Genomic DNA, 65,666 nt, shown 5'->3' with positions numbered 1-65,666 from the left:
TTATTCCCCATATAGGAGGCGCAACCCATGCAAAGGTATGGACCAGGGAACACAGCCGTCGTATTTTACGTCATTTACGTAGTACGTGAATATGACTAGGCGTAGGTTACGTAGGCAGTGATTCGATGTATCTTAGGCAGTTGTTCCAAAGTGATTCTGAGCATGCGCACTGGGATGCGGCCACAGGACGGCGCATGCGCCGTTCATTTTAAGTACTTCTATGGCGATTGGCCTATCATTTGCATAGGGTCACGCCTCATTAGCATGGCTCACGCCCACTTCCACCTACGCTGGTTTACGCTGAGGAAACCCAGCATAGATTTGACAGCGAGTGGGAGCAAGTGCTTTGTGAATACTGTGCTTGCCTCTCTGCGCTGCGTTGGCGTAGCGTATATTTCATACACTACGCCGGCATAAATATGCGCCAATGTATGTGAATCCGGGCCATTGTCTATAATTGTAATGGCAGTTGACACCCATGGGATATTGTTCTAGACCAGTGGTCCCCAACCTTTTTGGCACCGAGGACCGGGGTTGCGGAATAAAATCGTGCCAAGGCTCAGGGGGGTATGTGGCTTTTTTCTGGCTTTTTGTTAGGAAAATGGATGGTGTTAGCTCTTTAATCATCACAACACTAGGGATGATATGGTGTCAGGATGATTGAAGCGCATTATTTCTGTCATTACATTGTAATATAAAATGAAATAGTTCAACTTACCATAATGAAGCATCTGCCACCAGAGTGCCACTTGCCATGTCGCTTGCCACCAGATGTGGATTGTCACTTGCCACGTTGCCTGCCACCAGATGTGGATTGTCACTTGCCATGTCGCCTGCCACCAGATGTGGATTGTTGCTTGCCACCAGATGTGGATTGTGGCTTGCCAGGTTGCCTGCCACCAGATGTGGTTTGTCACTTGCCATGTCGCCTGCCACCAGATGTGGATTGTTGCTTGCCACCAGATGTGGTTTGTCACTTGCCACATCAACTGTCACCAGATCTGGATTGTTGCTTGCCACATTGCCTGCCACCAGATGTGGATTGACACCTGCCACCAGATGTGGTTTGTCACTTGCCACCAGATGTGGATTGTCGCTTGCCACGTCGCCTGCCACCAGATGTGGTTTGTCACCTGCCACCAGATGTGGTTTGTCACCTGCCATCAGATTTGGTTTGTCACCTGGCACCAAAAATGGTTTGTCACCTGGCACCAGAATTGGTTTGTCACCTGGCACCAGAATAAGAAGCAAATTAATTATTTAAAAATCATACAATGGGATTTTCTGGATTTTTGTTTTAGATTCTGTCTCTCACAGTTGAAGAGTACCTACAATAAATACAGACCTCTACATGCTTTGTAAGTTAGAAAACCTGCACTGTAAGTTGGCAGATGATGGACTTCATAGGCATAACACAGATATGTATTTAAAACATATATTTATTACAAAAATCAAACAAAACAAGTAGAATTAAAAATTCATTGGTTATTCATAAAAAGACAAAGATAACACACCACCTAGATATCATATATAAAGTATACTTAGGATGAAGGACCAAAAGGTCACTTTAGAATAGTCGATACAATGACATAGAAAATGATAAAAGAGGTGGTGTGTCATATACAGCTCAGCTCGACAGATTCGGTTTGTCACCTGGCACCAGATATGGATTGTCACCTGCCACCAGGTGTGGTTTGTCACCTTCCATGGTAGCAGCACAGGCCAGTGAGGGAGAACAGCAATGATGCAAGGTGGGCATTGAGAGGTGATTTTATCTCTCTGCTCTCCTGCCTCACCTCGAGTAGTGTAGTGGCCCTGCTTTGGCGGAAGAGCCGTGATCCAAACAGTCGGTGCGAGATGAGCTCATCTCTCTGCTCCCCCACCTCAATGAGTGTAGTGGCCCTGCTGTGTAAAGTAAAATAAATAATAAAAACAAAAAGATTCTTAAAGTGCCCTGTCCCGACGTTCTCACGCACAGAAGCGAACGCATACGTGAGCAGCGCCTGCATATTAAAACGGTGTTCAAACCACACATGCGAGGTATCTACTCTGTAACTCAAAACATGCAACCTGTAGAATTTTTTAAACGTCACATATGGAAATTTTTAAGGGTAACATTTGTTGTTAAAAAACACACATGTCAGGTATCACCACGTTCGTTAGAGCGAGAGCGATAATTCTAGCCCTGTATAATGTTTGGGGGTTCTAAGTAATTTTCCAGCAAAAAAAAAATGTTTTTAACTTGTAAACAACAGATCTCATCATGGGATCATTGCTGGATAATCTTTCAGCTTGTATCTTGGTTACCCTTGATCCTGAATCTGCTTAACTCAGACTTAACTTAACTTAGCTCTATTACTTCATCTTTCATCTTACCTGACTCTGGACAATCCCTGCCTGTTTTTGTCTCTAACGCCTGATTCCTACCTGTGTTACTATCTTCAGCTTTGACTCTTGATCAATATTTGGCCTATTTACACTGTACCCCATTGCCTATACTTTGCTAACCTCTGCTCATCTCTGACCTCTGATCCTGCTTATGATTTGGTGCCTTCCTAATCAACTGTTACTAAACTCTGAATTTGGGGTGCCACCATCACTGTGCATCTGCTTACCTGACACTAGCACTCCCAATTTCAAGTCTCTAGTTACAGTTTCCTGTCACTTGCATGTAGGCAGGTGCAGTCTACGGCCCTGTAGTTGGAGAGGAAGTCGATAGGAACGCAGTCAGGCCCGGATTTACTCCCTTTGCCACCCTAAGGTCGGGTCCTTTAATGCCGCCCCCCCATCATCACATGGGGGGGGCGGGGGGTTTTGCAAGGGGGTTAAGCGATTTTTCGCAGACAATGACTGGTGTTAGTGCTTCAATCATTCTGGCACCATGGTTGTAATGGTGTCAGGATGATTGAAATGCATTATTTTTATCATTACATTGTAATATAAAATGAAATAGTTCAACTCACTATAAAGCAGAATGGGTGGGAGCCCTGAGCGTGTCACTTGCCACCGTCGCTTGTCACCAGATGGGAATGTCACTTGCCACTCTGCCTGCCACCAGATGGGGATGTCACTTGCCACGCTGCCTGGCACCAGATGGGGATGTCACTTGCCACGCTGCCTGGCACCAGATGGGGATGTCACTTGCCACGCTGCCTGCCACCAGATGGGGATGTCACTTGCCACGCTACCTGCCACCAGATGGGGATGTCTCTTGCCACACTGCCTGACACCAGATGGGGATGTCACTCTTACCTGGCTGCCACCCAAAAAGTTCCAGGTTGTCACTAATTGCATGTAAAATCAACCCCCCCACCCCAGCATTGCAGAGTACTTGCAGCCAGGTACAACGCTGTCAGCCTCTCCTTTCCCGCGCGGAAAACAGAGGCACATGAGATGAGAGTGAGGGCGGGCGGTGAGAGATGACGTAATTCTCTCTCTTCTGTGTCTGGCAGTCTGTAAGTAAGGGTGGAAGTTGTAACAGCAGTGCGGGCAATGAGAGAATCTCTCTCTGCCGCCGCATGGCCCGCACCGCTGAAAAATGACTTGTCTCCTGCACCACGCTGCGCCGCCCCTGCACACAGTGCCGCCCCGAGGCCTGGCCTTGTTGGCCTTGTGGAAAATCCGGCCCTGAACGCAGTTCTTCTATGGTTTTCTGGGTCATTGGGGGAGCAATCCGGTTGCATGCTGTCGTGGAAATTTTATGAAGATGTATTTAATATGTATGGTCATAGTGTCTCCCAGTGTTAGTTCTCCCGCAACCCGCACTAAAGAGCTGACTGGGGCAGTCTGATGCTGGTTGAGTCCCGTCTGGTAGTGGAAAACGTCTTAAGGTTGGAGAGTTATGTTTGCAGAGTGGGGATGTGTCCACTGATGAAGGCCCCCCTGTGCATTAGCGCAGACGATCGTTGAGGGGGGGGTTATGTTAGCTCTGCAAGGACATTATTGGTTATAGGTGGATGTGCGCTCTTGTCTCTGCTATGTCTGATCAGCATTGTCAGGGATTCGTAGCGCATGCCTGCAGAAAGCCTCCCTTCCACAAGCAATAATAGTATAATCCGGATATGCGTTGTTCTCCGGAATAGCGCAGAATAAGGATTTCTATCAGCGGTAAAACAGGAGTCTTGGGTTGTTATAAATAAACAATGCATTTAAAATGCATTTTTTGCTGTGAAAATGACAATGGTCCCAAAAATGTGTCAAAATTGTCCGAAGTGTCCGCCATAATGTCGCAGTCACAAAGAAAATTGTTGATCGCCGCCATTAGTAGTAAAAAAAATAAAATAAAAATGCAATAAAACTATCCCCTATTTTGTAAATGCTATAAATTTTGTGCAAACCAACCGATAAACGCTTATTGCGATTTTTTTTACCAAAAATAGGTAGAAGAATACGTATCGGCCTAAACTGAGGAAAACATTTTTTATATATATTTTTGGGGGATATTTATTATAGAAAAAAGTAAAAAATATTGTTTTTTTTTTAAAATTGTCGCTGTATTTTTGTTTATAGCGCAAAAAATATATATACCGCAGAGGTGATCAAATACCACCAAAATAAAGCTCTATTTGTGGGAAAAAAAGGACGCCAATTTTGTTTGGGAGCCACTTCGCACGACCGCGCAATTGTCAGTTAAAGCGACGCAGTGCCGAATCGCAAAAAGGGGCCTGGTCTTTTACCTGCATTTTGGTCCGGGTCTTAAGTGGTTAAAGGAGCATCACATGCTTTAAACAATCTTAGTTATCCACAATTTTGAAAGGATGCCAAGAATTTTGACCAGCCCATTTTTGGAGTTTTGTGTGACATTATGTCCAATTTGCTTTTATTCCCTCCCTTTTTTGTTTTGTTCCAATACATACAAAGGGATTGCAAAACATGTGTTACTGCAATACCTTTCTGTGAGAAATACTTGATTTTCTGGAAACATTTCTGGGGGGCCAACAATTTCGGCCATGACTGTAGCTACTAAACAGCAACATGAAATTGCATATTGCTGATTTGGGGTAACATTATCTGAGTTTACTACCGCTTTAATTCCTCTCACTTTCTATCAGCTCCGCACACATAATTAAAAAGGGAGTGGTTAAGGTATTTTCCTGCTAATAAACAAAGCACCTAGATCATTTGCAAGCTTACTCATCTCAATGGATTTCTGATATACGAGACTTCTGATATTAATGAAGTTATAATAAAACAGCAATTGAAATATCGGGTTTCTGCACACTTTGGTGAGTAACTTAAAGCTGTCTGGAAAAAAAAAAGCTATTTAAAGTTCTAATTAGAATAATAATGCACAATTAAAGATTTTGCCTATAGCACAGTGCTTATGTAAGCAACAGTCCAAGGGTGGCAGGTTTAAGCAAGTTGCTTTTAAGGATTGATCGCTTTATATGAAAAATAGCAAAATGCAACACCAATGAACAATCTTTACGGTATTTAAATTAAATCTTTATTTAAATATTATATTTACTGAACTAAACCTTTAAAGTGGAGGTTCACCCGAAAAGTAAATTTTTAACCTTAGATTGATGCTAATTTTGTCAAGGGAAATCTGGTATTTTTATTAAAATCGAAGTAGTAACTACCGTTTTAGAGAGCGATCTTCTCCGCCGCTTCCGGGTATGGTCTTCGGGACTGGGCGTTCCTATTTGATTGACAGTCTTCCGACGGTCGCATACATCGTGTCACGATTTTCTGAAAGTAGCCGAACGTCGGTGCGCAGGCGCCGTATAGAGCCGCACTGACGTTCGGCTTCTTTTGGCTACTCGTGACGCGATGTTTGCGACCGTCGGAAGCCTGTCGGAAGACTGTCAATCAAATAGGAATGCCCAGTCCCAAAGACCATACCCAGAAGCGGCGGAGAAGATCGCTCTCTAAAACGGTAAGTACTGCTTAGATTTTAAAAAAAACTACCCGATTCCCCTTGACAAAATGAGCATTAATCTAAGGTTAAAACAAAACATTTTGGGTGAACTCCCGCTTTAAACTAAAATTTGCCAGTAACACATTGGGTCTTTTGGTAGTAGAAAAAGTATCTCCTGCCAGAAAACAAATTTACTTATTGGCTGGCAATTTGTTTTTTAAATCTGTACATTGACTGCAGCGTTCATTTGTGTAAGTTACATCGTCTGTATTCACTCAATGGGTGAATCAAGAATACATTAGAACCAGCAGAAAGGTAGATGGAGATGGCAGCAGCAATGGCAGAGTTGAGGCAAGAAGCTCAGATAATGTGCAACTATGCTGTTCACACTGAGTGCCCATAAACTTCAATTGGCAATGATATGGCTACATTCACGCCTAAGGGGACATGTGTGTGTTAACTTGGTCAGCACTGAAGAAATAAGTTACTTAAGTGACAGCAAGTGGGGTTTAGTGCAGTTTAACTTAGGCAGAATGCATGGGTGGGCTACTGCAAGTTTGGTAATAGGTATAGCTGTCCTTTAAAGGGGTTGTAAAGGTTTTTTTTTTATTTTCAAAATAGGTTCCTTTAACTGCTTGCCGCCCGCCGCACGCAGATATACGCCTGCAGCATGGCAGGCAAAAGGACGTACATGGACGTCCCTTTTAAGAAGCGGTTGTTGCGGGCGCGCACGCCCGCCATGATCTCCGTGAGCGCATCCGCGGGTCCCACGCACTCGATCGCTGCGGGCATACCCGCGACCGTCTCGTGGTGAGATAGAACGGGGAGATGTTAGTGTAAACACAACAACATCTCCCCGTTCTGCCTAGTGACACTGTCACTGATCGTGTTCCCTGTCATCGGGAACACGATCAGTGACGTGTCACAGCAAGCCATGCCCCACTACAGTAAGAACCACTCCTTAGGAAACACTTAACCCCTACAGCGCCACCTAGTGGTTAACCCCTTCACTGCCAGTGTCATTTTCACAGTAACCAGTGCATTTTTATAGCACTGGCGCTGTAAAAAGGACAATGGACCCAAAAATGTGTTAAAAGTGTCCGATGTGTCCGCCATAATGTCACAGTCATGATAAAAATCGCAGATAATCGCCATTACTAGTAAAAATATATATATTAATAAAAATGCTATAAAACTATGCTCTATTTTGTAAACGCTATAACTTTTGCGCAAACCAATCAATAAACGCTTATTTCAATTTTTTTTACCAAAAATATGTAGAAGAATACGTATCGACCTAAACTGAGGAAAAAATATGTTTTTTTAATATCTTTTATTTATAATATCTTTTATTGGGATATTTATTATCGCAAAAAGTAAAAAATATTGCATTTTTTTTTAAATAAAAAAAAAAACAGCAGAGGTGATCAAATACCACCAAAAGAAAGCTCTATTTGTGGGGAAAAAAGGACGTCAATTTTGTTTGGGAGCCACTTCGTACGACCAGGCAATTGTCAGTTAAAGTGAAGCAGTGTCGAATCGCAAAAAGTGGCCTGGTCCTCTAGCTACAAAATGGTCTGGGGCTTAAGTGGTTAACCACTTCAATACTGGGCATTTTACCTCCTTCCTGCCCAGACCTATTTTTTCGTTTTCAGCGCTGTCGCATTTTGAATGACAATTGCGCGGTCATACAACACTGTACCCAAATAAAATCTTTATTTTTTTTTCCCCACAAATAGAGCTTTCGTTTGGTGGTATTTGATCACCTCTGCGGTTTTTATTTTTTGCGCTATAAACAAAAGAAGAGCGACAATTAAAAAAAAAACACAATATTTTTTACTTTTTGATTTATTAAATATCAAATAAAAAAACTATTTTTTTCCTCAGTTTAGGCCGATATGTATTCTTCTACATATTTTTATTAAAAAAAAAAAAACGCAATAAGTGTATTTTGATTGGTTTGCACAAAAGTTATAGCATCTACAAAATAGAGGATAGTTTTAGTGCATTTTTTTTTCTTTACTAGTAATGGCGGCTATCTGCGACATATCGGACACTTTTGACACATTTTTGGGACCATTCACATTTATACAGCGATTAGTGCTAAAAAACTGCACTGATTAGTGTGTAAATGTGACTGGCAGGGAAGGGGTTAACACTAGGAGGCGCTGAAGGGGTTAAATATGTTCCCTGGGAGTGATTCTTACTGTAGGGGGAGGGGACTTACAAGGGGAGGAGACCGATGTGTGTTCCTCTGTACTGGGAACACACATCGGTCTCCTCACCTCTGACAGGAGGTGGATCTGTGTCACACTCCTGCCGTGATCATGGGCAATCGCGGGTGCCCGGCGGACATCTCGTCACCAGGCACACGCACCGTGTCCCAAGCGAAGCAAAGGATGTCAAATGACGTCCATCCGGAGCGAGAGACAGTTCCTGCCGATGTCATATTACTATGGCTCGGTAGGGAACTGGTTAAGCTAGTGCATTGTTCACTTACCTTTGTCTTCGATTTTCCTTCTAAATGTTTTTTTTCTTTGTCTGAATTTCTCACTTCCTGTTTCTCCTCAGTAAGCTTGCCCCCATCATCCGAGCCGTTCTGGCTGGGGGTTAGTCAGCCAGAACAGCTTACTGAGGAGGAACAGGAAGTGAGAAATTCAGACAAAGAAAACAAAGAAAAAAAAAACATCAATTTTTTTGTTTACAAACGATTTTTATCATGAAAAAGTCAAGGTATATAAAAACAATTGCAATAGTGGTATGCAAACAGATATCATTAACAGCGAACGTTGTACAGAAATGAAAGAAAGGGTTATTTCCAACCCCTTTAACACTCAGTTCTTTGTTCTCTAAAAATGACTTGATTCTGAATTTACCATTTCGTAATGCTGTTTGTTATTAACGTGCACAGAACTGATTGTACACTGGAATAAAGGTGAAAGTGGACTGTTATGAAAGACGGCAAATTAATAGCCATCCACTAGTTACCAAGTCCTGATTCTTCCCATAGCTAATCACAACAATGGATTTCGGATTCTCTGTAGCTACATACATTGTGCTGGTTCTATCCATATTATATATCCTTATAATTCTGAAAAAGTGGAACAAGGACAATGTCAAAACATTTCCTCCAGGACCATGGGCTTTGCCATTCATTGGAAATTTACATATTATGGATTTAAAGAAACCGCATTGTACTTACATAGAGGTAAGGCAACTTCTGTACCCAAAATCATATGAAGGTTGACCTAGTTGTATTGTATTTTGCAAAAGTATTTGATATGTATTACAGCTTCACAGACTTTGAGTATGTTAAGGCAACTCAAATATTAACAATTTGAACAAATCCTTTTATATTTTTGGGCAACTATCAGCAGTTCTTTTTAATTATTTTATAAATAGGTAAGGCAAATTGTATGTCCAAAATATATGACAGTTGACATTGTTTTATTTTTGCAAAAGTATTTGTATTACAGCCTAAGGGGCAGATCCACAGAGATCTGCACCCGCGCAGCGTATCAGAGATACGCTACGCCGCCGTAACTTACTTGTCCTTGGTTCGAATCCATAAAGATTTTGCACCATAAGTTACGGCGGCGTAGTCTATCTCTGGCGGCGTAACGGCGCGTAATTCAAATCGGCGATTAGGGGGTGTGTTTCATTTAAATGAAGCGTGTCCCCGCGTCGAATGAACTGCGCATGCGCCGTCCCTAAATTTCCCGCCGTGCATTGCGCAAAATGACGTCGCAAGGACGTCGTTTTTTTTTAACATAGACGTGAATTACGTCCATCCCGATTCACGGACGACTTAAGCAAAAAAAAAAAATTCAAAATAAACGCGGGAACGACGGCCATACTTAACATGGCAGGTCTAACTATACGCCACGAAACAGCAGCTTTAACTATACGCCGGAAAAAGCCGACTAGAGATGACATTAAGGAATGCGCCGGCTGCTCGTACGTTCGTGGATCGTCGGAAATAGCTAATTTGCATACTCGACGCGGAAAACGGAGGGAACGCCACCCAGCGGACGCCCGAAGAATTGCATCTTAGATCCGAAGGCGTACGAAGACGTAAGCCGGTCGGATCTAACCCAGATGCCGTCGTATCTTGTTTTGAGGATTCAAAACAACGATACGACGCAGGAAATTTTAAAGTACGCCGGCGTATCAGTAGATACGCCGGCGTACTCTCTCTGTGGATCTGCCTCTAACAAAATAAAAAGGAATGTTAAGGCAACTAAAATATTACCAATTTTTAACAAATCTTTTTCATTTTTGGGTAACTATTAGCATCCCTTTTTTCATAAAAAAAAGTGAAAGAACCCTTTAACTGCTTCCGGACCGCCCACTGCACAGTACACCGTACACTGATCTTCCCAGTAAAAGGCTGTGTGGGGCTGTGTGTCAGGAGAAGTCTGATTATTGGAGGGGAGCAGGCTGAGTTCCCAATATTGAATCGACCACAGTGTATTCTTCTGCTTAGTGTGGTCAGTTTTTAATAGGAAAGCAGAAGGACTGGCGGGAACACCAGGGATTTCACACAAACAAAGCAATACAAAGATAACATGATACTTTTTAATATAAGTACATGGTGTAGAAGGCACATATCAGGAATATGAAATGTTTGGTTTACATACTCATTAATCTAAGATTAATTGAAGGGTTCAGGGAATCCCCAAAGACCCTGAAACACTCACAGAAAATAAATGGGCGGGGAGGACTATGCCGGTACTGGGTAAAGTGATTATACTCAACCAGAGTGATACAAAAGGGTAGTTTTTAGAAAATGTATTCACATAATATACATAAAAAAGGAGAATTTAAAAAAAGCAGACAATACATTTAAAATACAGTACATATACAGCGATTAGGTCACCAGATGTGCAATTCCTTCAGAAATAAGGAGGGGGTACGGGCGGACCAGAAGCGCCATGAGACAAACAGTCTCGGGTCTCGACTAGTTTTGCGATTTATTAATCGCTTTGTCAGGAGACGATCTACAAAATGAAATACAGAAGAAAAAATACATTAACAAAAAACACATGTAAATATAGCTATGGCCAGTGGATATATGTCAGATAGACCATAATTAAACATAGTAGATAGGGGAATTGGGGATCATGTCGCCTACCTACTGGCACAGTGTCCGGGTTTCCCAGCAAGATCCAAAGCGACCAATAATTTAGGGGTTCGCAAAAGGAACAGTCCTAGGATAGACCTAATGATAGAGGCATATATCAGGGGAAATAATTAACTGTGCTATAAAAAGCTGGGTGTGGGTTGAGAACAGACACAGAGTGCCTTAGGTATGAAAGGGATTGTGCGTATAGAGAGGAAGAAAAAGAGGGGGAAGGGAAAGGGGTAAAGGTAGATGAGGGGAAAGGGGGGGAAAGGGAAAAGGGGGAGGGGCAAGAGAAGCACTGGAGCAGTGATGAAACAGGTCAAAGGAAAAAGGGGGGAAGAGGGGGGGAGGGGAAAGGGGCGGAGGAAAAGGAGGGGGAAGGGGGAAAGGGGAAAGAGAAAAATGATGCAAATGGAGAAGGAGAGGATGGGTACTCAAAACAGAGAATGGGGAAGGGAAAGTGGAAAAGTAAATAAAGAAAGGGGGGGGAGAGGAGGGAACACCGGGAGGGAGAAAAAAACAATGCAGAGAGGAAAGGAAGGGATGAAAAAGAAACGGAGAGGAGGGGGGGAGGGGGGGAAAAAGGAGGGGGGAGGGGGGGGCGGAAAAGAAGAAGCAAGATTGAAAATGAGCATGTGGGTGACAGAGAAGGCCAAGGGGGCAATGTAGCCTGATAAGTGCAACCATGACCAGAGAGGTGACACAGAGTGAAAGGTGCAAAAAGAAGGGGGGGGATGGTGAGGTTAGGTGGTGTGCTATTACCTGGTTACCCAAGAGGGCGTATCACAGTAAAAAAGTGGGGGTCCCAGGACTAATAGTCCCGTGAAATAAGAGCACACAGGGCGTTTGCCAGTGAGTATAAGGTAGTAGACAGCCACGTGAAACTTAAGTGAAACAAGGTTACCGGTTCACTGGTTCAGGGGCAGCATGGCTACCTGTATATAAAAGCATAATCAAAAGGTGAAACACAAGTTCAAAAAAAAGGGGAAGAGAGGAGGCCATATACAGCTTAGCACAGTCCACACAGGTCGACTTACTTGTATGTGCAGATAGTGCCTTGCTGCTAAGTCCCCTGTTACACAGGGCACTATCTGTACATTTATATACCTGTTGTAATGTATTTGTATCATGATTTACTACTTCTGCATGTGCATATTTGACTAATATCGTTTTGTATAGACTATTGTATTCTACCCTGTCGATCATGTCCCCTGCCTAAACCGTCCGGGTCCCCCTGCATTCTCTATGTGTCCCACGATTCTCTGCTAGTTACAGCTGGTAGGGACCTGTCGCTTTCTTTCTTCACTTAATAATCCCCCTTCCTTTGTTTTCTCCTCCATGCCTGTTTATGTGTGCCCACACCAATGGCGGAGCCCAGTCTGGCTTCAGCCCATAGCTTTATACACGCAGGCGCCGGTGTGACGTCGGCGCTTACTGACGTCGATGTCACGTTACGCCCGCCCTCTTTCACATTTACACCAGCCATATCTCCATACTTCCCACCCCACGGTCCCACCTATTGGGTGGACGTTTTGACACGCCCCCCGCTATGTCACGACGATCCTGGACTATGGTCCCATACGATAGGGTGCCACTTTGACACGCCCCCTGTTGCATGATGGCGATCTCGGACAAACATGCACACCTGCATTGGATCATCAATGAGCTATTTATACCTGGATCTCAATCACACACATCGCATTTGAGCCAGGGTCCCAGGACATGTGCATCATCATGCACATACAAGTAAGTCGACCTGTGTGGACTGTGCTAAGCTGTATATGGCCTCCTCTCTTCCCCTTTTTTTTGAACTTGTGTTTCACCTTTTGATTATGCTTTTCTATACAGGTAGCCATGCTGCCCCTGAACGGGTAACCTTGTTTCACTTAAGTTTCACGTGGCTGTCTACTACCTTATACTCACTGGCAAACGCCTTGTGTGCTCTTATTTCACGGGACTATTAGTCCTGGGACCCCCACTTTATTATTGTGATACGCCCTCTTGGGTAACCAGGTAATAGCACACCACCTAACCTCACCATCACCATCCCCCCTCCCCCCCTTCTTTTTGCACCTTTCACTCTGGGTCACCTCTCTGGTCATGGTTGCACTTATCAGGCTACATTGCCTCTGTCACCCACATGCTCATTTTCAATCTTGCTTCTTCTTTTCCGCCCCCCTTTTTTCCCCCTTCCCCCCCCCTCCCCTCCCTTTCTTTTTCATCCCTTCCTTTCCTCTCTGCATTGTTTTTTTCTCCCTCCCAGTGTTCCCTCCTCTCCTTCCCGCCCCTCCCCCTTTCTTTATTTACTTTCCCACTTTCCCTTCCCCATTCTCTGTTTTGAGTACCCATCCTCTCCTTCTCCCTTTGCATAATTTTTCTCTTTCCCCTTTCCCCCTTCCCCCCTCCTTTTTACTCCGCCCTTTTCCCCCTTTTTTTTCCCCTCAGACGATGTATGAGCTCACAGGAATTATATTTGCATGAATGAAGCAAGAGGGCTTATTTATAAATAAGCTATTGTATTATATATTAATAATAATGTTTCTTTCATAATATGTGTATCTGTATTAGTTATTCATATATAAACCCGTTTAATACATACATTATTATAAAGGTTTCTAACATGGTATTCTATTAGTGAGAATGTTCATGAATAACTGTTTTGCTTGTCCTGAGAATTATAACTTCAGTTTCAAACAATTTAGGTTCCTCAACCTTTTTAATATGGAGGAACCCTTGAAATATTATTCTGCTTTCAGTAAACCCCTTATTAAAAATGACTGCATTTACAGCTCACTGTACATTAGAGAAAAGGTTAAGGAGAAGAATGCTACCTACACTTGGGGTCAGTAGGAATAATGCTCCTCTTACGAATAGCTTAAACAATCATTGGTTTCATTGGTAACTTATCTAAGTAGCAGAAATTGCCCCTTGTTCAAGGAGCTCCTTGCATCCTCTGGAGGAACCCTAAAGTTCCACAGAACCCTGGTTGAAAAAGACTGCTCTACAACAATCCGACACCACTTGCTTAGTCACTGCAATGATAATTCTTCAGTCAACAATACCCATACCCAAAATTTAGAAACAGCACAGAGAAGATGTTTCTAGAGAACACAATAGCAGGCACCTAGTGATTCTCCCTTTTAGTGCCGGTTCACACTACAGTGACATGAAAGTCTGCACGACTTTGTGAGCCAACTCGAGGCAACTTCAAGTTGCCTCTAGGACAGGCAACTTTGCCTGTGGCCAATCAAACAATAATCAGATCTGTGGGAGGGGGGGGGGGGTTTGCCTGAGAAAACAATTTTTTCTTCCTGTAAAGTTGCTTTAGTTAAGATAGTGATCCGACTTTGGAGGCAACTTCAATTGAAATCAATGGGTACAAGTCGCCTAGAAGTCGCCTTGAAGTAGTACAGGAACCTTTTCTGAAGTAGGAGCCAGTTCAGTAGTGTGCATTAAGAATGCTCTCATTCACTTTAATGTAATTTCTCTAGTCGCGCGACTTGGGGTCAGATCCCAAGTCGCGGTAGTGTGAACGGGCACTAAGGAATCATTGTTTGTTTTTAGATTTGTAGAGTTCACCCTTTAATATTATTTAAATATTTTGTTTCATTTTCATCCAAGCTTGCAAAGAAATATGGGCCAGTGTTTAGTGTTCAACTCGGTACAAGAAAAATTGTGGTATTGGCTGGATATGAAGCCGTGAAAGATGCTCTTGTCAATAACGCTGAAGAGTTTGGAGGCAGAGGGAAAACTAGAATACTCCAAGATATGGACAATGATTTTGGTGAGTTTTTTGATAAATATAATTTAAAGGTTCCTTTTTATTTTAATTTTTTTAAATAACAAACATGTTATACTTACCTCCATTGTGCAGTAGACATGTGCATTAGTTTTCGTCCGAATTTCGGGTATTTTCGTTATAGTTTTTACAAACGAAAAGGAACGCGCAGAATCCGAAATCCAAAAGATCCGACATAAAAATGCTTTATTTTTGTTTTTGTTGCTACAACAGTTCGATATACATAGGAGATTTGACATGACGCTGACAATAGCAATCTGTGTCTTTCGAACCTGTGGTTGAATGTGCCTAACCTAACTCTATTAGTCCAAGATTATTCTACATAGAGAGGAAGAATTTGACATAGAGAGAAAAGATTCAACATTATAGAGACAGTGTTGGGGTAGACCATTTGACATGAACGCCGAAGATTAGACGAAGCAGCGAAAAACACACAAATGTCAAATCTGTCATTGAAGTCTTATGGTGTCTGTCAAAAGTTCTAAGAAGCTTCGACAAGCAGCTAAACTGTACGACACTGCAATCGTACATTTCCGGTCAAATGCTTGGCTCATAGGCTATAGAAGAATTTGAATGTTGGTTGACTAGTAATAATAATTTATAAATATAATTATTACAAGTAACATACAACATTGGAATTCTTCTATAGCTTGTAGGTGAAACATTTGACCGGAGTTTAGCTGCTCCGTCGAATCTTCTTTGAACATTCGACAGACACCATAAGCCTTTAATGACAGATTCGACCCTAATTAATTTGGATTTTCGGACAAATGCATTTTTTAACTAAACAAAATAAATAAAAATGAATTTCAGGAGTAACTAAATACATTTTTTTTCCGAACGAAATTCCGAAACAAAATACTTCAGTGTGCACATGTCTACTGTGCAGCTCATTTTGCACAGAGTGGCCCAGATCCACGTCTTCTGGGGTCACTCTCTCGGCTCCTCCCCGCACTAGATAACCCCCTTGGAGAAGCGCTCTCCCGAGGGGGTTACCTTGTGTCAGGACACTCAGCGTCCATAAACACTGAGTGGATGACTCGGCCCCACCCCCTGGCACCCACGTCATTGGATTTGATTGACAGCAGCGGGAGCCAATGGCTGCGCTGCTATCAATCTATCCAATCAAAGCCGTGACTCTGTGGAGAGTATGCCAGCGGGGACGCGTTGAGGAGACGAATGGGCTCAGGTAAGTAAAATGGGGGGGGCTGGGGGGTCGATGATTGCCAGGTGTTTTTTCACCCTAATGCATAGGATTCATTAAGGTGAAAAAACGCGAACCTTTACAACCCCTTTAAAGTGGAGGTTCACCCAAAAGGTTAATTTTTAACATTAGATTGAGGCTCGTTTTGTCAAGGGGAATCGGGTGTTTTTCTTAAATCGAAGCAGTACTTACCGTTTTAGAGATAGATCTTCTCCGCCGCTTCCGGGTATGGGCTGCGGGACTGGGCATTCCTATTTGATTGACAGGCTTCCGACGGTCGCATACATCGCATCACGATTTTCCGAAAGTAGCCGAACGTCGATGCGCATGAGCCGTATAGAGCCGCACCGACGTGGACTCACTAGGGGAAATGACTGATCGCTGTTCATACATTGTATGAACAGACGGTCAGGCATTTCTCCCCCTGACAGGACCAGGAGCTGTGTGTTTACACACACAGCTCCCGGTCCTCGCTCTGTAACGAGCGATCGCGGGTGCCCGGCGGTGATTGCACCCGCCGGGCACGCGCGTCGGGATCAGGGACGAGTGGGGGGTGCGCACGCGCACCCCTAGTGGCCGCTTCGCTAGGCGACGTAGAGCTACGGGCTCTCGCGTAGGGGACATCACATCAGGTCACATCAGTCTTATCCTGATAAAAAAAACTATAAATGATGAGGTACCACCATAGCCCATACAACCCCATATAAATAATAAATGCACTTTTTTTTTACCTGCAAAAAGATGCACATTTATTTTAATTTTTTTACAAAAGGTGAACCTATCATTTAAATAAACGTCAGCTTTATATTATACTTTCGCACTGGTTGTTACATTGCTTTCTGCTAGGTATTATGCTGATTACATGCTTCTATGAAGATGAAATATACTATCAGGATCTATTCAGATTTTTTGTTACCATATTTCAATGTGTTGAATTAAAGTGATATATTGTTTTTTGTTATATATATATATATTTAGCAGTTTCTGCTCAGTTTAATCACCAATGGGGGTGCTTGCTTTTTTCTATTTATTATATAAAAAAAAAATACCAAAAGTCCTTCCTGATCCTGCAATGGCACTACTCAACTTAAAACCAGACTCTATTTCACATACTCAATTCAATTTTCTGGTGCAACTCTTCACAGCAGCCAAACAGACACTAGCAAAATCTTGGAAATCACCTAAATTGGTCTTGCATGAAGCTATAGCTAAGATGAATTATACCATGACCCAAGCCAAGATGGCTGCTATTGAATTGGACAGGATCCCCAAGTTTGAGAGGATGTGGCAGCCCTGGATTGCATATATTATGCCAACCTTGGACAATAGAGTACTACTGCCATGGTAGCTGAATCAGTGTGTTTATATATGCCATTGTTTAACATCTCTTGAATTGGAGCGGTGGCCCTTGGCTCGACCACGCGGACCCCCCTTATGGTTCCAGTACTTTTTTTTTCTCCATTTTATGTTCTTATAGTTATTGTTATTAATTTATTTTTTCATCTTTCTCTGTTATTTGCTATTTTATTATTATGATTTTGAAGCTCCCTTTGTATTGTTAATAACTCTTTGCTTCACAGAGGACAATATATATGTCAGTAGTTACTAATAACTACATAAAACCTCTAAACCTAATAATCTTAATGTCATTAGTGACTAAATAGTATACCATACTTTGTCCACAAATATTTACTTTGTATATTTACATATTGAAATAAGAATATTTGAGCTTCTCTATTTTCGATGTATTTAATGTATTCCCTGTAATGTGTATTACACCTTTGTACTCAATAAAATATTTTTGAAGTAAAAATAAATACCTACATGCCTAGAGTGTCTGCTGTTAAGATATAATATATGCTCTTGCTCACAATGTTTATTTTCTCAGGAGTTGTTCACTCACGTGGTGAAAACTGGAAGGTGATGAGAAGATTTACCCTCACAACCTTACGTGATTTCGGGATGGGAAAAAGTTCTATTGAAGAGAAAATTATTGAAGAATGTTCTTATGTAATTAAAAGTTTTGAATCTTTAAAAGGTAACATTTGATTGATTACAACAGAGGCAATTCAATTTCCAAGACCAGCATTACATGTTTTTGACATTTGGTTTACATTTTCATTACAGGAAAGCCATTCGATAACACAATGATGATAAATGCTGCAGTGGCTAATATCATTGTTTCAGTATTACTTGGACATCGAATGGACTACAAAGACTTGCAATTTAAGAGGCTTATAACTTTGATGCATGAAAATGTTAGACTTTTGGGAAGTTCAATGGTTGGGGTAATATATATTTTCTATTTTCTGCACTTTTAATTTAGCATAACTTTTCACATAACAAAAGTGTTTCCACAAGTGTAGGACATGTACCTCTGTAGTGATCAGTCCAAACCTTTGACAATTACTGGTCATTGCTCAGTAGAGAGGGCCAAACACCCCCTGTTCGGTTAGCAGCATAACTATAGAACAGGGGAAAAGTTCTGCCTCAAACTGCGAACCCCATTGAAGTCTATAGGTGCCGAACCTGAGAAATCAAGTCCCCATTTTGAAGGCCTATATGCAAGTAATTGACCATGAAAAGAGTATGGGGGTCCGAGTACTGCCCTGGGGGAGATGTATCAATGCATGCATGTTTTAACCATAATCCTGTGGCCCATTGTAAAATGAGGCAGGCAGGAGCCTCTCCTCCGGCTGTGTCCAATCACAGCTGGTCACAATTGTCAGCAAACGGCATATGGGACGGTGGTCATCCTTTTTTTACGTCAGCGGGTGGCCCTGACCTTGCCTATATAAGAGCTGTCATAGTCCATCAAGCGGCGTGATTGAAGATGGATGGACATCGCAGAACACCTTTTTTTAAATAAAGGAATTGTCAAAAACTGTTGTGTTTTTTACATTTTGACACTTTTTTGGGGGGAATGGACGGGAACTGGGGGCCCCCTTGTTAAAGGGGTCTTACAGATTCCAATAAGTCCCCTGCCCGCAGACCCCAACAACCAATGACCACTGTTGTCGGGAAGAGGCTCTTGTTCCCATCAACACCCCAAAGCACCCTCCCCATTTGAAGGGTATTTGGCATGGTTTGGTTCAGGAGGGGGGCACTCGCTCACCCCCCTATCCTGACCTCAAGGCTACATGCTCAGATAAGGGTCTGGTATGAATTTTGGAGGAACCACCACTCTTAAAATGTTTCAGGTGCTAATTCAGGCAAAAATTCAGATCTAAATTGCACCTGAACCGGTGAACATACACGCACCGGACCCCGGGCACGAGCCCGCAGCCACACATATGTGAACCCAGCCTCAATAGAGTGAGGACTTATCTACCAAAAATACATATGACAGTGAATATTTGTTTAACCATGAGATTGTGTGTCTATTTATTGCACATGTGCCAGTGTTATGGTGAAAATAGTATTGTAGTAAAGTATTTAGCATTTATGGAAGGGTTTCATTTATGAGTACAGCTCATCCAACATTTGAGCTTCCTGGCCAAAGGTAATTAACCTGTTATGCCTCTCTGGATGCCTGCTGAGGAAGCTCATGAAGTGGGCGTAATGCGTTAAGACTGCATGCTTTCCCGAAGTCTTCTCTATCTTCGTGGCTACGGTGGCTGGTGTACCACCCCATGGCCTTTCCTGCCCTGGATCAGTGACCCATCAGTAGGGATGAGCTTCGAGTTCGAGTCGAACTCATGTTCGACTCGAACATTGCCTGTTTGCCTGTTCGGCGAACAACGAACAATTTGGGGTGTTCGCGGCAAATTCGAAAAGCTGCGGAACACCCTGTTAAAGTCTATGGGAGAAATCTACTATGCAAGTTATTGTCCTAAAACGTGTTTGGGGACCTGGGTCCTGTCCCAGGGGACATGTATCAATGCAAAAAAAAGTTTTAAAAACAACTGTTTTTTCGGGAGCAGTGAATTTAATAATGCTAAAAGTTAAACAATAAAAGTGAAATATTACTTCAAATTTCGTACCTGGGGGGTGTAAAGTTAGCATGTGAAAAAGCACATGTGTCCAGTACTTAGAAGTGTCACTGCACAAAGTGTCATTTCTGAAAGGAAAAAAATTCATCTAAAACCTAACTCATCCCCCTCTGACGCACCCTCTGCTACGTCACTGGGGAAGTCCAGGCTTCCCCCATTGCCTCAGAGGGGGCGGGGTCACGAGGCCCCGCCTCACAAATATAAGAAATGTCAAAGCTCCAGCTGCGTTATTCGCTGGGCTGTGTCTGGCGGAGAGAGGAGGCCGGCAATGCTGCTCTGGATCCTGGACGATCTTCTCATCGCTGGACCGGAGAGAAGATCACCCATCGCTCCCCATGTTATTATTATTATTATACAGGATTTATATAGCGCCAACAGTTTGCACAGTGCTTTACATCAGTCACAATACAAATCAATACAGGAGGAATAAGAGGGCCCTGCTAGTTAGAGCTTACAATCTAGAGGGCATGTGGCCTGGTACGATTCAGGAGAGGGGGGGGCGCACTCTGTCCCCCCTCTTTTCTGCGGCCGGCCAGGTTAACGTGCTCGAATAAGGGGTCTGGTGTGGATTTTTTATTTTTATTTGGGGTGGAGTTCCCCTTAAAATCCACACCAGACCTGAAGGGTCTGGAATGGATATTTGGGGGGAACCCCACGTCATTTTTTTTAAATTGATGGCGGGGTTCCTCTTAATATCCATACCAGACCTGAAGGGCCTGGTAATTGAATTTTTTTTTTATGAATGAATTCTCTCTGAATTGCCGGAGCCGACAATTCATTATAGCCGCAAGTCCGGTTTTAAATGACTTTTTTTCCTTTCAGAAATGACACTTTGTGCAGGGACAGTTCTAAGTACTGGAAACATGCACTATTTCACATGCTAACTTTACACACCCCCTAGGTACGAAATTTAAAGTAAAATTTCACTTTTATTGTTTCACTTTTAGCATTATTAAATTCACTGCTCCCGAAAAAAAAGCAGTTTTTAAAACTTTTTTTTGCATTGATACATGTCCCCTGGGACAGGACCCAGGTCCCCAAACACTTTTTAGCACAATAACTTGCATATTAGCCTTTAAAATTAGCACTTTAGATTTCAAATGTTCGAGTCCCATAGACTTAAATGGGGTTCTAAAGTTCACACAAACATTTGGTGCGAACCGAACAGAGGGGCGTTCTGCTCATCCCTACCCATTAGTGCCCAAGCCAACTTCTGCATCAGCGTGATAACTTTATGTCAATGTCTTGTGGAACATGTACTTCTTCTAAATGATGTTGTGAATAACTTGCCAGTGAGTTTATTAAACACTGCCTGTGGATCCTTGCAGTGGCTTTTATAACTACTTAAAGTGGTTGTAAACCCACTTTTTTTACTTTTGCCTACAGGTAAGCCTATAATAAGGCTTACCTGTAGGTATAAAGAATATCTCCTAAACCTGTACGGTTTAGGAGATATTCCCCTCGCAATGCGCTGCTGATTTCAGCGGCGCATGCGCAGGGGGGATCCTTGGCTGAAGCGCCAGCCCCGCCGACCCATGCCGGATTGAAATCTCCCGTGCACATGCGCGGGAGTGACGTCATCGCCGCTCCAGCCTATCACAGCGCTGGAGCGGCGATACACGGAAGACACGCTCGGCTCGGCGTGGACCAGGTAAGTTCCCTACCTCGTTCCGAGGTAAGTATTTCATAATGAGCTAATATGCGGTGCATACTAGCTCATTATGGCTTTTGCCTTGCAGGGTTAAAAAACAAAAAGGATATGCGGGTTTACAACCGCTTTAATTTCAGCCCCTGAGTGTTGTCAGCCCTTGTTGTTTATCTCTCCAAACAATGCCTTAGGAAATGTACCATTCTGCAGAAAAAAAAACCTTCCTTAGTATAATAAGTTCTCATAAAACTATTTATTCTATAAGAGATGAAAAAGTATTCACAAATGCAGTACACTATAAATCCTGTGCACAAGATATAATCGCTGATATGCATACATATACATTGCCCCCTTAAGCATGGACATCTGGAAAGGATATGTCAAAATAACCACTCCAAAACTTCCAGATGTGATGAGGTCTGGTGCCTCCGCTAAAGCCTCATACACACAATCGGACTTCCATCTGACTTTTCCATGTATTTTGTCTGAATGGGCTTTGGCCATGAACTTTTTCTGCATACACACGGCAGAACATTTTCAGCCAACTTTCACCAAATCACGTGGTTTTTAGCTCTTTGCCGCCACCCTTTGGGCAACTTCTGCTATTGTTGGCTGATGTTTAGCATTGGTTTTGGGAATGCGTGTTTGTACTTTGGACTTTAGTCTGATGGACTTGTGTACACACAATCAGATTATCCTCCATCAAACATTTGTTGTCAAAAAGTTTGAGAGCATGCACAGCGAACATTTGTCCATTGAAAAAGCAACAATTAAGAATATCTCCTAAACCTGTACGGCTTAGGAGATATTCCCCTCGCAATGCGCTGCTGATTTCAGCGGCGCATGCGCAGGGGGGATCCTTGGCTGAAGCGCCAGCCCCGCCAACCCATGCCGGATTGAAATCTCCCGTGCACATGCGCGGGAGTGACATCATCGCCGCTCCAGCCTATCACAGCGCTGGAGCGGCGATACACGGAAGACACGCTCGGCTCGGCGTGGACCAGGTAAGTTCCCTACCTCGTTCCGAGGTAAGTATTTCATAATGAGCTAATATGCGGTGCATACTAGCTCATTATGGCTTTTGCCTTGCAGGGTTAAAAAACAAAAAGGATATGCGGGTTTACAACCGCTTTAATTTCAGCCCCTGAGTGTTGTCAGCCCTTGTTGTTTATCTCTCCAAACAATGCCTCAGGAAATGTACCATTCTGCAGAAAAAAAAACCTTCCTTAGTATAATAAGTTCTCATAAAACTATTTATTCTATAAGAGATGAAAAAGTATTCACAAATGCAGTGCACTATAAATCCTGTGCACAAGATATGCTGATATGCATACATATACATTGCCCCCTTAAGCATGGACATCTGGAAAGGATATGTCAAAATAACCACTCCAAAACTTCCAGATGTGATGAGGTCTGGTGCCTCCGCTAAAGCCTCATACACACAATCGGACTTCCATCGGACTTTTCCATGTATTTTGTCTGAATGGGCTTTGGCCATGAACTTTTTCTGCATACACACGGCAGAACATTTTCAGCCAACTTTCACCAAATCACGTGGTTTTTAGCTCTTTGCCGCCACCCTTTGGGCAACTTCTGCTATTGTTGGCTGATGTTTAGCATTGGTTTTGGGAATGCGTGTTTGTACTTTGGACTTTAGTCTGATGGACTTGTGTACACACAATCAGATTATCCTCCATCAAACATTTGTTGTCAAAAAGTTTGAGAGCATGCACAGCGAACATTTGTCCATTGAAAAAGCAACAATTGTCCGAAGGAGCGTACAGATGGCCGGTCGGATTGTCCGATAAAACAGGACTGTTGTCAAAGTCTGATCGTGTGTTTGGGCCATAAGAGGCACCTGAGACTAGAGGTGGACACAAAAGCTGGAGCACTCCTGCATTTATGTTGTTTTTGGCACAAGAGATCTGGAGCACGTTTTTTATTTGGGCATGTTAGAATTTGGAGCACACATGCAGTCTTAACACAGGACATTCATTTAAAATAAGTGTGGATCTTATTTATTTACTTTATACATTTTTGCAGATTTATATATTACACATATATTTTTTATGATGTTATTTATTCATGATGGTTTGTGTGTATATGTTATGAGGGTTATGATCACGTTTTTGACCCCATTACCAATGTACCCCATTACCAATTCACATAGGGGGGGCCGGGATCTGGGGGTCCCCTTTGTTAAAGATTTGTTTCCAGATTCCGATAAGCCCCCCGCCCGCAGACCCCCACAACCACCGGGCAAGGGTTGTGGGGATGAGGCCCTTGTCCCCATCAACATGGGGACATGGTGCTTTAAGGGGTCACAGACCCCCAAAGCATTCTCCCAATGTTGAGGGCATGTGGCCTGGTACGGTTCATGAGGAGGGGCGCTCTCTTGTCCTTTTCCTGTGGCCGGCCAGGTTGCGTGCTCGGATAAAGAGCCTGGTATGGATTTTTGGGGGGAACTCCATGCCATTTTTTTTTTAATTTGGGGTGGAGTTCCCCTTAAAATCCATACCAGACCTGAAGGGCCTGGTAATTGAATTTGGGGGAACCCCCATGCATTTTTTTTATCAATCACTTTTCTCTGTATTGCCGGGAGCTGACAATTCATTATAGCCTTGAGTAGTTTTAATGACTTTTTTTCCTTCATAAATGACACTTAGTGCAGGGACAGTTCTAAGCACGGGAAACAAGCGCTGCTTTACAGGCATACTTTACACACACCCTAGGTACGAAAATTTAAAGGAAAAGTTCACTTTTATTGTTTCACGTTAAGCATTATTAAAATCACTGCTCCCGAAAAAACGTCCATTTTTAAAACTTATTTTTGCATTGATACATGTCCCCTGGAGCAGGACCCGGGTCCCCAAACACTTTTTATGACAATAACTTGCATATAAGCCTTTAAAATTAGCACTTTAGATTTCTCCCATAGACTTTTACAGGGTGTTCTGCGGCTTTTCGAATTTGCCGCAAACACCCCAAATTGTTTGCTGAACATGCGAACAGCCAATGTTCGAGTCGAATATGAGTTCGACTTGAACTCGAAGCTCATCCCTATCACTCACTAATCCCCCTCACTGCATGGACCTCCTTGCTCTCAGGCTGGCTCTTAGCTGTGCTCATGAGTTTGTTGTCTTTGTATCTGTGTTACTCTCCCTCTGTCTCTTCGGACAGAGGAACTTTCCCAGCCTGTATATTTTTTCATTTTTATTTATTAACTCAGTTTTATCTTTTAGATTTAGCAGGAATTCTGTGAGTAATGTTGTATTTGTATCTGCTAATAATTTTATTGTAATTTTAGCGAAATATAGCTTTAGAATTTTCTTGGGGGGGGGGGGGGGCTGTCAGTTAGTCTGTACGGGGCACCACAATTTCTATCAGCAGCCTTGCAGATAATATGATTAGATATAATACAACAGAGCAGAGGTTGTTAATAACAATGTTATCAATGTAAAGACAGCACTTAATAATAGCTCATGGGTTTAAAAGAGTGAGAAACAGCTTGTTGAAGGAAATCTATACTGAAAGAAATATGGAGGTGATGCAATTGCTTATCACCTTTTGAAAATGTTAGCTTCCTGGCAGGCTCTGACCTCAGTGCTTTCCAGGTCATTGACCAGGGACATGTATGCCGCTAGTGAGTCCCAGAGCTAGTGAATCATGACCTGTATACTTGTCCTGCATCTGGGACTCTGAAAGTATTGACCCCATCTAGTATTTTTTTTAAAGAAGAGATCAAGAATATTAAATATTAAATATTAAAAACAAGTTTTAAATATGTCACCACTGCAACCTAACATTTAAACTTTAATTTTTTTTACAGATATACAATATTTTTCCTTTCTTGGGCTTTCTTCCTGGTAACCACAAAACTATCAGGAGAAATGCACAGGAAATCTTTGAATTTGTTACAAAAACATTCATAAAATATCTGAAGAACTTAGATGAGAGCGACCAAAGAAGCTTCATTGATGCATTTCTTGTGAAGCAAAAAGAGGTAAATGAGTGTTTTATAAATGATATCAGCTAAAGATAACTAGGGACTGTCCAGTCAGAAGTGTACTCTGGTTGTTTATACTGTACCTACCGACCCTCACTCTGGTCTCTGGAAGTAAAAGCAGAGGTAGAGGTGAGTGAACTGACAATTGTGCCTGTTTCCTCCAAACATCATATCGGTTGAAGTTGATGATCTGCACTTATCTCAGATGAGTTGGTTGGGTCGGAATTTATAGATTTTAGAAACAGAAAGATAGATAGATAGATAGATAGATAGATAGATAGATAGATAGATAGACAGACAGACAGACAGACAGACAGACAGACAGATAGACAGACAGATAGATACATACATACATACATACATACATAGAACATCACAGAGGAAATGCTTCTGATCCCTATATTTGGCACATCATGTTTTATCCCACACATCCATTTTCATCGTCCAGTAACAATTTAGAGACCCTTTACCATACTGAACATGGCTAAGCATGCCGAAACACAATTTTTCAGGGCAACAATCTCAAGATGTCAATTCTTTCCGTCCCTGAGACATTTTGTGAGACATTTTGATGCAGAGGATCCTTGATAATTCTGCGTGCATTGTTGAATGTTTGTTGGCCCTTCATAAATCCAGATTGGTCCTGGTGTATTATTAGTGAGGGAATGATATTCATTAGACTAGTGGCTAGTAATTTTGCGTACATTTTGGTATCAATATTAAATAGGGATATGGGTCTGAAGTTTTGTGGGGAGGTAGGTTCCTTATCTGGTTTTAACAGTTATGATAAGAGCTGTTAGCATTTCTGGAGGGAGAGAAAAGAAGGATGCAGCGTCATTGCATGTTTGAGTCAAAAAAGGAGCTAGTGAAGTTTTGAACTGCTTATATTCCCCAGTGAGTCCGTTAGGACCTGGTAATTTATTTGAGGGAAGGATTGAAATAACTTCCAGAATTTCTAGAGTTGTAAATGGGGCGTTTAGAACGGTAATTTGGTCTTGGGAAATCTTTTTGAGGTTGATTTCCTGTAGGACGAAGTTAATCTTGATGTTAGATGGTTGTACAATGGAGGCATCATCTTTTAAATTGTAGCGCATATTATAGTAATGGCTAAAACCATTATCTATTGCTTAAGGATCAATGAGTTTGTCTTTAGTGGTAGGGTGGTATAAGTGGAAAATTTCGGGTTTGTTGTGATAGCCTTTGATTATGAGGACTATGGCTTTCCCTGCTTTATTGACTGTAGTGTAGAGCCTAGATTTGATATTTTTTCTGGGATTTTTCAAATGATTCTAAGGCCCCGTACACACCATAGAATCCATCCGCTGAAAAATCCCAGCAAATGGGTTTCAGCGGATAGATCCTATGGTGTGTACACTCCAGCGGATCTGTTTCCGCGGATATTTCTCCCCTGGGATGGATTCCAGCAGATCGAATATTTGCTGACATGCCAAAAAAATCCATCTGCTGGAATCCATCCCAACGGATGGATCCGCTGGTCTGTATAGACTCACCGGATCCATCCGTCCGAAGGGATCCCCCGCATGCGTCGTAATGATTCGACGCATGCGTGGAATTCCTTATATGACAGCGTCGCGCACTTCGCCGTGTCATAATCGCGGCGACTGCGCGACACGTCATCGCCAGAGGATTTCGGCGCGGATTTCAATGCGATGGTGAGTACACTCCATCACATTAAAATCTGCTGAAATCCTCGAGAGGATTTATCCGCGGAAACGGTCCGCTGGACCGTATCCGCGGATAAATCCTCCCGTGTGTATGGGGCCTTAGGCCTTGTACACACGACCGAACATGTCTGCTGAAACTGGTCCGCGGACCAGTTTCAGCAGACATGTTCGGTCGTGTGTACGGCCGACCGGACAGGTTTCCAGCAGACATTTGTCCAGCCGACCGTTTTACAGCGGACAAATGTTTCTTAGCATGCTAAGAAACATGTCCGCTGGAAGCCTGTCCATCGGACATGTTCGGTCGTCTGTACAGACTCACCGGACATGTCCGCTCAGCCCCAAGCCCTCGCATGCGTCAAAGTGATTCAACGCATGTGTGAAAGCATTTACCTTCCAGGGCCGTGCACGTCGCCGCGTCATCGTGTCCGGACGGATTTCTGTATGATGGTGTGTACAACCATCATACAGAAATCTCCGAGCGGACATGTCCGCTGAAAACGGTCCGGTGGACCGTTTTCAGCAGACTGTCCGGTCGTCTGTACGCTGCCTCAGAGGAACATTCTCAGTTCCTTTCTAAGGAATATGAGTTTTAATTTGAGGAATGGATCTGGAGTGTTTTTTTTTCCTCAAGCTCAGTAATGGAGAAAGTAAGTGTATCTAAATGTTGTGATCTCGTCCTCTTTTCTCTAGCACTTAGCTGGATTATAATTCCTCTGATGAATGCTTTGTGGACATTCCAAAGGGTGGTATTATCGGAGGTGGTTCCTTTGTTCAGTTCAAAAAAATTCCTCTAGGTGGTCACCTATGTAGGTGGAATATGAGGGCAACTGTGGGATCGATGCGTTGGCTCCTCAAATCCTCCTATTTGGAGACAGATGGTAGTAAGTCGATTATGATAGTGATAGGTGCGTGTTCAGACCATGAGATTGTGGATATAGTTGAGTTTGTGAAGTTAGTTGAGAGACAATTTGAGTGTATTTGAGTGTAATGCCGCGTATACACACTCGGAATTTCCAACAGCAAATGTTCGATGTTGTTGGAAATTCCGATCGTGTGTAGGCTCCATCGGACATTTGCTGTCGGAATTTCCAACAACAAAAATTTGAGAGCTGGTTCTTAAATTTTCCAACAAAAAAAATCCGTTCTCGTAAATTCCGATCGCATGTAGACAATTTTGACGCACAAAATTCCATGCATGCTCTGAATCAAGTACGAGACGGAAACGCTCAGTCTGGTAAAACTAGTGTTCGGAATGGAGATAGCACATTCATCACGCTGTAACGGACTGAAAAAAAGGCTGAAAATTGCGAATCGTCTCTCACCAAACTTCCACTAACACGGCTACTGAACTTTCCTTTAATAATGCCGTTGTACGTGTTGTACGTGACCGCATTCTTGGCGATAATAATTTTCTACAACATTTGTGCGACCATGTGCATGCAAGACAAGTCTGAGCCAACATCAGTCGGAAAAAAATCCACGGTTTTGTTGTTGGAGTGTCCGATCGTGTGTATGCAGCATAAGAGTTGTGGCGAAGGGAAAAGAAAGTGTAGTTACGTTCCGTGGTGTGGTGAAATCTCCACATGATTTACAGATCATTATTTCTTATAAAGTTCCCCATTGGGGAGGGCAGTCTGTTGGTGCGTGATGATGTACAGTATACATTATGTTGTCTGGCACTGTGTTGAAGTCGCTACACATAAAGAGGTGTTCTTGGCGAAAGTCCTAGATCCGTTTCTTCAGTTTAGTTAGGAATTTAATTTGTCTGGTGTTGGGTGCGTATTTGTATAGTACATCTGGTATTGTCTAAAGTGCAGGGAAGAACTAGGTATCTACCCTCGATATCGACCAGGCTGCCATGGAGTTGGAAGGAAAGTGTATTTTTGATCGTTATCAGCACGCCATTTTTCTTTGTGGGGCTCGAGGCCTTAAGGATATGGGGGAAATTTGTGTTGGTCCATAAAGGTTCCTCATTGAGTTTCAAATGTGTCTCTTGTAAGTATAAGACTTTACATCGAGATGTGTGTGCTGTACTCCAGAGGGATTTTATTTTCACTTCCCTTTGTGTTTAGCAACAAGAATTTTGGCATAGTGACTGATGTAGGTAAGACAGCTGAAATTTGTGAGCTGGTTATTTACTGTTGGAAGGAGATACATGTCTGGATGAGTTGAGGTAGTCAGTAGATGGCGCTGTAGGAGCAGGGTTTACTGCAGCGACGATAGGAATGGGTCTGTCTGGATGCTCTTCGTACGTTCTCAAATTTGTTGAGCATGTATAGAGGACAATAAGAAGGATTTAGTCACAAATTATTAAAAGATAGGCACTATTGTGCTCAGTGGGAAAAACAAAAGTAAAACAGGGTTATAACACACAACAACAAAAAGAAGAGAAGGAGAACAAAAATTCAGCAGGTGTTTATATCATATGCTGCTGATAAGTACAGAGGTGGAAGTTTGTGAAATTAGTTGCAAAGAGCAAGGCACCGTACCGGGATGAAGAACTGCAGTTAATGTGTGTAATGCCGCGTACACACGATCAGGCTTTTGCCCGACCAAAAGCACACCGGAATTCCGACTAAACATGTTCTATATTTAGACTCTGATGGAATTCATCAGAATTTCCGATGGAATTTCTCTGATGGGACATACACAGGGTTGGACTTTTTCCATCGGAAATTATGATTGTGTGTACGGGGGGTTTACACTCATTTAGATACTGTTGTATAGAAATTGGTATAGTGGCTCCCAGATGAGGATAGGTTGTTTCCCCCACAATTAGGTTGTTCTGGTGCAGGCGGATCAGGGATGATACCCCATATGTGGAGCAGATCCCTTGTTCCACTGTGTGATGGTAGTGCATCACTACATTTTTGGTGACTAGTAATTTAGTGGGAAACTCCCACTAAAAAGGGATCTTGTGGTTGAGAGGTTTGGTAATGGTGTTCAGTTGTGAGCTGGCAGGTGTGCTGAGAGAGGTCTGCATAGAGTTGAAGATTTGCGTATGGTGCTAGAAGCTGACCTAGTTGTCTTGCCTTTGTCAGTAGGTCTTTAACACGAAAGAAGTGCACTCTCATCAGCACATTGTGGGGTACCTCCTCAGGGAGGTTAGGGGGCTAGTTTCCATTGGAGAGATCTCTGTTAGTAATGTGGAGATTATTTTCCTGGCTTAGCTATTCTGGTGGGAGAATATTTTCAGGTATGCAGCTTATTTAACCACTTCATTACCCGTCCATATGACATCCACAGATGGGGCTCTCCCATCCTGGGTGGATGTCATATGACGTCCATGAGTTTGTGGGGGGAAATCTGAATGATGCCTGTAGCTAGAGGCATCATTCAGATATCATTATTTCATGCCAGCGATTCTGTGCACAATAAGAATGATCATAGCAGCAGATCCGCCGATTGGTCGTACTTATAGGCGATGGGAAGGGACATCCCCCCCTCCCACCGCCATCTGGTGCTTCTCCGGTCTTATTGACCCCGCATCTCTCCATAAAGAGGACCTGTCACACACCATTCCTATTACAAGGAATGTAAACATTCCTTGTAATAGGAATAAAAGTGATAAAAAAAAATATATATAAAAAAAAGTGTAAAAATAAAAACAATTCTGCTGCACCCATGCAGGGTGCCTCCATCTGACAGTTCATGTCCCCCTGACCCCCACTAGTCGGATGCTCACCCCCCCCTCAGTGCGGTGTCGAGGGCTCCGGACTGCATCCTGAACATTGCTCTCTGTCACCCGGAGCCCCGAGGCACCCAGAACGCCTATGCAGGGAGTGACCCCCCCCTCGGGGGCTACGGTATGCAGGGAACCGAGACTCTTTACCCCTCACATAGACAGATCCTCTGCTGGGGCTGCGGGCTGCTCATCAGTACGTCTGGGGGGGACATATACCTGGGAGGGGGGCTCCCCCTCTGGGGTTTATTTTCTATTCTGATTTTTGGTTGCGTTATTCCTTTTTGGGAGATGTTGTCCCCCTCCCCCCCCCCTTTTTTATTATTTAATTTTTTTCTTTTTCTAGTTTTATTGTTCTAACCCTATTTAACGCTGGACCCTTCTGGTTGGGGGTCTAACCCATATACAACAATGAAAAATCACCCCCCCTTTTTTTTATTATTTACTGACCTAATTGATGCATAGTCGTTTCTAACTTGTACTTTCTCCTCTCCGGCGGAGGGAGGAAAGCTACTTAAGGGCTCGCAACGGACAGCGGGCAGAGTCCTACACTGTGCGTATGCACGCAGCGGAATTCTGCCCTACCGGCAGCAACCCACTCTCGAGTCTGGGAGGCCACTGCCGCATGGTCGCACACTGAGCAACCTAGTTGGACGCTATCCGGAACTGTGCTGGTGATCTCCCTATGTATATCCTTGGTATCTATATTTTTCCACACTATACATAGGGTGCTGCTCTTGCCCCGTTGGCAGTTAATGGTTCAAGCCCGCACCAGTTGGGGACAGTGCAGGGCAGGGTGGGGGGAGGGAGGGATGCACAAGTTGTGGGTTACTGTTCTTTTTCATCTATTTTCTGTTCTATTTGAGCAAATCGTGTCTGAAGGGTATTTCAAGGAGTCACTATTAGGGTATAGGGCTATGTTTTTGTATGGACATGGGAAAATGTGGTATGCAACTGCAAGTAGTCTGAATCCTGGGGTTCTGTACCGTCCCTGGTTTGTCCCATGGCCACGCTAAAGCTTTTGACTTGGAATGTCCGTGGGATGAGGGACCCTATTAAGCGCTCTGCAATATTCGCTATACTTAAAAAATTGAGAGCGGACGTCGTGGTCCTGGTGGAGACGCAAGTGGAGGGCTTGGCCCAGCGGGCGCTCGTACGATCATGGGTGGGCTGGGGCTTTCACTCAGTCCACACCTCTCATTCCATGGGTGTCTCTATATTAATAGCCAAAACGGCGCACTTTGAACTCCAGGATTCAGTGATAGACCCACAGGGCAGGTATGTCTTTTTGAAAGCTAAGCTATACGGGGACCTGATCCTCCTTATGGCATTTTACGTCCCACCACCGTTCCAGTCTACTATACTGATTGCAGGGTTTGATTTTATGGCCCTACACCCAGACACACCGGCGGTTTGGCTGGGTGACTTTAACAATGTAATGGACCCCTCCCTGGATAGGTTGGGCGGGGATCAGCCGCCATCGGTAGAGTCACACCCCACAAGGTTCGCGAGACTACTTGCAGATTTCAATCTTGCGGATACCTGGAGATATAGCCACCCCATAGACAAGGCGTACTCATGTTTCTCGGCCTCGCACCGCGCAATGTCCCGCATAGACCTCATACTGGTGTCCACAGCCCTTCTCCCTAGAGTGAAAGATGCAGGTTTTTCCCCTCGGTCCCTCTCTGACCACTGTCCATGCTGGATGACATTGTCCCTGCCCCGAGCTCGTCCGCCCCCGTCGTGGCGTTTGAATCCGTTCTGGCTGACCCTGCTCCCGGAGGACGCGGATCTGGCAGGAGAATGGGAGCGATATTTCGCAGATAACTCCGGCTCCGCGTCTCCCCGGGCTGTTTGGGAAGCCTTTAAGCTACATGCACGCATGACGCTGTCGTCCCGTATAAACTCTATTAAGGCCACATCTGCGGAGGCACTGGATAGGGCTATGGAACTTGCCGTGGCAAAGGAGAGGGAGTATGCAGCCAACCCGTCGGCTGACCTGGCTGCCGAGCTCAGGCTCTGCACCAGGGCGGCCGATCAGTTACACTATGAGAAATCGAAGCGAAAACTCTTTTTTCTTAGGCAGCGGACGTTTGAACATGGAGAGAGGGCGGGGAAGTTACTAGCATATTTGGTACACTGTGAAGAGAGACCCCCAGTGGTGATATCCCTGCGCTCCCCGACTGGGGATTTGGTGACTGACCCGGAGAAGGTGACCACTATGTTTCATGACTTTTTCTCCTCTCTATACGACACGATGGCCCCTGACTCTGACTCCCTGACAGATGACTTTTTAGCAGACCTACCGATCCCCCGACTGACTGCACAGCAGACCCGAACACTGGAGGAACCACTGAAGGCGGAGGAAATTTCCGCCGCTCTGGCTGGTCTCCCGAAATCCAAGGCACCGGGTTCGGATGGCTTACCAGCCGAATTCTACTCCACCTACGCTGCGACATTTGTTCCCAGGCTCCTCGCCCTCTATAATTCCATTTTCGATGGCTCAGAGCTCCCGCCCTCGATGAGGGAAGCCACCATAGTGCTAATCCCTAAGCCAGGAAAGGACCCGCATCTGCCGGAGTCGTACCGCCCTATTTCCCTTTTACAAGTAGACATCAAGATTCTAGCCAAAGTGCTATCGGCCCGCCTTAACACCGTGGTCCTTTCTCTAGTACATGCTGACCAGGCAGGCTTTATGCCCGGCCGGAACACCTCCTTCAACCTCAGGAGGTTGTTCATTAACCTGCAGGCCAACCATGACAATCCAGGGTCCAGGATAGTAGTAGCCTTGGATACTGCCAAGGCATTTGACTCGGTGGAGTGGCGGTACCTATGGACATGCCTTGCCAAATTCAGGATAGGTCCCAAATTCATACAATGGGTGAAGCTCCTATATCAGGCCCCCGTGGTCAGAGTACTGGCCAACGGGTGGCCCTCGGATCAGTTTCCTCTGCGGCGTGGCACGAGGCAGGGCTGCCCCCTGTCGCCGCTGCTGTATGCTTTGGCGGCAGAACCATTGGCAATTGCCATACGCACGCACCCAGGGATAACAGGACTCCGGAGGGGGGACGTAGAGGAGAGGATAAGCACATATGCGGATGACACACTTCTTTACCTGGACGACTCCAATGACTCTATCTCCCTGGCACTGGCCCTGATAGAGCGTTTCGGCGCTTTCTCGGGACTCAGGATCAACTGGGACAAGTCCCAAATACTCTCTCTAGATAGCTACCCAATGACCAGGGATGGGGCTCTTCTCCCATTACAGAGAGTGGCCGAGATCAAGTACTTGGAGATCCGGACCACTAGGGACCTGGCGGACTACGTGTCATTGAATGTCACACCACTGTACGATATGCTGAAGTCCAGGACCCAGGTATGGGCCAGACTCCCAGTAGGGGTCATGGGCCGCGTAAATTTAATAAAGATGGTCCTGCTCCCTAAGATTCTATACATGGTGTGGCATTCACCGGTGTATTTGGTGCTCAGGTGCTTCAGAATACTGGAAACCCTTCTTAAGCCATTTGTGTGGGGCTCCGCAAGACATAAACTCCCCTGGCATAGACTAAAAAACCCGACCGACCTGGCTGGACTGGCGCTACCCGACTTTAATGCGTATTATCTGGCCGCCCAACTGTCACAGCTCTTCCACGTGGACAAGATAGATAGGACTAGGTTTCTCCGCCTCCTGTGCCCTGCGTGGACTCAGTCAATAGGCGACCCCATGGTAGTAATAGCAGGGGGGGGGAAGTCAGTGGGAGGCCGCCACTCACTGCTGCACCATTACAGGAAGGTGTGGAGCGTGGTCTCAGATAGGCTGGGCATTTCGCCCTTACACGGATACACCTCCCTGTGGCACAATTCTGCCCTGCCGGAGCTGGAGCGTATCGGGGACACTGAGGTGTGGAGTTCCAGGGGAATCTACTACTTATCCCATGTCACCAGTAACGGAAAACTCAGGCCCTTCGACGCGATGCAGACTGAATATAACCTGCCCGACCACATGCTATTCCGCTACGCCCAACTACGACACGCCTTTCAGGCTCAATTCCCCCAAGATGACTTGGCCCTAGCTGACAATCCCCTCATGGCTGCAGTTAAATGCCCGGACCCCAAAAAACTGATCACTCAATTTCACGCTATGATCACACTCCCGAGTGCAACGGTGTCTGCCTATGCCCTAAAGTCCAGGTGGGAGGGGGAGGTGGGCCCACTAGAAGACGACGAATGGAGCGACGCTCTAGACGCTTGTAAACTTGTATCCCCGAAGTTGTCAGATCGCCTTACGCAAACCTTTATCGTGAATAAAGCATACCTTACACCTCTAAGGATCTCCAGGTACAAGAGGGACTCCCCTGCTACGTGCCCGATGTGTACTAGGGATACGGGCACCTTCTTCCACTTAATTTGGCAGTGCACCAAGGTCCAGGCCTACTGGGAACAGGTGGTAAAATTCCTTCATGACAAAATGGGGTCCCCTATCACTCTGCAGCCCAAACCATGCCTACTGGGAATTTTCCCGGATGTCGGCATAAATAAATCCCTTACAGTGTTCCTACATGAAACGCTATTTATAGCCCGAAAGGTCATAGCACGGGTGTGGATGAGGCCGAAATCCCCAGAACTTTCCCACTGGCTGGCAGAGGTCAACAGTGTACTGCCGTACAAGAAACTGGTCTACTCACATAGGGGCTGCCCGGCCAAGTATGAAAAAATCTGGGGGAAGTGGTTAAACTCCTCTGCAACTTGCACTCAGGAGAGATAGGAGGGGAGAGGGAGACTGGGAGGGGCGCAGGTGGTCTGACAGTCAACTCTGCTGCAACGTATTTACATTCCAGGGCAACTGGGTTTAAAATGCTGTTGAGTTCCATATCGCCTATGTTCAGAATACCTAACGCTGACACTCCTGTACCTGTATTCTACCTGTAACCACCGGACATGTGCTGTACCCGTATGCTATCTGTATGCCCTGTACATTGTTATTTTGCTCAAATAAAAGCTCTTTGATTCAAAAAAAATAAATAAAAACAATTAAGTAAAATAAAAAAATAATAATAAAAAAAGTATTAAAACGCCCCTGTCCCCGGTAGCTCTCACTCAGAAGCGAAGGCACACGTAAGTCCCACCCACATATGTAAACGCCGTTCAAACCACACATGTGAGGTATCGCCACGTGCATTAGAGCACGTGCAACAATTCTAGCACTAGACCTCCTCTGTAACCCTAAACTGGTAACCTGTAAAAAAAAATTAATGCGTCGCCTATGGAGATTTTTAAGTACCGAAGTTTGGCGCCATTCCATGAGTGTGTGCAATTTTAAAGCATGACATGTTAGGTATCTTTTTACTCGGCATAACATCATCTTTCATATTTTACAAAAAAATTGGGCTAACTTTACTGCTTTGTTATTTTTTTTAATCATGAAACCATATTTTTCCCAAAAAAGGTGTTTGAAAAATGATTGCACAAATACTGTGCAAGATAAAAAGTTGCAATGGCCGTCATTTTATTCCCTAGGGTGTCTGCTAAAAAAAAACATATATAATGTTTGGGGGTTCTGAGTAATTTTCTAGCAAAAGAATGATGATTTGTACATGTAGGAGAGAAGTGCCAGAATAGGCCCTGTATGGAGGTGGGTATAAAAGCCCTGTATTGAAGTGGTTAAAAAAAAATTGCGGCAACACATGTCTTCTAGGTCCACCATCTTAGCTCTCATCCACTAAAGTTCATCACGTGTGTGCTCATGTGCATCCACTAAATTATTAACTGTCTCTTAAACCTATTTGGCTTTCCATATGATGTACCCAAATCCCCATGGAATGCATTTCTGAGAAAAATGTAGTGACCATAGAGGAGATGGCATTGTGAAGAGATCTTTAGAGGGAGATGAGCGGTTGATTAGAAGTAGGGAAAGATGCTATAGCTGATGGATGTGTTGCCTGTGTATATGTAAAGAATACAATGCAGGGGCAATCTGTGACTTGACAGAGCTGTTGCTGGCTGATGAGGTCAGGGATGAAGGAGAGGTATTAGATGCACATTTCAGGGTACATATTTCTAAGGTTTCAGCATCTGGAAGATCTGTGTACAAATCATCTGTGTGATGTGCAGGGCCACAGGCTCCATCTTGGCCTCGTCCCCTCGGTGGCTGCAAGAAGGACGCTGCAGCTCTGATATTATTTTCATTTGTGGGACATTCTGGAACCATTGTCCTGGGTATTGGTGTCCTTGGGTGGTGAAGGAGCCATTCGGTTTTGTGACGTTTTTGTTTAGAGTCCCTGGTTGGCACTGGAGCTGAGAATTCAGACTTCCATGTTGCTCATCGTTTAGCCACGCGCCCTTGATGCAGAGGATCCTTGGCGCAGAGTGTATCTCTAGGCAAAACCCCCTTTTTTAAATTTATATAGAGAAGTGATGAGTAAGGCCTCATACACACGATAGGTTAAACAGAGGACAACGGTCTGATGGACCGTTTTCATCGGTCACAACCGATCGTGTGTGGGCCCCATAGGTTATTTAACCATTGGTTAAAAAAAAAGCCAACTTGCTTTAAATTTAACCTATGGATTCCAAACCGATGGGGAAAAAAACGATCGTTAGTAGGCACAACCATCGGTTAAAAATCCAGGCATGCTCAGAATCAAGTCGACGCATGCTTGGAAGCATTGAACTCCGTTTTTTTCAGCACGTCGTTGTGTTTTACGTCACTGCGTTCTGACACAATCGTTTTTTTAACTGATGGTGTGTAGGCGCGACGGACCATCGGTTAGCTTCATCGGTTAACCGACGACAACGGTCCATCAGACCGTTCTCATTGGATGGACGGATCGTGTGTACAAGGCTTTAGGCCCTTTGTCTTGTTTTTTTTGCTTTCTGTGTCCACACTGGAGAGACTCACTGCTCTATTTGTACCGAAGACCATTGTTACTGAGACAGACAGTGGTGGGAAATAATTTTTTTTAAGTTTTTCCAGAGAACAAGAGGTAAAGGCAAAACTTCTATTGGGAATACCTGTTCCATGGACAACTTTCTAACAGTCAAACTTTCTGTTGTGTCTCTGAGACAGGAATTGAAGGAAAACGTCCTCAATAGTAAACAGACAGAAAAAAATATATACTAGTATGGGTTTTAACCTTTCCCTACTGTATGCAAAAACAAAACACCTCCATAAATGTAAATTTCCTACTATACTTCAGATTTTGGAAACGGAAATGTCCTTTATGGTTAGTTACTCCCTAAGGTTTAAAGGGTTTGTAAGGGAATTTTTTTTTTATAGCTTCCTTTACCTTAATGCAGTGCTGTTTTCATGTCCTCATTGTTCGTTTTTGCTCTCAAGTTGCTGTAATTCTTCTCTGATCTCCACACTTCCTGGTTGTCTGTTTCCTGATGACCACAGTACTGGGAGCTTTCTCTCTGTGGTCACTAATCAAGGAAGTGTGATTACTGTGTGTCTAAAACCCCACAGCACCAATCAGTTTCGTTTTCCAAACCACCACTGCCCTGTATTGGCTCTGTGGCTATGGGACCCAAAAGAAGAGAAGTGGAGCTGCTCTGTGCAAAACTATTGCACAGACAGGTAAGTATAACATGTTTGTTATTTAAAAAAAAAAATTAACCTTTAGAATCACTTTAAGCACCACTGTATCAGTGTGAACATACAGTACAGTATTTCACCACCGAGTAACTGGTTGCAGGGGAAATGTTGACCATTCTCTGTGTTACACCTGTCATTTGCAGGAGGCTGGGAACCCTCATTCATACTTCCATAATGAAAATCTAACAAGACTGGTAAGAAATTTATTTTCTGCGGGAATGGAGACAACATCAACTACTCTACGCTGGGGTATGCTGCTAATGATAAAATACCCAGCGATACAAGGTATTATACATCTTAAGGCAAAACTGTATGGTAATTGTCCAAAAATATTTGGTTTATCTGAGGCACCTTAGGCAGGCTTTACTCACCTTTGTTGTCCTCCTCCAAGTGCTCTGCCCCTGTGTCCTCCAGAGAAAGCCTTAAAGGATCACTAAAGGAAAACAATTTTTTAGCTAAATAGCTTCCTTTACCTTACTGCAGTCCTGGATTCATGTCCTCATTGCTAGTTTTTGCTTTGATGTTGCTGTAAAACTGCTCTGATCTCCACACTTCCTGCTTGTCTGGCTCCTTGAAACCATCATACTGGGAGCTTTTCACTGTAGGTCTAAGCTGTCATTACTGTGTGGCTAAAACAGAACCAATCAGATTCATTTTAAAAACAAAACACTGCCCTGGATTTGTTTGTTTTTGTTCTGTGGGTCTCTTTACTTCACATAAACATGAAACCAGTTTAAAAACGAAAGTGAAACTACAGGCACATTATATGATTGCATTTAATCTATTTTTAATCATTTTTAAAAGGAATCAGTTAACTTGTATGTCTCTATACCCTGTAAACAGTCATTTCAGCAAAACAAATGTTTTCCCTTAGTGATCCTTTAATACTGTCACATGGGGGTGTGGTTCCCAAAAGTCTTTAAATGTGTGTTCCAACTATATTAGGGCGCACTATGTAATTTGTAATTGCATCAAATCATTAGACATACTTGGTAAGCCTACAAAGGGCTTTGCACTGCTGCATAACTGCTAATAACAAACATTTCACACTCCTCTTACAATCTGTGAGTATTCAAGGCCAAAATAAAACTTACCGTATATACTTGAGTATAAGCCGACCCAAATATAAGCCGAGGCACCTAATTTTACCACAAAAAAATGGGAAAACATATTGATTCGAGTATAAGCCTAGGGTGTCCATCTGCATGCCTCACTGTGCCTCACTTTGCCCCACTGTGTCCATGTGCATGCCTCACTGTGCCCATGCCTCACTGTGTCCATGCCTCACTGTGTCAATGCCTCACTGTGCCCATGCCTCACTGTGTCCATGACTAGACTTACATTTAACATGAGAGTATATAGAAGGGGTGCCCGGATTTGAAAAATCGGTGCTCCCTGGCCGTAGGTCCCCCAGACAGTAAACTTTGGAAACTTATAGAGGAGAATTGTGGCCGGTACCGGGTCCCCAAATTTACCGAGGAAATTACTGTTTAACATAAGAATGTCTATGGAAGGGGTGCCCGAATTTTAAAATTCGGTGCTCCCAGGCCGTAGGTCCCCCAGAAAAAAAAGGGGAGAGGGGAGGGAATATGGGAAAAAAGACAAAGATCAGATCTTTTTTGGAAAAAAGAAAAACTAACATAACTATATATCAGTCCATTAGTCCATTTTAGGCAAGTCCATAAAATATAAAACTATACTATCGCGAAGGAGGCTGCCAGCTTGCAGATTGAAGCAAAATCTGAAATAGTAGAAGGAAGAGAAAAGAAGCGCCTTCTAAGCGTAGTAATCAGGTTATTTTATTATATTAAAAGTATTTATATAAAATCATCACTCACAAAGGAGCTAAAACATATGGCTTATCTGTAGGAATAAAGATTTCTTTCATCCGCTCTGCGTCCGGAATGCTGGTGCTCTGTAGACCTAGAAGGTGGTACACAGGAGGTACACAGGGATTGCTGTGAGTCACTACCTCCGTCGGCTGGCGGTGATGGAACCATGGACCTCCGACACAGGGAGGAGAGAGACAGCTATCCATGGAGCACAGTGATGGAATCAGGTCACTTCCGGGTACGGGTCGCGGGAGGATGCACGCGTTCGAAGCATGCGTGCTTCTTCTTCAGGCTCTATCATAGAGCCTGAAGAAGCTGTATTTACACTAATTATCGCAAATAGGTGGCTGCTTGGCACCAGTGCCTAGCCAGCCGAGAAGTCACATATTTTCGTGCAACCTACACCAAGGGGTTAATTAGCCCGACTTTCATATAATGCAAATTGTGGGTATTTTATTTTCAATTTTATGCATTAATTTCATTAATTAATGAAGCGGCGCATTTTAGAACTTTCTGAATTTGGGGCACAAATCGCTGACAGAATCAAATGTGCTTTATGAATTTGGTGCAATTGATTAAATGATCAACAGAAAAGTGGTGAATTAGCTTTATTGAATACTGAATACTGTCTCTGCTGTACTGAAATCCATAGCAATATGGCACCTTCTTGCTTTGCGTTCTCTGCCCATGTTGGTCTCCTTGCACTGACTGTGAATAGTAAAGATTGGGGTGGGTTATGAACTAGTGCAGGTGTCAGGAGTGTGTTATAATGTATAAAGAGTGCAGGGTTCAGGAAAGTGGTATGTACAGAGTAAAAGGCTAAGGAGTGTGGTGGGATGTTCTGTAGTCCACAGAGCTGAACTGCATGGCATTACAAAACAGCTTAACCAAGCATAGCAAAATAATTAGAACACAGGACAGCACTGGATATCCAGAATGATCTCTGGGTATTTATTTATAATTTTCCTTGGGATTAATAAAGTATTCTGAATATAAAAAAAAATCAGGAGGGGGGCCGGCCGGGCCTCTAAGGGGCCCTGGGGACCATTGGGCCTCTTACAGGTGTAATTCAAAAAATAAATAAATAAATAAATAAAAAATGGGAGGGGGCCAGCCGGGCCTGTAAGGGGACCCCTTGCAAAAAAACAGATAAATAAAAAAAAATGGGAGGGGCCAGCCAGCCTGTAAGGGGCCCTGGGGACCATCAGGCCCATTACAGGTGTAATGCAAAAAATAAATAAAAATAAATAAAAAAACAGGAGGGGGCCAGACGGGCACCTTACAGGTGTAATGCCTGTACCCCCTGATGGCGGCCCTGGTGTTACCAGTTGGGCTTTCTTCCACTGGGCTTGTTGTGAACTGTGTTTCATTGATTTCAATACAAGTTCTTTCAATTGCATCTGGACTGAGTATGTGTTATTGCCGTCACAGAGCACTGCACCCACCCAAATACAGATCTGACTGTATCTGGGCAGAATGATCAAGGTCTTCTGAAAGTACCTTTGCTTCTTTCTTGCCTGTTTTTTACCACTGCATTATGTTTATTCATCTGGGCATATTATAGTGTACTCCAAAGCAAAGGGATGTTTTTGCCTGCATGGGATACATGGGCAATCTGTGTAGACAGTAGACAGTAATGTCTACTGGGACTCAGCAGCTGCATAGACAAATCCACCACCGCTTCCAGTCTGACATCCATGCAAGGTTGGGTGCATGCGGGTTTGAGTCCCTCAACACAGATATTGTTAGTCCATGGCTGTGTCCGTGCAGAAACTGCATCCCAATAGACACCAATGGGACTGCCTACACAGGGAAGCACGGAACACCTGAGCATCCCGTGCAGGCAAAAATGGTGCTTTTACACTCAGGTTTATGTTAGAGTAAGCCCATGGTAATCAAGTCTTACAAAAGTCAATGTATAATCACTTCTTTTAAAAATAAAACTTGGGATAAAACTTGGGAACGAACGTTAGATCATTTAGATCTAACACACACAATTTTACTGGAATAACATTTGTCTATCAAAGTAAAAAAAATAAATAAAAAAAAATATAATATTGTATTGTAATCCCTTTACTCTTACTTTTACCCTTTTTACCTCCAGAAAAGGTGCAACAAGAGATCTCCAAAGTTGTTGGGTTAGCACAACCTACATACAGCCATCAGGGACAGATGCCATATACAAAGGCCGTCATACATGAGATCCAGAGATTTGCCGACATTCTACCACTCAGTGTTCCTCATGAGACAACTAGAGACGTCACTTTTAGGGGATATTTTATCCCAAAGGTAGCTATTTTCTAAAACTCTTTTATAGGCTACTAATACAATATAGCATTAACCCTTCTAGCGGTATTCCCGAGTATTCCCGAGTCTGACTCTGCAGCAGACAAAGTTACTTACCCTGTCCCTGGATCCAGTGATGCCACCGCGCTGTGTGAGCGAGCGGGTCCTCCTCGCTCGATTCACACAGTGTCCTCTTGTGCCGCCGATCTCCGTTCCCTGCGAAGTTACGACGCACGGGAGCGGAGAACGGCACCAAATTCAAAAACGTAAACAAACACATTGCATACAGTATACTGTAATCTTATAGATTACAGTACTGTATGTAAAAAATACACCCCCCCCCCTTGTCCCTAGTGGTGTGCCCAGTGCCCTACATGTTCTTTTATATAATAAAAAATTATTTATTATATTATAATTTATAATTTTGTTTTAAAAAAAATGTCATACCCGGGATGCCTACTAGTCTCTTGTTTGGTCAGATTTACCTCTTGTAGGTCAAATTACAGACCTACAGTATAAAACACCAAATTTCCTTGCAAATAATGGTACCGCTTTCAGCACCTTTTTTCTGAAATAATCATACCGCCAGGGAGGTTAAAAGAAAAATCTGTTTTCATTGAGTTGAGATTTAAACAGTTCCATCATTATAAATTACAAAGCAGTTTTTACTTAAACCAGGCTTTTTCAATTTTTTTCTTAAAAGTAATTTGTTTAATTTATTTTAGGAAACCTATATAATCCCTCTATTATCTTCTGTATTGTGGGACAAGACGCAGTTTGAAAAGCCTGATCAGTTCTACCCAAATCATTTCCTAGATTCCCATGGAAATTTTATAAAGAAAGATGCCTTCATGCCATTCTCTGCAGGTTTGTATTCTTCTCTGCTTCGTCATCATAACTTGCCTCATCATAACTGGAATTGGCTATAATCAATAGAAGCCAATCAGAACTTTGTACCCAGAATTTGTTATGTAATTGAACTGAACGAGCATATTTATAGTATGACATTATAAGTGTAACACTGACCTAGCTTTCCCGATGCTATCTATTAGGTCAATGGCATCCTTATCTCTATGAAATAGCTGCCACACAAAAAATGATATGAACTTAGAATCAATTATTCTAAGCCAATAAACTCATCAAACATTATCTAGCAAAATTTGTTTGATTTAGTGATCCAAATTTACACTCAATGTGGAATATTATTGGTTGCTTCTGATTAAATATTGACATTTTTAACTGCAGGGATGAACAATAACGTGATGTCTATTTGATGAGTAATTTTTTGTTTGCCATTACTCATTCCAAAATCTATCAGAAATTGCTATGAGCACTAAAGGCCACATTAAAGTGAGAATAAAGTACATTTTATGAAAAAAAAGAAAATAAATAAATTCAATCTGTTTTTTTACCTTAAAGTGGAGGGTCCATCAAAAATATAATTTTGCTTTAAAGTGTAGTTTATACCTAAAAAAAAAAAAAAAATGTACTCACCTTGAAATGCCTGTTGCTATGCGGTCCCACGAAATCTGCCTTCCTATTCACCAAGGATCCTGACGTCAGCACCCTCGGCTCCTAACATCGCTAATGCTCCTGGGAAATGATGACACTGATGCCGTGCCCTTCCCCTGTGCAAGAATCGCATTACTACTATGGGTTGCCATTACAACGGCGTACACTTCCGCTCATTGTGATGGCAACCCAAGTGGTTGACGGCGCGGCGCTGCAGCAGTCTTGCGCATGCGCGACATTGGGGCGGGACGGGTGGCTCGTTCTGACGCGTCATCCCAAGTATTCCCAGAAGCAAATGCTTGTGGACTTCACAATGCCCACAAGCAAAATGAGAACGTTCTGCAGACCAGAATATACAGTCTTCTTTTTGAATAACTCGGTGGAACGGCGGGACATTTCAAAATAGTAAGTGACACTATAGAGACTTATACAACGTGAGATGAAAGCAGATGTTTTTAAAATTAGAAAAATTTGATGGGAACCCCGCTTTAATTCATTTTCAGCATTTTAAGCAGAGTTCCGGAGGAGTACAATTTGGAAGTGTACACCAGGGAGTACTTTTTCAAGCCAGGAAATTATTTATGGTACACTGGAAGTCAGAAAATCCCCCAACAGTGAGGGAATACATTTGTACGATCGGGGAAATGTTACGTATGGAGAAAATCATTTACCAACACAGGGGAAGTACAAGGAAATATGAAAATCTATGGGCTCCATGGCTGGATACACTGGGGCTTGCCCCGGTGGACCTGGTCCTGGACAGACTTTTGGGACTAAATATATGGTGAGGAATAGCTCAAACAAATAAACACGACGGTGACAATATGGTGTGGAAATGTTGAGTTTATTTCTAACCTGTTTAAGATTGATGTTTGCAAGGATATGCGGTATAATTTAACACTGTTAATGGCTGTATACCATTCTTCAGTCAATAAAGTACTTTTGTTGGATTAAAAAAAAAAAGTGGAGTTCCACCCAAAAGTGGAACTTCCGCTTTAAGCACTCCTCACACCCTTTACATGCCACATTTGGCATGTCATTCTTTTGGGGTCTTCAGTAGGAGTAGGACTTCCTGTCCCACTTACTACTTCCACCTAGAGACCGCCTAGGTGACTCCTCCTCTTGCCTTAGGCGGCCCCTCCCTCTAAGTGATCTCTTGGGACACGTGACAGGTCCCAGAAGATCGCCTGTCCACCACTAGAGGGCAGCGCAACTCGCGCATGCACAGTGTCGTGCCCGGCCATGAAGCCGAAAGCTGTCACAGTGTGTATGGAGGCGCCGGTGGAGGGGAGAGGAGCAAATAACATGCTCCTAAACACTAACAATGCACAAGTATTGGCCAGTGTTGGCTTGGATTTCTAATAAACTGCTGAAGAGTTTTTGGTTTAAAATATTTTATTAGACTCTGGAAATAAAAATAGAAACACAATTAGAAGAACACAGTAAACAGAATAAGCAAAATAATCCTGCAAGTAGTTATCACATCTCTTCATTGATTTACTTATTTTATCACTTCTGTGACTCTTCTCTTTCTCTCTTCTTTCAGGACGTAGAGCCTGCGCTGGAGAAAATTTGGCTAGAATGGAGCTTTTCATTTTCTTTGCCAGCTTGCTGCAAAAGTTCACTTTTCGTTTGCCTCCTGGATTCAGCGATTCAGATCTAATGTCAGATGTTGGATTTACCAATATGCCAAAACAACAGAACATCTGTGCTATCCCCCGGTTTTAGAATGAATGTGCAAGGCTCTAAAGAATAGGGGTTGTTGATATAGACGTCTGCACACTTCTTTAAATGGTATTCCTCTAGATATAGTAACTGTCACTTTTCACGCCTTGATTATTTTACTAGTGATATCTCCCTAGGGTAATTCCTGCTTCCTTCCTGTTCTTGCCCACTCCAAGGTTTTGAGCATGTACCTTTTGTGGTTCAGCACCCCCAGTGATATTTTCCATCATATTGAAATGCAATAGAAAAAGTGGGAGTCCCTCATAATGAGTGCAGCAGGAGTGCTGACCTAGTGCAGAGATTCGGGCAATAGAATCTCTGAGAGATATAAGATATTGTCAGGTGATTTAACTCTTCGGTATCTACCAAAAAGTAATTATTCGTTTTTAAGTGGGCTGATTCAGATAATTGGTTAGATGGAATATCAGAAGAATGTACACATAGGGCTAGATTCACATAGATTTTTTGCGCGTCCGTGGACGTATCCCAGTGCGCATGCTCCAAATTACGCCGCAAAGACTCATTGGTTTCGACGTGAATGTAAATTACGCCCAGCCCCATTCACGGACGACTTACGCAAACAACGTAAAACGTGAAAAATTTGACGCGGTTCCGACATCCATACTTAACATTGGCTGCGCCATCTTTTTGGTGGTTTATCTTTACGCCTGAAAACGCCTTACGTAAACGGCGTATCTGTACTGCGATGGCCGGGCGTACGTTCGTGAATAGGCGTATCTAGCTGATTTACATATTCTAGGCGTAAATCAGCGTACACCCCCCTAGCGGCCAGCGTAAATATGCAGTTAAGATACGACGGCGTAGGAGACTTACGCCGGTCGTATCTTAGCAATATTTAAGCGTATCTCAGTTTGAGAATAAGCCTAAATATACGACGGCGGGGATTCGGACTTATGACGGCGTATCTACTGATACGCCCGTCGTAAGTCTACCTGAATCTGGCTCATATATCTCTTGATCCTAGTAACTGACAAACATTTTCATGTAGACTGATGAAGAATTTATAGGATAACCATATATATGCAGGGCTTCTTTGGTCAGAGAATAGGTAAAAGTTCTTGCACCCCCTTCCCTGGACCCCACAGTATAGGTTATTTTTATGAAATTTTTATACTAAGACCCCTTAGTATAACGCGGGCCGCGTTAGTGGTAAAGCGCCGCTAGTTTAAGCTGTTACAGCGGTGCTTTTCGGACGCTAGCGGGGTGCTTTTAACCCCCATTAATGGCCGAGGAAACGGTTAAATCTGCACGCAAAGCACCGCTGCCGAATTGCTTTGCAGGTGCTTAAGCAACGTTGCCCATTGATTTCAATGGCAGGGGCTGTTTAGGAGCGGTGTATACACCACTCCCGCACCACCCCAAAGATGCTGCTTGCAGGACTTTTTCTCCCATCCTGCAAGAGCACCGCCCCAGTGTGAAAGCACTCTGGCTTTCACACTGGGGCTGCAGAAGAGGCAGTTTACAGGCGCTTTTCTGGCTATATTTTTAGCGCAGAAACACCTGTAAAACGCCTCAGCGTGAAAGTAGCCTAAACATAAGAAGCCCGGAACATAATATAGCACCTTCTAAAGTGCTGTAATACAGCCATTAATTGTAATGTGCACATTAGACAAACTATTATAATTTGTTTTACTGATGTGCACTTAAACATATATTATTAATATTTTTGTTATGTTCTGTTCCACATTATAAAGCTGCAACCTTTACAAACCTGGCAAAGAGAAAAAAAAAATCCATATACGTTGTATTGTATTACTGCATATGGCAGGATAGCCATCATAGCAACAGCAGAAATTTTGTACAATTTAAGTCTTATGAGTGAGTGAGTGAGAAACTTATATAGCGCAACACATGCGAACTGAATCGCCTCTGGGCGCTTATGCATTTTCTATCTTAACTTACCTGTAAATGGTATAAATAAATACCATTTTCTACCATAGGAAGTCTAAAGAATACCTTTGAAACGTGTTGTAGTATAGCATTATTGGGTATCATAACAGGCTATTTTGGACAGTCACAGATGTAAGTGCTGCTGATGCTTCTGTGTAAGGATGAGCCGGACAACACCCCCCCCCCCCCCGTTCGGTTCGCACCAGAACCTGCAAACAGACCAGAAGTTTGTGTGAACTTTAGAACCCCGTTAAAGTCTATGGGACTCGAACGTTTGAAATCTAAAGTGCTAATTTTAAAGGTTAATTTAAAGTTATTGTCATAAAAAGTGTTTAGGGACCTGCCCCAGGGGACATGTAGCAATTCAAAAAAAAGTTTTAAAAACGTCCGTTTTTTCGGGAGCAGTGAATTTAATAATGCTTAAAGTGAAACAATAAAAGTGAAATATTCCTTTAAATTCCGTACCTGGGGGATGGGGGTGTAGTATGCCTGTGAAGTAGCGCTTTTTTCCCGTGATTAGAACTGTCCCTGCACAAAGTGTCATTTCTGAAGGAAAAAAAGTCATTTAAAATCACTCGCGGCTATAATGAATTGTCGGCTCCCGGCAATACAGAGACAAGTCATTCATAAAAAAAAAATTAAAAATGCGTGGGGGTCCCCCCCCAAATTCAATTAACAGGCCCTTCAGGTCTGGTATGGATTTTAAGGGGAACTCCACCCCAAAAATGGCATGGAGTTCCCCCCAAAAATCCATACCAGATGCAGAGCATAGCATAGGAAGTAAGTAGTGGAAGACTTCAAGTAGCAGTGGCAAATGGGTAAGCTGTCACAACCACACTCTGAGTACAGGTGCATTCTGGCACAAGAAAGGCTTGTGTGTATATGCCAAATGCACTCGGAATAAAGGATCAAATATTGTTTTAATGCCTTTTCAGGTTTTGTTTATTTAGTGTTCGGGATAAATACTGTAAATGTTCCAGATTAAATGCAGCCTACTTTAACCACTTGCCGACTGCCAAAAGTACATTTACTGTTGGTGGGCGGCTCCTCCAGGCACTGTGACATACCTATATGGGTAACCGTACCAGTGTAAAAAAAAAAAAAAGATAAGGTCAACGTGGAGTTAAAATGGAGAATTGAAGCTAGTTTAGTATTTGCATACATTGATTTAACATTGTATATGGTATTTATATGTATTTTAATATTTTTTTCCCCACAATTTTAGTCCAAGTTTTCTGTGCCATAATTAGTTTTAATTGCAATAATCATTAGTACCGCTAAACAATGGAGGCTTCTGCACTCACTATGCTGCTTTATATATTGTGCTATAGCAAATGTGCTATAGCTGCTGTAAGGAACAGTATTGTTTACAGCAAATGTGCTATAGCCACTGTAGGGAGCAGTATTGTTTACAGGCTGTTATGGTAACCCTACGCACCACAGTCATTTAGGCGTGATGTGTCCCCGGCTCGCTACACCTTTAAGAAAGTTTGGGAGGGACACAACGCTTCAGCTGAGCAGAGCGGAGTTGCGTCATCACTCCAAACGAGGTGTCATCTTGGATTAAGGAGGACATTGTAGTTCTGTGCTTTTTACTGCATTGAATATTGTAGGTGCATTTTTAACTTTCTAAATAAAAAATTAAATGGTTTAACGCTATGGAACATATTTTTTGATCTTATGGATTGCTGGATATAGGAGTAATCTTTATGGTGCATGTCAACCAGTGTGTGCTCAAGGATACCAACCTGCCTAGGAGGAGGAGTGATCTGGAGAGCAGTCCTACTGCATCTAAGCGCTTATGACCTCTTATTTATAAAAATAGTGTGTTCCACCAGTAAAGGTGAGGGCACATTTTATGTGACATGGTGGTTGTGTAGTGCACGGTATCTGGGCCAGCATTTAGAACACAGTAAAGAATTGCAGCGGGCACATGGAAAGATCTATGAAGTTGTTTTATATATATTTAGCTTGCAGATTGTTTTGAGCCTTTTTAAAGGACACTAACTGTTTGATAAATGTCACGTACCTGTCCCGAAGCAGAAATACTGAGAGGGCTCTCCTTGCAGCTCCTTGAGTGCTCGGTTTCCTTGAAGGTGGAAACAGGATACACGAATCCCAAAGAAGCAGGTTTTGCCAGCTGTGCCACAGATGAGAGATGCAGGTGTGGAGATCTCTCTCTGTAGGTGGATACCAGGTGAGGTAAGTAGTAGGATCCAGTGGAGTTGATGATGGTGCCGACTGCACACAGCAGGAAACAGGTTACAGTGGAAAATGCAGCAGGCTGGATAGAACAAGTAGGTAATGCAGGTAGGTACAGCTGGCTGGGTACTGAAGGTAGGCACCAGGGTGGATCACAGAAGTCAGGGAGAAGCAGGAGGCATGGTATGGGAGGTGTGCCAAGGTCAGTAAGCCAGTGGTCAGCAGACAGAACAGCAAGCTAAAGTCATACACAGGACAGGAGATAAGAGTAGATCTGTGGGCAATCCAAGGTCAGATCTGGGAGAGAGACAAGAGGAATCCAAGGGCAGGCCGAGTCGTTAACAGGCGATCAGAAGCAAAAGCACACACAGGAACAGGAAGATGAAGACCAGTCAGCAATGTTCCTTGTGCCACAGTCTCCATTTTAAAGACCAGAGAGCACCAGGATCTGATGTGCATTGCATGCGCCTGCATGCATACGTGTTTGCCATGGTGAATGCAGCACTTGTGCGCATATTCATGCAGGCGCGGTCATATTGGAAATTGGCCACTGTGCCAGGCCTACGGGCAACTCTCCTCCGGCTAGTCTCCTGACAGATAAATATACAGTGCCTTGAAAAAGTATTCATACCCCTTAAAATTTTCCACATTTTGTCATTTTACAACCAAAAATGTAAATGTATTTTATTAGGATTTTATGTGATAGACCAACACAAAGTAGTACATCATTTTGAAGTGAAAGGAAAATGATAAATGGTTTTCATTTTTTTTACAGATAAATATGTGAAAAGTGTGATGTGCATTTGTATTCAGCCTCCCTGAGTCAATACTTTGTAGAACCACCTTTTTTGCTACAAGTCTTTTTGGTTATGTCTCTACCATCTATGCACATCTAGAGAGTGAAATTGTTTCCCTTATTTTCAAAATACAGTGCCTTGAAAAAGTATTCATACCCCTTTGGATGGAGAGCATCTGTGAACAGCCATTTTCAAGTCTTGCCACAGATTCTCAATTGGATTTAGGTCTAGACTTTGACTATGCTATTCTGAAACATGAATATGCTTTGATCTAAACCATTCCATTGCAGCTCTGGCTGTATGTTTTTGGTTGGTGTCCTGCTTGAAGGTGAACCTCCATCCCAGTCTCAAGTCTTTTGCAGACTCTAATGAACACAGTCAGAAATTCCGCCAGGAAAAGTCCGATGTGAGCCTTTTGTTGGAAGTTCTGACCGTATGTATGCTCCATCTGACTTTTGCTGGCGGAATTTCCGAATTTTGTGTGTATGCGGCATTAGAGTCTGCAAAAGACTTGAATCTGGGATGGAGGTTCGCCATCAAGCAGGACAACAACCAAAAACATACAGCCAGAGCTGCAATGGAATGGTTTAGATCAAAGCAAATTCATGTGTTAGACTGGCACAGTGAGGCCTCGTACACACGACCAGACATGTCCGATGAAAACGGTCCACAGACCGTTTTCATCGGACATGTCTGCTGGCAGATTTTGGTGTGATGTGTGTACACACCATCAGACCAAAATCCCCGCGGACAGAGAACGCGGTGACGTGGCGGCGACGATGAAGCGGCGACGTGCGCGACCCAGGAAGTTCAATGCTTCCACGCATGCGTCGAATCACTTTGACGCATGCAAGGGATTTCGGCCCAGCGGACATGTCCGATGAGTCGTACTAATCATCGGACAAGTCCGACGGACAGGCTTCCAGCGGACATGTTTCTTAGCATGCTAAGAAACATTTGTCCGCTGGAAACCTGTCCGCTAGCCCAGGAATCTAGTCCGCTAGGCCGTACAGACTGTCAGACATGTCCGCGGAAACTGGTCCGGAAGACTGCACCCCTGTGGGAAATCACTTCTCACAACCGGACAACACTGAAGACCTCAATGTTTGTTTTAGTCCTGGGAATTTCAGAACTACAGAGGAAAGGGAAATGTTTGAACTACTGACTGGAATGGTACCAGCTGATTGGAGAAAAGCCAATGTAGCACCAATATTTAAAAAGGGCCCAAAATACATCCCTGGGAATTACAGACCAGTTAGCCTAACATCAATAGCATGTAATCTTTTGGAGGGGATGATAAGGGACTATATACAAGATTGTAGTAATGAGAACGGTATCATTAGCAGTAATCAGCATGGATTCATGAAGAATCGTTCTTGCCAAACCAATCTATTAACCTTCTATGAGGAAGTGAGTTGCCATCTAGATAAAGGAAGGCCCATAGAAGTGGTGTATCTGGATTTTGCGAAAGCATTTGACACAGTTCGGCCCCGTACAGACGACCAAACATGTCTGCTGAAACTGGTCTGCGGGCCAGTTTCAGCAGACATGTTCGGTCGTGTGTAGGCCCGAGCGTGCAGGATTCCAGCAAACATTTGCCCGCCGAGCCTTTTCCCAGCAGACAAATATTCCTGGACTTGTTTTAAAACAGTCCGCTGGAATCCTGCCCGCTCTGACATGTTCGGTCGTCTGTACATACCTAACGTACATGTCCGAGCGCCCGCCATCCCTCGCATGCGTCGAATGACTTCGACACATGCGTGGAAGCATTTAACTGGCAGGCCCGCCCACGTCGCCGCGTCATTGTCGCGGCGACACCGCGTCATCGTCGCGGCGACACCGCGGATGTTTACGCGCGGATTTCTGTACGATGGTTAGTACAGCCATCGTACAGAAATCCCTGGGCAGACATGTACGGTGAAAACGGTCCGGCGGACCGGTTTCATCGTACATGTTTGCCCGTGTGTACACGGCCTTCCTCATAAACGTTTACGGTACAAAATAAGGTACGTTGGCATAGACCATAGGGTGATTACATGGATTGAAATCAGGCTACAAGGGCGAGTTCAGAGGGTGGGGATAAATGGGGAGTACTCAAAATGGTCAGAGGTGTGTAGTGGGGTCCCCCAGGATTCTGGGCTGGGACCAATCCTGTTTAATTTGTTCATAAACCACCTGGAGGATAAGGTAAGCAGTGCAATCTCTGCATTTGTGGATGATACTAAGCTAAGCAGGGCAATAACTTCTCCGCAGGATGTGGAAACCTTGCAAAAAGATCTGAATAAATTAATGGGGTGGGCAACTACATGGCAAATAAGGTTCAATGTAGAAAAATATAAAATAATGCATTTGGGTGGCAAAAATATGAATTCAATTTATACACTGGGGGGAGAACCTCTGGGGGAATCTAGGATGGAAAAGGAGAATATTGGCATGCATTAAAAAGGGCATTCACTCTAGAGATAAAACCATAATTCATCCTCTTTACAAGACTCTGGTCTGGCCGCACCTGGAGTATGCTGTCCAGTTCTGGGCACCAGTCCTCAGGAAGGATGTACTGGAAATGGAGAGAGTACACAGAAGGGCAAAAAAGCTAATAAAGGGCCAAGAGGATATTAGTTATTAGTTATTCTCTCTGGAGAAGAGACGCTTGAGAGGGGATATGATTTCAATTTACAAATACCATATTGGTGACCACACAATAGGGATAAAACTTTTTTGCGGAAGGGAGTTTAACAAGACACGTGGCCACTCATTAAAATTAGAAGAAAAGAGGTTTAACCGTAAACTACGTAGAGGGTTCTTTACTGTAAGAGTGGCAAGGATGTGGCATTCCCTTCCACAGGCGGTGGTCTCAGCGGTGGTTTCAAGAAACTATTAGATAAGCACCTGAACAACCACAAAATACAGGGATATATAGTGTAATACTGACATATAATCACACACATAGGTTGGACTTGATACATTTGTGTCTTTTTTGAACCTCACCTACTATGTATGTAACTATGTAACTAAGAATGATAGGGCCAGATTCTCGTAGGGCAGCGGCGGCGTAACGTATCGTAGATACGTTACACCGCCGCACTTTTTCATCGCAAGTGCCTGATTCACCAAGCACTTGCGATGAAAACTACGCTGGCGGCCTCCGGCGCAAGGCGGGCCAATTTAAATGGGCGTGTGCCATTTAAATTAGGTGCGCTCCCGCGCCGGACCTGCTGCGCATGCTCCGTTTCTTAACTCCCGCCGTGCTTTGCGCGCCGTGACATCATTTTTTTGAACGGCGACGCACGTAGCGTAATTCCGTATTTCCAGACGGCTTACGCAAACGACGTTATTTTTTAAATTTCGACGCGGGAAAGACGGCCATACTTTACACAGCAATACGATTGCTGTGTAAAGTTAAGGCACCAAAAAAAATGACTAACTTTGCAAAGGGAAACTAGACTAGCGGCGACGTAGCGAACGCGAAAAACCGTCGGGATCGCCGTAACTCCTAATTTGCATACCCGACGCTGGTTTACGAAGCAAAATCCCCCCAGCAGCGGCTGCGGTATTGCATCTTAAGATCCGACAGTGTAAAACAATTACACCTGTTGGATCTTATGGCTATCTATGCGTAACTGATTCTATGAATCAGTCGCATAGATAGAAACAGAGATACGACGGCGTATCAGGAGATACGCCATCGTATCTCATTTGTGAATCTGGCCCATACTTCTTATTGACACAAAAAGTAATGGCCTAAATTTTGATATTGGTTTTCTTTTCTTTTTTTTTTTCATAAAGATTTTATTGAGGGAAAATATTTTAACAGATATCTTCAAAACTTCGACAGAAATAATAACAAGACTTAGAGACCAAGGGGATCCGGAAATACTTAAGATACAGTAACATAATACATAAACTTGGTGAGGCCCAAACAACACTTCCAGCAAATGTGAGATCGTCATCGGCATAAGTAAAGAGGGAACTACAGTACAGACCAAAAGTTTGGACACACCTTCTCATTCAAAGAGTTTTCTTTATTTTCATGACTATGAAAATTGTAGATTCACACTGAAGGCATCAAAACTATGAATTAACACATGTGGAATTATACATAACAAAAAAGTGTGAAACAGCTGAAAATATATTTCATAGTCTAGGTTCTTCAAAGTAGCCACCTTTTGCAGCAGACTCATCTCTAGAACTGTTAAGAGGAGACTGTGTGAATCAGGCCTTCATGGTAGTATATCTGCTAGGAAACCACTGCTAAAGAAAGGCAACAAGCAGAAGAGACTTTTTGGGCTAAAGAACACAAGGAATGGACATTAGACCAGTGGAAATCTGTGCTTTGGTCTGATGAGTCCAAACTTGAGATCTTTGGTTCTAACCCCCGTGTCTTTGTGCGATGCAGAAAAGGTGAACGGATGGACTCTACGTGCCTGGTTCCCACCGTGAAGCATGGAGGAGGAGGTGTGATGGTGTGGGGGTGCTTTGCTGGTGACACTGTTGGGGATTTATTCAAAATTGAAGGCATACTGAACCAGCATGGCTACCACAGCATCTTGCAGCAGCATGCTATTCCATCCGGTTTGCGTTTAGTTGGACCATCATTTATTTTTCAACAGGACAATGACCCCAAACAAACCTCCAGGCTGTGTAAGGGCTATTTGACCAAGAAGGAGAGTGATGGGGTGCTGCGCAAGGTGACTACCTCTTGAAGCTCATCAAGAGAATGCCAAGAGTGTGCAAAGCAGTAATCAAAGCAAAAGGTGGCTACTTTGAAGAACCTAGAATATGAAATATATTTTCAGTTGTTTCACACTTTTTTGTTATGTATAAATCCACATGTGTTACTTCATAGTTTTGAAGCCTTCAGTGTGAATCTACAATTTTCATAGTCATGAAAATAAAGAAAACTCTTTGAATGAGAATGTGTGTCCAAACTTTTGGTCTGTACTGTATGTACCCAACTATCTAAGAAGGATCATGCTAGCATGGGCATACTTCAGTGCTTTTAGATCCTCTAACCAACGAGACGAAGTAAACATATATATGGAAAAAAAACAGAGATGATAAATCAGGGCACTTGCTACAGCGGACCTCGGCCATTGTTTCAATTTTGCCTCTCTTTAAAGATCCGTCTCCTCCAGCGAGGATGGGTGGAGGGTAGACCCATCCCCCCATCCCCCCATCTCGTTAAAATCACTATTATCAAGAGAAAAGGTAAGGAAGAAGAAGGAAGCAAGAGGGGACTCTCTTTCAAGTTCCCCTTGCACTCAAATGTCCGAAGAGGAAAGTGTAATGCCTCATACACACGTACGCGATTTCCGCCGGGAAATCCAGAGGGGAAAGCCAAAAACCTGCTCTGTTCAGTCTTTCCCCTACACGTGGCCAGTTTTCCCAACAGGAAAACTGCGATGGAGCATTGGCTGGGAATCCCAGCCATGTGTATGCTCCATCGCAGTTTTTCCCATAGGAAAACTGCCAAAAAATGCCGGACAAAAGTCAGCCGGATTTCCCGGCGGGAAAAAAGAGAACTGCTTCTCTTTTTTGGTCCAGCGGATTTTGGGCAGTTTTCCCGTTGGAAAACCTGTGAGGAGCATACACCCGGCCGGGTTTCCCGGCTAAAAGCTCTCCTCACAGTTTTCCCGTCTGGAAAACTGATCGTGTGTACGAGGCTTTAGGCCACAACTACTTGGACCTCACCCTACTTGGGTACAGGATGAACAGGCCACATTTCTGCTCTCTTAACAGATGCTGTCAGCCTGGCTGATACTCACTCTCTTCACATTATTGAAGACTTTATGTACACTAGGGTTGCCAACTCATCCCTTTAAAACAGAACACATATTGGCCCAGATTCAAGAAGCACTTGCGCCCGCGCAACCATAGGTGCTCCTGATTCAGGAACCTCGTTACACCGACTGCAGCCTAGGATGTGACAGACATAAGCCTCCTTATGCCTTCACATCCCAGGCTGCATTCTTGCGTTGGCCGCTAGGGGGCGCGGCCATTGTGATCGGCGTATAGTATGCAAATTGCATACTACCACCGATTCACAAAAGTTGCGCTGGCCCTGCGCACGCAAGGTACGGAGTTTCCGTACGGCCACTTTAGCATAAGGCTGCTCCTGCTAATAGCAGGTGCAGCCAATGCTAAAGTATAGCTGCGCTTCCCGCTCGCGACGTTCAAATTTGATGTCGTTTACGTAAGTGAACCGTGAATGGCGCTGGACGCCATTCACGTTCACTTAGAAGCAAATCACGTCCTTGAGACGTCATTTGCCGCAATGCACGTCGGGAAAGTTTCCAGACGGAGCATGCGCTGTTCGCTCGGCGCGGGAGCGCGCCTAATTTAAATGATTCCCGCCCCCGGCGGGATCATTTACATTAGGCGCCCTTACGCAGGGCTATTTTGCATATCGCCCGCGCAATTTACGGAGCAACTGCTCCGTGAATCGCGGGCAAAGCGCAATATTTGCGTGGGCGCAGAGAAAAATGTTTGCTCTTTGCCCACGCAAATATTGCGCGATTCTACCTGAATCTGGGCCATTAATTACACAGGTTCTGTGGCTGATTAAGGAGGTAATTAAACTCACTTGGTGCCTTATTTGCATAAATTAGCCTCAGAACCTGTGTAATTAATAGGTGTTCTGTTTTAAAGGGATGAGTTGGCAACCCTAGTGTACACCCAGTTGGGCAGCCTTTCCACTGGATTTGTTGCAAACTGTTCCTGTGCTATTTCAATACAAGTTTTCCATTGCACCTGACTGTGTGAATTATCGCATGCCGCAGCCCGCTGCACCCCACCTGCATGCGCCCTTTCATTGCCCTAGCAGTCCCTGTCTCAATTTTTAGGGGTGTTAGGATGGAAATCATGCAAGAGGCCACTCTCATCATCTCAAGCGCCTTATATAGGTACATGACAACATGTCTATTGTTTTTACATTTTACATTATACAGCCGCTAAAGGGGTGTATTTGTTTTTTTGGTTTTTTTTTGAGCGCAGAACTTTTTTTGTTATATTTATTAACACATATTGATAAGACTTTACATTAGGCATATTTCTTTCACATGTATAACTATAAAATATTTAAAGATGACAGCTCCCCTTTAATTCATCTCCCTTTCTACCAGCCCTGCACACAAAGGGAGTGGTTAAGGTATTTTCTTGCTAATAAAAGCACCTAGATGATTTTCAGGCTTACTTACCTCCATGGATTTCTGATTTATGAGGCTTCTGATATCAATGGGGTTATAATAAAACAGCAATTGAAAGATAACGTTTCTGCATACTTTGGTGAGTAACTTAAAGCTGTCTGGAAAAAAGCTATTTAATGTTATAAGTAGAATAATAATGCACAATTAAAGATTTTGTTTAAAGCACAGCAGTCCACGAGGGGCAGGCTTAAAGGAGTTGCTTTTAAGGATTGTTTTCTATATATGAAAGAGAGCAAAATGTAACACCAATTGACAATCTTGATTTAAATATTTTATTTACTGAGCAACATACCAGGTTGCTAAAGTGGATGTGGACCAGTTAAGAAATGAAGTAAAAAAAAAAAAAGAAATGAAGTAAAGCATGAGATGAGCTTAAAATTTAAACTAACATTTTCTAGTAACATGTATCATCTTTTGGTATTAAAAGGGGCAAACAAGGCTAGTGCAGTGCAGTGGGTTGCCACAAGTTTGATAAAATGTGTAGTTGTCCATTAACACTCTGTACTTTGTTCTCTTAAGACCTACATTCTGAATCTGAATTTACTATTTCCCAATGTTGTTTGGTTATTAACTTGCACAGGATGGATTGTACACTAGAATTAAGGTGAAAGTGGACTGTTATGAAAGACAGCAAATGAATAGCTTTCCACTAACTGCCAAGTTCTGACTCTTCCCATAACTAATCATAACAATGGATTTTGGATTCTCTATGGATTTTGGATTCTCTACATACATTGTGCTGGCTCTAGCCATATTATATATCCTTCTAATTCTGAAAAAAAGGAACAAAGACAATTTCAAAAAATTTCCTCCTGGGCCATGGGCTTTGCCACTCATTGGAAATTTACATATTATGGATTTAAAGAAACCGCATTGTACTTACATAGAGGTAAGGCAACCTCTATGGAGGTTGACATAGTTGTATTTTATTTTACAAAAGTATTTGATATGTATAACAGCTCCACAAACTTTAAGTATGTAAGGCAACTAAAATATTAACAATTTGACAAATCCTTTTCTGTCAGCATGAACTGGATGATGACTTGCAGTTGATGAGGAGCCAAAAGTATATAAAAAAAACAAGTGGATCAATTAATCTTAGTTAAAAATAATCCTCTCTCCCTTTGAGATATACACATTTGGATGGACTTTTTTAACCACTTAAGCCCCGGACCATATTGCTGCCTAAAGACCCAAGGGGTTTTTACAGTTCGGGACTGCGTCGCTTTAACAGACAATTGCGCGGTCGTGCGACGTGGCTCCCAAACAAAATTGGCGTCCTTTTTTCCCCACAAATAGAGCTTTTTTTTGGTGGTATTTGATCACCTCTGCGGTTTTTATTTTTTGCGCTATAAACAAAAATAGAGCGACAATTTTGAAAAAATGCAATATTTTTTACTTTTTGCTGTAATAAATTCTACCTATTTTTGGTAAAAAAAATTGCAATAATCGTTTATCGGTTGGTTTGCGCAAAATTTATAGCGTTTACAAAATAGGGGATAGTTTTTTTGCATTTTTATTTTTTTTATTTTTTTTTACTACTAATGGCGGCGATCAGCAATTTTTTTCGTGACTGCGACATTATGGCGGACACTTCGGACAATTTTGACACATTTTTGGGACCATTGTCATTTTCACAGCAAAAAATGCATTTAAATTGCATTCTTTATTGTGAAAATGACAGTTGCAGTTTGGGAGTTAAACACAGGGGGCGCTGTAACATTTAGGGATCACTGTGTGTGTGTTTACTAGTGTAGGGGGGTGTGGCTGTAGGACTGACACGATCGATCGAGTCTTCCCTATAAATGGAATCACTCGATCGATGCGCCGCCACAGTGAAGCACGGGGAAGCCGTGTTTACACACGGCTCTCCCCGTTCTTCAGCTCCGGGGAGCGATCGCGCCGTCGTCCCGGATCGCTCCCCGAGCGGACCCGACCTCCGCATGTACCGGGGGGGGTCCCGATAGGACCCCCCACCCACGTCTAGCAGAGGACGTACAGGTACGTACATGTGCCTGTCCGTGCCATTCTGCTGACGTATATGTACATGAGGAGGTCGGGAAGTGGTTAATTAACCACTTTGGATTAAATAAGGACACTTTGGGTGTAATTTTACAGTCCTTATGCCGCGTACACACGGTCATTTTTCGGCATGAAAAAAAAACGACGTTTTTCAGCATGTAGAAAAAACGTTGTTTTTCCAACTTCATCATTAAGACGATGTTGCCCACACACCATCGTTTTTAAAAAATACTCTAGCAAAGCGCGGTGATGTACAACACGTACGACGGCACTATAAAGGGAAAGTTCCATTCGCCTTTAGGCTGCTTTAGCTGATTCCGTGTTATTAAAAGATGATTTGCGCTTTTCTGTCTGTTACAGCGTGATGAATGTGCTTACTCCATTATGAACGGTAGTTTTACTAAAACGAGCGCTCCCGTCTCATAACTTGCTTCTGAGCATGCGTGGGTTTTTAACGTCGTTTTAGCAAACACACAATCATTTTTTACAACCTGAAAAACGACATTGTTTAAAACAATGTTAAAAAATGCAGCATGTTCTAAAAAAAAATTGTTGTTTTTCAGAACCTGAAAAATTATGTGAAGCCCACACACGATCGTTTTAAATGACATTTTTTAAAAACACAGGGCCAGATTCACGTACCTGGGCGTATCTTTAGTTGGGCGTAGCGTATCCTATTTACGCTACACCGTCGCAACTTAGACAGGCAAGTGCAGTATTCACAAAGCACTTGGGGCCAGATTCATAAACAATTGCGGCAGCGTAACGTATCGTCTATACGTTACACCGCCGCAAGTTTTCATCGCAAGTGCCTGATTCACCAAGCACTTGCGTGTAAACTTATGGCGGTGTAACGTAAAGGCGTCCGGCGCAAGCCCGCCTAATTCAAATGGGGACGTACTGCGCATGCTCCGTTTTGAAATTCCTGCCGTGCTTTGCGCGAAGTGACATAATTTTTTTGAACGGCGACGTGCGTAACGTACTTTCGTATTCCCGGACGTCTTACACAAAACAAAAAAAACATTTGAAATTCGACGCGGGAACGACTCAGTCGCATAGATACTCCCAGAGATACGACGGCGTATCAGGAGATACGCCGTTGTATCTCGTCTGTGAATCTGGCCCTTGCTCCGTAAGTTTCGGCGGCGTAGCGTAAATGGGCCGGCGTAAGCCCGCGTAATTGAAAGTAGGCTGGTAGGGGGCGTGTTGTATGGAAATTAATCGTGACCCTACGTAAATGACGCGCCTAACGAACGGCGCATGCGCACGCATGCTCAGTATCAAGTCGAATTTACTCCATAATATGACCTGAAGAGAACCTACGCACAGCCCCATTCACGTACGACTTACGTAAACGACGTAAAAAGATACGCTTGTTCCGACGTCCATACTTTGCATTACCTATGCCTCATATAGCTGGGGTAACTTTACGCCGGACGTAAGCCTTACGTAAACGCCGTAGCGGGTGCAAGTACGTTCGTGATTCGGCGTATCTAGCTCATTTACATATTCAACGTGTAAATCTATGGAAGCGCCCCTAGCGGCCAGCGTAAATATGCACCCTAGATACGACGGCGTACTAAGACTTACGTCGGTCGGCTGAAGCCATATTTCAGGCGTATCTTGTTCCCAGAATACCGCGCAGAGATACGACGGCGCAACTTTTAAATTACGCGGCGTATCAATAGATACGCCAGCGTAACTCGTTCGTGAATCTGGCCCAACGTTTTTTTCATGCTGAAAAATGATTGTTTGTACGCGGCATTACAGTGCTGCTAATGTTGTAGAAGATTCTATATAGCGATTTTTGAGTTTTATTTTAGAGCATGAGCCAAAAGTATGTTTGGCAAACTTTATGGGGTACTTTTGGTACATTGCTGAATCCAATGACATTCAGTCAAGAGGAGCTGAATCTCAGAAATCCGTAATGGTTATTTTCTAGGTGAAGTGGCAAGGGACTGTCAAACAAAGAGCATGAGTGCAGTGCCCTGCAGGTCATGTACCAAAGCCAAAAAGGCAGCTCAAAGGGTAAATCAACATAATCAAATCCTTTAAAAAATATGCTTGGGGGATGCCTTAAATCTGAAAAATAGAAAATCATCAGCAACAACATGGGACATCACATAAATTGCATATGTAATATTGTTTAATATTATGTTATTCATTTGCTTACATACAGCAGTATCCACTTAAGAAGTCTGTTTTTCTAAAAAAAAAAGCGATAGTAAACTGACAAAAAACAAAACAATTATGTGCCCAGCATGCTAAGAAATTTTTATCTGCTGGAAATCGGTCGGCCCGAAAAAAATCTGCGGAAAAAGATCCGCTGTGATGTACACACCAGCGGATCTATCCGCTGGAACTGATCCGCAGATCCAGCGGATAGATCCTCTCGTGTGTACGGGGCCTTAGGCTTTCTATAGCGGTACGACATGCCACGCTTAGTCACTACAACAATACTTATACAGTCAACAATGCTCATACTCCTAATTTAGAAGCGTCATATCTAAAGAACACTGCAACAGCAAGTACCTAGCTGTTCCCCTTTTAGGAAGCATTGTTGGAATGTTAGAATGAGAGAAGTTCTAATATTCTTTAAATGTTTTGTTTCTGTTTTATCCAAGCTTGCAAAGAAATATGGCCCAGTGTTTAGTGTTCAACTCGGGACAAGCAAAATTGTGGTATTGGCTGGATATGAAGCCGTGAAAGATGCTCTCGTCAATTACGCTGAAGAGTTTGGCGGCAGAGGGAAAACTAAAATATTCCAAAATATGGACAAGGATTTCGGTGAGTCAATTTTTTTTACAAATACAGGTACCCCTCACTTAATTACCAGGTTCCATTCTAACAACCAGGTCGTTAACCAATTCCCACCCGCCGTCCATCAAATGACGGCTGGGCGGTGCAGCTCTTGTTCTGGGTGGGCGTCATATGATGTCCTCGCCTTCCCGGCCCACTAGGAGGCATGCGCATCACTGCTCGTGCCCGGTGGCCGCGATGTCCGCCGGGCAACCGTGATTGCCCAGTAACAGAGCAGGACCGTGGATCTGTGTGTGTAAACACACAGATTCACGTCCTGTCAGGTGAGAGGAGACCGATGGTGTGTTCCTTGTATAGAGGAACACCTAACGGTCTCCTCTTCTTGTGTGTCCCCTCCCCTTGTGAGTCCCCTCTCCCTACAGTTAGAATCACTGCCTAGGTAACATATTTAACCCCTTGATAGCCCCCTAGTGTTCACCCCTTCCCTGTCAGTCACATTTATACAGTATCAGTGCATTTTTATAGCACGGATTGCTGTATAAATGTGAATGGTCCCAAAAATGTGTCAAAAGTGTCTGAATTGTCCGCCGCAATATCGCAGTCACAATAAAAATCGCAGATCGCCGCCATTACTAGTAAAAAAAATTATAATAATAAAAATGCTATAAATCTATCCCCTATTTTGTAGATGCTATAACTTTTGCGCAAACCAATCAATATACGCTTATTGCGTTTTTTTTTTTTTTTTTACAAAAATATGTAGAAGAATTTATATCGGCCTAAACTGAGAAAAAAAATTGGATATTTATTCAAGCAAAAATTAAAAAATATTGTTATTTTTTTCAAACTTGTCGCTCTTCTTTTGTTTATATCGCAAGAAATAAAAACTGCAGAGGTGATCAAATACCACCAAAAGAAAGCTCTATTTGTGGGGAAAAAAATTATAAAAATTGAATTTGGGTACAGTGTTGCATGACTGTGCAATTGTCATTAAAATTGTGACAGCGCTGAAATCTGAAAAATGGCATGGGCAGGAAGGGAGTGAAAGTGCCCTGTAGGCAAGTGGTTAATCACCACTGGGGTTTTTATTTTTTGCTAAACAAACGAAAAAGACTGAAAATGTTTACATTTTCCAAACAGGTAATTTTTCTCCTTCGTTTATGGGCACTGATAGGCTCCACTGATGGACACTGATGAGGTGGCACTAGTGGGCATTGATCAGAAGGCACTGATAGTTGGCACTGATGATGAAGCTCTGATGGGCGCTGTTAGGCTGCACTGGTGGGCACTGATCAGGGGGCACTAATGTGGCACTGATAGGCAGCACTGAAGGGAAATGAGAGGTAGCACTGATAGGTGGCACTGATATATGGCACTGGGCACTGATAGGCAGCACTGGTAGGTGGCACTGATAGGCAGAACTGGTAGGTGGCACTGATAGGCAGCACTAGTAGGTGGCACGGATAGGTGGCATTGGTGAGGCACTGATGGGCTGCACTGATGGGCGCTGATGGGCTAAACTGGTGGGCACTGATCAGGGGGCACTGATGTGGCTGCACTGATAGGTGGCATTGATGGGCACTGATAGGTGGCGGGTAGGTGGTAAAGTGATCAAAACACAGATTCAAGCCTTAGGCACCATCATCCTTTATAATAGACATAGATGAAAAAACATATTGGGAAATTTTGGACTTTAAGGGTGCTAGTTACTACAAATGGATATTACAAATGGATATAACACAGTAATTTTAGTGAAAAAAAATATGTTTATTACAGAAAGAAAAAGTGTTAAAGTCACTTCCTTCATACATTTTTACACGCAATCGTTCTACATGTTTCGCCTTGCAGCTTCCTCAGGAAATGCATGGACTTTTTTTCTAATAAATGGATACAAAAATAAATCAAGAAGCAAAAAAGTAAGAAAATGTAAATGTACACAATGAAGAAAATAGCATCAAAAACATATACATACATCACAATACATACATGATGCATCTGCATGGATGGCAGGGGCTTCCCAACCAAAGGTACTTGCCTCAATGTTTTGAGGACTCAGAGCCGGGTTTATAGTGGAGGGTTGAAGTCAGAGTCAAGTTCAGGACTCAAACGATCCCGCCGACCAAAACCTCACAAAAATACATCTTTATATCTCTCTCTGCGAGTGATCTGGCATATTTGGGAGGTTTTGGTCAGCGGGATCGTTTGGGTCCTGAACTTAACTCTGACTTTACCCCTCCACTATAAACCCGGCTCTGAGTCCTCAAAACATTAAGGCAAGAACCTTTGGTTGGGAAACCCCTGCCATCCATGCGGATGCATCCATGTATGTATTGATATGTAAACATATATATGTTTTTGATGCTATTTTCTTTTTTTTTTTTAATTTTGTAAGTGTACATTTTCTTACTTTTTTGTTTCTTGATTTATCTTTGTATCCATTTATTAGAAACAAAGTACAATCATTTCCTGAGGAAGCCGCAAGGTGAAACATGTAGAACAATTGCGTTTAAAATTGTATGAAAGAAGTGACTTTTTTAACGCTATTTCTGTAATAAAAATATATATTTTTTACAAAAATGATTGTGGCATATCCATTTGTAATATCCATTTGTAGTAACTAGCACCCATAAAGTCCCACATTTCCAAATATGTTTTTTCTTCACTGATAGGTGGCACTGATTGCCAGCACTGACTCACCAATGCAAGCCCAGAAGGGGCATCAGACGGCATAAATAGAGGCACCCTAAATGGGTAGTACCCCTCGCAGGAGGCGATAATTGTTACACGGACAGAAATGATAAAGAAAATATAACAAG

General features: G+C 43.3%; 1 protein-coding gene across 3 annotated transcripts; it reads left to right on the top strand.

The window, feature by feature from the left end:
• The first annotated feature begins 5,107 nt into the window (after positions 1–5,107).
• Positions 5,108–46,466, top strand: LOC120936166 (cytochrome P450 2K6-like). 3 transcript variants are annotated; one of them, XM_040348319.1, is made up of 10 exons: positions 5,108–5,225; positions 8,871–9,068; positions 14,607–14,769; positions 17,877–18,026; positions 18,116–18,276; positions 25,461–25,634; positions 38,742–38,883; positions 42,535–42,719; positions 43,442–43,583; positions 45,775–46,466. In XM_040348319.1, exons 2-10 carry the CDS (start codon positions 8,883–8,885, stop codon positions 45,954–45,956), a joined length of 1,485 nt encoding a protein of 494 aa, XP_040204253.1. In that variant the 5' UTR covers positions 5,108–5,225; positions 8,871–8,882; the 3' UTR covers positions 45,957–46,466. The 3 variants fall into 3 exon arrangements, with proteins under 3 accessions (XP_040204253.1, XP_040204252.1, XP_040204254.1); XM_040348318.1 differs by having other exon boundaries at positions 8,772–9,068; XM_040348320.1 differs by lacking the exon at positions 8,871–9,068 and having other exon boundaries at positions 5,109–5,225.
• The last annotated feature ends 19,200 nt before the right edge of the window (positions 46,467–65,666 follow it).

Source organism: Rana temporaria, chromosome 4, assembly GCF_905171775.1.
Source record: "Rana temporaria chromosome 4, aRanTem1.1, whole genome shotgun sequence".
Classification (NCBI taxonomy): domain Eukaryota; kingdom Metazoa; phylum Chordata; class Amphibia; order Anura; family Ranidae; genus Rana; species Rana temporaria.
Note: the sequence above shows the minus strand (reverse complement) of the source record. Positions and strands in the feature narration are given on the sequence as shown.

What these genes read in the sequence shown, in the direction of transcription:
- LOC120936166 (XM_040348319.1), top strand. Translation starts at nt 8,883, where the DNA reads ATGGATTTCGGATTCTCTGTAGCTACATACATTGTGCTGGTTCTATCC. An exon ending in TTCTTGTGAAGCAAAAAGAG is followed by an intron (nt 25,635 to 38,741) that starts GTAAATGAGTGT and finishes TGTCATTTGCAG; the next exon opens with GAGGCTGGGAACCCTCATTC. An exon ending in AAAATACCCAGCGATACAAG is followed by an intron (nt 38,884 to 42,534) that starts GTATTATACATC and finishes TTTTACCTCCAG; the next exon opens with AAAAGGTGCAACAAGAGATC.